General features: G+C 37.1%; 7 protein-coding genes and 1 pseudogene across 7 annotated transcripts; 4 read left to right on the forward strand and 4 right to left on the reverse strand.

The window, feature by feature from the left end:
- The first annotated feature begins 558 nt into the window (after nt 1-558).
- LOC123785276 (olfactory receptor 5AL1-like) lies at nt 559-1,518 on the forward strand. Its single transcript, XM_045787001.2, has one exon. The coding sequence runs from the start codon at nt 568-570 to the stop codon at nt 1,516-1,518; it is 951 nt and encodes a 316-aa protein (XP_045642957.2). The 5' UTR covers nt 559-567.
- A 6,966-nt stretch (nt 1,519-8,484) lies between these two features.
- Nucleotides 8,485-9,435, forward strand: LOC123785277 (olfactory receptor 5AL1-like). The gene has a single exon (XM_045787002.2). It carries the CDS (start codon nt 8,494-8,496, stop codon nt 9,433-9,435), a length of 942 nt encoding a protein of 313 aa, XP_045642958.2. The 5' UTR covers nt 8,485-8,493.
- Nucleotides 9,436-19,247: 9,812 nt separating this feature from the next.
- Nucleotides 19,248-20,189, forward strand: LOC123785278 (olfactory receptor 5AL1-like). Its single transcript, XM_045787004.2, has one exon. The coding sequence runs from the start codon at nt 19,248-19,250 to the stop codon at nt 20,187-20,189; it is 942 nt and encodes a 313-aa protein (XP_045642960.2).
- A 4,781-nt stretch (nt 20,190-24,970) lies between these two features.
- On the reverse strand, nt 24,971-25,930 carry OR8U3 (olfactory receptor family 8 subfamily U member 3). The gene has a single exon (XM_045787005.2). The coding sequence runs from the start codon at nt 25,928-25,930 to the stop codon at nt 24,971-24,973; it is 960 nt and encodes a 319-aa protein (XP_045642961.2).
- Nucleotides 25,931-42,177: 16,247 nt separating this feature from the next.
- Nucleotides 42,178-43,134, forward strand: LOC123785280 (olfactory receptor 8U3-like). The gene has a single exon (XM_045787006.2). It carries the CDS (start codon nt 42,178-42,180, stop codon nt 43,132-43,134), a length of 957 nt encoding a protein of 318 aa, XP_045642962.2.
- A 5,585-nt stretch (nt 43,135-48,719) lies between these two features.
- OR5M9 (olfactory receptor family 5 subfamily M member 9) lies at nt 48,720-49,652 on the reverse strand. Its single transcript, XM_045787007.2, has one exon. It carries the CDS (start codon nt 49,650-49,652, stop codon nt 48,720-48,722), a length of 933 nt encoding a protein of 310 aa, XP_045642963.1.
- Nucleotides 49,653-54,988: 5,336 nt separating this feature from the next.
- On the reverse strand, nt 54,989-58,029 carry LOC123785282 (olfactory receptor 5M3). The gene is made up of 2 exons (XM_045787009.2): nt 58,021-58,029; nt 54,989-55,924 (listed from the first exon to the last, which is right to left on the reverse strand). The coding sequence occupies exon 2, from the start codon at nt 55,919-55,921 to the stop codon at nt 54,989-54,991; it is 933 nt and encodes a 310-aa protein (XP_045642965.2). The 5' UTR covers nt 55,922-55,924; nt 58,021-58,029.
- A 5,745-nt stretch (nt 58,030-63,774) lies between these two features.
- Nucleotides 63,775-64,702, reverse strand: LOC123785283 (olfactory receptor 5M3-like; annotated as a pseudogene).
- Nucleotides 64,703-72,089: the final 7,387 nt, after the last annotated feature.

The following is a 72,089-nucleotide window of genomic DNA, read 5'->3' on the forward strand; positions in this document are numbered from 1 at the left end:
TATATTGACTTGCAGCAGAAGACTTTTCCACAATCATAATATATCTAATATCTTTCTACTGAAGTTATTGATTTTGATACAATATCATGTACTTTATAAACAATATTTTTACCTCTTCCTGCATTGCATTGGCTAGCACACTAATAATGTTTAGTGAGAGTCACGATTGTTTTCTCAGTTGAGTTGAAATGCTCAGTATTTAATCTTAGTATATCACTGAAATGTGCTCCCATCTCTTTTATCACTGAAATAATTTCCTGCTATTGCTGTAATACTGGGTTTTCATTGTATATATGCGATTCCACATTTTAATTCAAGACATTCTGTCTTCTTCATCAAACCTCCAGGCCACTGGGTATGTTGGAATTTCTGCCTCAAGCAAAGCCCTTCAAATCAAAAGTGGGCAGTATTGAAACCTAAGAATGGCCCATAGGACCAGTGAGGATTATCTTTCCAATATGGTCACCATAAAATAAGTGTAAGTTGAATTCTTAATCCAAGAAGTTGAAGATTATCCAGCATGGGTATTCTCAAGATAACGATATGAAATGCTTCTACACGTCTTCCATGGCTGAAGGCAATAATTCAGAAATAACTGAATTCATCCTCTTGGGACTTACACAAAGTCCAGAGCTTCAGGCCCTACTTTTTGGGATCTTTCTACTGATCTACTTAATTAGTGTCATAGGTAACCTTGGGTTGATTATGCTAATTCATACCAGTTCTCAGCTTCACACACCTATGTATTTTTTCCTCAGCAACCTAGCTTTTGTTGATTTTTGCTATACCTCCTCTGTCACCCCTAACACCCTGGTGAACTTCCTCCAAGAAATTAAGAGAATATCCTTACCTGCTTGCGCCACCCAGTTGTGTTGCTTTATCATGTTTGTGGTTTGTGAAGTGTATATGCTCTCAGTCATGGCGTATGATAGGTATGTTGCCATTTGCAACCCTTTACTCTATACCATTATCATGAACAGGAGGGTCTGTATTCAAATGGTGGTTAGTATATATGTGTATGGCTTTTCTGTTGGACTCCTACAGGCAGTCCTTACATTCCACTTATCTTTTTGTAATTCAAACATCATAAACCACTTCTACTGTGACGATGTTCCCCTGGTTGGTCTGGCCTGCCATAAAACCCATTACAAAGATATCAAAGAACTGGTATTGTTCACACTTGCTGGTTTCAATACCCTATTCTCTCTTCTTATTGTCCTCATCTCCTACATATTCATTCTATTCACCATTCTGAGGATTAATTCAGCTGAAGGCAGGCAAAAGGCATTCTCTACTTGTGCCTCCCACCTGACTTCCATCACTATATTTTACGGCACAATCATCTTCATGTATATGCAGCCAAAAACAAGCCATTCTCTGGATACTGACAAGATAGCTTCTGTTTTCTATATTGTGGTAATCCCCATGCTAAATCCTTTAATATACAGCCTGAGGAACCAGGAAGTCAAAAATGCTTTGAAAAGAATTATGGAAAAAGCATCCTCTACTGTAAAATAAATGACCTATGATCTAACTGAAAGTCCTCAGAGTTGGGATGCAAAAAAACAAAAACGAAAAAAACAACATCAAAAAAACAGTCATCAAGTTTTCTGCATTAGCACTCCATTAGTAACATGCTTTCAAATGTAATATTAGACAAATTCATATCGAAACACAGGATACTTTAATTTTCTGATTTTATTTTCTATTATCATGAAAATTATAACTCCTGAAAATATTGAAAGACATGAAAATAAAATAAATTCGATTACAAAGCGTAGGTTAAATTTTGTTCCACAGATCATTTATAATCAATCTCTTTACCATAGCGGAGTTTTGACTTGAACTCTCCAATTCATGAGCTTGACATTGATAAAAACCATGTCTACTGCAGGTCCCTAAAGCAGCTTTAAGTTAGTAACATTGTCTATAAAGGTGAATCTGAAAAGAATTGTTGGTTCTGGTGACCTCACAGGGACAATGGCATCAACACTGGTAGAACACCCCCCCCCCAAAAAAAAAAAAAAAAAAAAAACTAAACTAAAAGAACAAAGTTGAATTCTACCAAATGAGACAAGTCCTTCGGAGCAGAATAAGGTCTGTGGATTAAGTAATAATGCTGCACCAATATTAATTTGCAGATTTTTATAATAGTACTGTGGTCATTTAAGACCACTATATTCCCTGCTTTTAGTAAATATACACTGATAAGTATATAAGAGTAAGGAAGCTTTATGTCTCCAACTGGTTATTAAACTGTTCAGGATAAAAAAATGTGGTAAAATGTTAACATTTGGGAAATCTCGGTGAAGGATGTACAGGAACTCTTTGTAAAATGTTAGCATCATTTCTGTAATTCTGAAACTATGTCAAAATAAAAAATTAAAATTAAAATAAGTCCTTCAGCATTTATTATTCAATTTTAACGTTTGGGGTGCCTGAGTGGCTCAGTGGGTTAAGTGTCGACTCTTGATTTTGGCTCAGGTCATGATTTTAGGATCCTTAGATTGAGCCCCCCATGGGGCTCTGTGCCCAGTAGGGAGCCTGCTTGGGATTCTCTCTCCATTTCCCTCTGCCCCTCCCTCCTCTCTAAAACAAAAATAAATAAATAATGTTAAAAATTTCAATGTTTTAGTTGGTTGGTATCTTTTAACACATTTCTCATTTTGGTGTCCCCAAATTCTTTGTAACTTTAAAAAACTATAACTTTGGGGACACGTGGGTGGCTCAGTCGATTAAGCGACTGCCTTCAGCTCAGGTCATGATCCCAGGGTGCTGGGATCCAGTTCCACATCAGGCTCCCACTCTCCCTCTACCTGCTGCTCCCCCTGCTTGTGCTCACTCTCTCTCTCTCACTCTAACAAATAAAAAAAAAGAAAAAACTTAAAAAAATAAAAATAAAAAACTACAACTTTGTATAAGTAATAGAAGTTTTATTTGTTATTTATTTATTATTATATAACTTTAACAAATAATACTTATATCTTTCTTAAGAAAATAAATAAATGAAACCATCCATTCATCTTCAATAGAACTTAGTTTAACAAAATGGACTTTTGCTATATAAGGACTTATTACAAAAATGGTATTTTTTACCTATTATAAACTTAAACAATATACCATACCTTTTATAGAAAACTTTAAATCAGGGGCACCTGGTTGGCTCAGTCAGTTAAGTGTCTGCCTTTGGCTGGGGTCGTGATCCCAGGACCCTGGGATCAAGTCCTGCATCAGGGTCCTGGCTCAGCAGGGAGTCTGCTTCTCCCTCTCCCTCTGCCCCTACCCATGCTTGTGCTCTCTCTCATTCACTCTCTCTCTCTCTCAAATAAATAAATAAAATCTTTAAAAAAACAAGAAATATTTAAATCACAATGTTGTATAACAATTCTTAAAGTTACTGCATTTTGTTAATAACTTCATGATCAGCCATAAAAATATAGCCACGTTATTGAAACATGTCAATGTCTCCTCATAAGGATTCAGCTCTTCCTTGAGTGAGAATGAATCGGGCTCTCTCAGATTCATTTTAATTATATCACATTTGGAAGTCTTATACTTTACAGGCATGACAGAAAAAAAATGAGCCTTTGTATCTGTCATATGCAGACACCTGTCTGCAGATATCACATGCAGACACACATGCAGGTGTATGCAGACACCTTTTTACCATGCCTGAAGTGAACCCTGACCCTGTGAGCAAATGCTTGAATACAGTCAGTTTTTTTCTGGGCTATGATTGATATTAGCAACATATTGGCACCCAAATTTCCAGTGGTGAGGACAGCTATTCTAGAACTGAAGACGATTTCTAGGTGTGCTACGCGATGAGCGTCAGAATATAATATTAAATCAGAAAGATATTAAAAAGAAAAAAAGAAAAATTCAATATATTATTGAAAAGAAGAAAGGATACTTCATATAAAACAAGAAAAGGGGATGATTAAAGATATGTACATGTGGGGCCCATGGGAGACTTATTCTTTTAAGCACCTACTCTTGATCTTCAGCTCAGGTCATGATGTCAGGGTTGTGAGATCGAGCCCTGCATGGGGCTCTGTGCTGAGCATGGAGCCTGCTTAAGATTCTGTGTCTCCCTCTCCCCACCCCTCTCTGTCTCTCAAAAAAAAGAAAAAAAAGAAAAAAAAGAAAAAAGAAAAAAGAAAAGGAAAGGAAGGAAAAGAAAAGAAAAGAAAAGGAAAAGATATGTACATGTATTTTATTACATCTGATTAAAAAAAAAGAAGAAGAAAATGCATTGAGAGGACAAGTCAAAATGAGCAAAAGCAGTTCCCTGCAGGAAAAGCAGGGAATGAAGTGGGGGCTGACAGGTATGGAAGGCATTCTAACTTTGAATATATTATACTATCCATTTTGGTTTTAGAAGCATATCGAAGTTTCAAGGAATTAAAAAACAAAAGTCAAAGGTGAAAATAAAAAGTAGACCTTCATTGCAGAAGCTTTCTAGTGCATCTAATTATATTCAAATAAAAGGCAAGTCTTTACATTGATCCACAAAGTTCTGAATGGTGCGGCCATGTCAACTCACAGACTTCATCTCCTTCTCTTCCCTTTTCTTTGCTCTGACCTCCTTGTCCCTAAGATAACAGCGTATTTCCTCTACAGGTTTTTGTTTGTGTGCTTATTTGTTTGTTTATCAAGTGGACAAAACATTTTGGAGACATTCTTTCAAGAAAGATGCGTGAAAGGGCAATAGGCACATGAAAAGATGCTCAACATCATTAGTCATCAGGAAAATGCAAATCAAAACCAAAATGAGATACTACTTCATATGTCATTTGCTTTCTGTTCTGCATCGCTGGTGCTGAGGACACCATTGGTTTTCATCTAAAGCAAATTTAGAGTCGTTCATCCATTTTTGTGCAGTGATTACAACAAGGTATCAAATGCCCTATGATTTGTATGCACTCAGTTTTCTATTTTTTTATTATGATATGTTAGTCACCATACAGTACATCCTTAGTTTTTGATGTAGTGTTCCATGATTCGTTGTTTGTGTATAACACCCAGTGCTCCATGCACTACGTGCCCACCTTAATACTCACCACTGGGCTAACCCCTCCCCCCTCCCCCATCCCCTCTAAAACCCTCAGTTCATTTCCCAGTTTTCTAGAGATGGAAGAAGAAAATGGACATTCTTTTAAATTCGTCTTTGCTGTTGAATTGAAATGTCAGTCATAACAGTTTGAAACATTAATCTCAGAAGAAAGGTTTCGATGTTGCTCATTGGGAAACTGATTTTTGCCCAAGGGTTTTCAAAAACTGCTACTAAATACAAGGCCCACAAACTGAATGTTTATTTAAAATAAATTCATAATTTTAATATGAAACCAGTGTGATAAAAATGAAAGCAGATATAGCAAATAATCAAATTGTTTTCCCAAGAGAGATAATTAAGATGTTCTTCTACCCTAGATTCTTCCTTTAAGTAATAGCCCAGAAGGTGATCTTCCATTTCAAGGGAAATAATTTGGTCCCTAAACACTAAATATCAAGTAAATGCCTGTTCTTGAATATATATAATTATGTTGTTTTTCAATGTTTGTTAAAAATAGTGTAATACCCAAAAAAAGTTTCCTGAGGGACCACACACACACAATACAAAGTTGTCCCATAATACCTGGGTAATTTTAAAAGTTACTGGCTTCTCGAAGATTCCTTTCAGGTACACTAGACCAGACTACTTAGGGGTTTGTGGTTGAACTGAATGACAGTGTATTGAATTTTGGAAGATATCAAATCATAGGAAAAAATATACTCTATCTTGGTGAGAAAGCCTTTGGACTTATATATATCATTGAACAGATAGTTATTGACCATCTTCTTGGTATTAGATACTATAAAAGGTAGGTGATTAAATTGGGTATAAAATACAAATTCATTGCTTAGAAATAACAGTTTTAAGTTTAGAATGTGCTACAGACATGTTAACAGTTGGTTGCCATATGGTGTAGCAAGTGCTAGGATGAAGGAACCAATGGACGCAAAAATGTATATCTGAGGATCACTTAATCTGCCCTGAAAAGTCAGGAAAGCCTGCAAGAGGAAATGGTGCAACAGAGCACGGCAAGTTTAGTGGAAGAGAAGTCAGACAAAGGGAATGATGGCAAAAGGAACGTGTTCTAAGCAAAGATTAAAACGTGTATAAAATTACACTTACATTTGAATAGCTATGGTAGTTTGGAATACCTGTGACCGAAACACTATTTGAAGACTATCAGAAGAGATCAGCCTAATCTGAGACACAGGAACTAGATTTTTAAGAGTTATGTCAGCCATGTTAAAGACCTTAGAATTTTGTCTTGAGAGCTATGGGAAGACACTGAAGGATTATATCAGGAGAACTTGAAAATGAAGTCCATGTCTATAAAAGTTCATATAAGCTAAAATGTAAGGAACAGAAGACATAGGAAAGATTGGAGGCAAGAATAAAAATTAGGGGTCAGCTGCAAACAAAACAAAATGAAAACAAAAAGTCATTGCGTTTTGGATCAAGGAAACAATATAAGTGAACGGATCTGAAAAGTACGTAAAGTATGAAATGGGTAGTGGAAACAAGTTGAATATTGGCACAGGGAACAGAATAGCATAGTAAAAGATAATTAGTCTGATTTGGAACACTGAATGGATAATGGCACTGTTCATTGAAGATGTAAAATATATACTCCAGGTCTTGAGTATTAGGTCCCATGTACAGAGATAGCAAGCTATTTTCTGTATGTGATACTCTTCATATGCATAATCAGCATATAAATGCTTATTGAGGACACAGGATTGGATAAAATCAGTGAACAAGAAGGTTAAGGGGCACCTGGGTGGCACAGTGGTTAAGCGTCTGCCTTCAGCTCAGGGCGTGATCCCGGCGTTCTGGGATCGAGCCCCACATCAGGCTCCTCCGCTATGAGCCTGCTTCTTCCTCTCCCACTCCCCCTGCTTGTGTTCCCTCTCTCGCTGGCTGTCTCTATCTCTGTCAAATAAATAAATAAATCTTAAAAAAAAAAAAAAAAAGAAGGTTAAAGGGGAAAGGGTGGGGGGCTTTAGAGAAAGCCTGAAGAACATGTTGTCTCAAGCAGAGATAATAGGAGCAGAGCCTCCAAGGTAGAAAAATCAAAATGGACAATAGTAAACTCAGAGAGAGACTGCTGTGTTCTGGAAACCAAAGCTGTATTCAATAGAGTTCAATGCTACCGAGCTGCCAAAAAAAAAAAAAGGAGGGGGAAGGGGGGCTTTATTGGATTTGGGAGTAGGGAAGTTGATAGTAAACTTGGTGAGGGGATTTCTTGGTTTAATGGGAAAAGCAGGTAGGTTATACCTGGTTGTCATAAATATGATTGAAAAATTGGGGGTAGATGCCTGTTCTAAGCGCTTTTGGTTGAAAGTATTGAAGGGGAGAGAAAAAATAAAATAGTAACCAAGATAAAGTTTCCAAGGGGATGTTAATCAAAACTTAAATGGGGGAAGTGCTTTTTATATTTTACTATATTTTACCTGTCTTGGTCATCTGTGTCCTAACCATATGAAGTAACATGAGACAATGCAGTGATAAAGAAAATCAAGTTCACTTATCATCTGCTGTGCGTAAGAAAGGAAGGGAGATGATTTCAATTCTGCCAGCTGTCACGCATTCAGAATCCAGCCTGGGTTTTTGGAAATGTTCCGTAACATAAACTCTGCTTCAATTCTATTCACTTTGGACCATTTAGATAATTGAAGAAAGAAGGTAAATAATGTCTCCTCATCATTGAAAGCTGTTTTACAATCTGGAAAATTACTCTCTGGTGTGCACTTTGCCAAAAGACAAAGCCAGAAAAATCACAGTCCTATTTTTCCTTAATATCGATATAATATGTGGTATTGAAAAAAAAAAAAAACAACAATGTGGAGATAAATAAAAAGAAGAGAATTATAAAATTATACCAAGCAGGATGCGTAAAAATAGTACTAATATTTTGATTTTGACTTTTATATTTTCTACAATTGATTTCAGTAACTTTTAATATTCTTATGAAATGATGAAATTGTAATAATTTTATGAATTAAGAAATTAATTTTATGAATTAAGAACTTAAGAAATCATTTTGATATATGCTGTCAAAGCCACTTACCTTCTTAAAGTTCATTTTTATTTCTTTATATTTAAAGAAAAGTACAACCCAGACTTTGATCTTATATTGATTATAAAATTTTAATTGAAATACTCTTTCTTCCTCTACAGATCCCTAATGGATTTTATATCATGGAATTTCGGCCTGGACCAAAATCCTTTCACGCTGAAAGCATAAGTGAAATCCACGCATAATTCAGAGAGCTTATCAAGATTCTGCTTTGGCTGAATTTAGCGTAACACCCTGGCTCGCCACGGCTATCTTCTCACATTGAATTGATTATTCCTTACAGAGCGAAGTTTATTCAGAGTGTGTGCCCTAGAGAGTTTATTGTAGATTTGTCTCTTATTGTTTATGGTTCATCTATTTCATGGCGAAAGGCAATCATTCAGCAGTCACTGAGTTTATTCTCCTGGGCCTCACAGATAACCCTGAGCTTCAGGCCATTCTCTTTTGTGTATTCCTATTGATTTACTTAGTTACTGTCTTGGGTAATCTTGGTTTGATTGTGCTTATCCAAATCAGTCCTCAACTTCACACACCCATGTATTTTTTCCTCTGTCATCTGGCTTTTGTTGATTTTTATGGTTCTTCCGCCATTACTCCGAACACCCTTGTGAACGCTTTACGTGAAATTAAAAGTATGCCATTTTATGCATGTGCCATTCAAGTGTGTTGCTTTATCACATTTTCGGTTTGGGAATTATTAATGCTCTCCGTCATGGCCTATGATCGGTATGTGGCCATCTGCAACCCTTTACTCTACGTCGTTCTCATGCCCAGGAAACTCTGCATCCAATTGGTCACTAGCTCGTATATTTATGGATTCTCTGTGGGGCTCATACAAGCAGTGGCTACATTCCACATGTATTTCTGTGACTCCAATGTGGTCAACCAGTTCTACTGCGATGATGTTCCCTTGATTGCTCTGGCCTGCTCAGACACCCAGGTCAAAGAGTCGATGTTGCTCGTCATTGCTGGGTTCAATGTGTTCTGTTCTCTTCTTGTTGTTCTCCTATCCTATGTGTTCATTGTCTTCGCCATCTTAAAGATCCATTCTGCTGCAGGAAGACAAAAAGCCTTTTCTACCTGTGCGTCGCACCTGTTTTCGATTGCTGTGTATTATGGGACCCTCAGTTTTATGTACCTGCGCCCCAAGTCAAGCCACTCTCTGGAAAAAGACAAGTTTGCCTCAGTGTTCTACGCAGTGGTGATTCCCATGTTAAATCCTTTCATCTACAGCTTGAGGAATCAGGAGGTAAAAAATGCTTTCAAGAAAATTTTCGAAAAAGTGCATTCTAGTAATCGATAATGGGTTGTGTTTTTCCTAAAGAAATGCTGGATATTAGGAACTTTTAAATGAAGGCTTGTACATGGTACAGTGCCAGTAAGTGTAGAAATCTTTGTCTTCTGAAGCTCAGTCTCTTATCTCCTTGAAAAAACAGTTATTTTTTTGGTTTTGCTTACCTGTTCATAGTATTTTAAAAATGCTTATTTGTTTAATTATTGAATTGTAAACAAGAGACAAAAACCATCCATTCTGGTTTTCCATGAGATGCTTCAATAATAGAGATGAAGAGCAAAGCAACTTAAAAGCATAACTTTATCTTATTTCATTGTGATGTTGAGAATTTTAGGTGGTTTTGCGAGACATCAACTATGCAATGTTATTAAAAATACCAGACCTAATTTTCTTCCATAGTTGAACTGGAGTAAAAGATAACAAGGTGCTTGTTTGAAGGTTTGGGTTGAAAAATTGACCTTGCTCTTTACTTTAAATGTCCTCATTGATATGGTTGAGCATTTTTAAAAAGACTTTATTTTTGTAGAGCAGTTTTAAGTTTACCACAAAATTGGAAGAAAGGTACAGAAATTTCTCACAGATGCTTACTGACACACCAGCATAGCCCTCCCACACACACCATTATGGACATTCCTCACCAGAAAGGTACATTTGTCACAGTGGATGAAACTATATTAAAATACCATAATCATCGAAAGTCCATAGTTCACCTTGCGTTCCCTCTTGGTGTCGTACGTTGTATGGGTTGGGACAGAGGTACAATGACTTATATCCATCAGTATATTATACAGAGTATTTTTGTTGCCCTAAAAATCCTCTGGGCTTTACTTATTCGCCTGTCCTCCACCTCTCCCACACCTGGCAACTGCTGATCTTTTTATTGTCTCCATTCTTTTCTAGAATATCATAGAGTTAGAATCATATAGTATGTGGCCTTTTCGGATTGGGTTTTTTCACTTGGTGATAATGTAAGTTTCCTCCCTGTCTTTTCATGGCTTGATAGCTCATTTCTTTTTAGTACTGAAACATTCTACTGTCTGAATGTGCTGTATGTTATTGATCCATTCACCTACCAAATGGCATCTTAGCTGCTTCCTAGTTTTGGCAATTATGAATAAAACAGCTATAACCATCAGTGTGCAAGCTTCTGTGTAGATATAAGTTCTCAGCTCCTTTGGTTAAATACCAATGAACACAATCGCTGGGTCCTTCCTTTCTTTCTGTCATAAGAACACTTCTACCTTCTTAGCAAATTGCAAGTATACACTACAATACTGTTAACATAGTCACAGTGCTGTACATTGTATCTCCAGAACATATTCATCTTGTGTAACTAAAACTTTTTATCGACATTTCCCCCATTTCTTCTTCCATCTCCAGCCCCTGTCAACCATTCTACTTTCTCTTGCTAAAAGTTTGGGTTTCACATATAAGTTAGATCATGCAGTATTTGTCTTTCTGCATCTGACTTATTTCATATAGCATAACATCTTCCAGGTACATGAACGAATTTTGAAAGTAAAGAGTTTACATATCCTTGAAGAAGTCTGCCCTAAAGTAATTTATATATATATATATATATATATATATATATATATATATATATATATATATATTTTTTTTTTTTTTTTTGGTAGAGAAACTAAGGGTAAGCAAATTCTTCATTGTTCCATATTAGCAGATGCATTTTCTCAAGTTAAATAATTGTATTAAATTTGTGTGTGCATATCCCCATTTTATAAATAACTGAATTTTAAAGATAATAAGTGACTTGCTCAAGAACACACAGCTTCTATGTGGCAAAGTTAGGAATGGGGGCCAAATATTTCTGAATTCAAAATTCATGGTTTTAATACTCTCAGACATTGACTAATGATTCAATGTGTCATATCTTTTATATGTTTGCTTTATTTAAGCGCCTTAAGGCAGATTTGGGAAGATCATAGTTGTGGTGGATTACTACCAAATAGGCCACACAAATTCCTAAGTCTATATTCACACACTTGTAGAGTTGCCTTTCTTATGGACTCTGGCCCAGTGACTTGCTTTATAAAATAAAATGCTCAAAAGTGATGTTACACTGTAATTTCTAAGGCTTGACTCTTTTTCTCCATAGGAGTGCTTAATGTTAGAACCCGACCACTGTATTTATGGATACCCAAGCTAGACACCTGGAAACGTCATTTGCATAAAAGAAAGTATTCCAGCTGGCACCCTCACCAGGTATCAGTTGTGATCAAGATTATCTTACCATCCATCAGTCCTACTGCCCAACTGCCACCACATGAAGAAGGATTGTCCAGGTAGTCCACAGAATCATGAGAGATAATAAATCATGGTTTCTTTAGGCCACTAGGCTTTGGGGTTTTTTAAATATTGCAATAGATAGTTGAAACATTAGTAAACAGAAAAAGAATTGGAATTTTTAAAGGTTTTGTTTATTTATTCATAAGAGAGAGTGAGAGAGAGAGAGGAAGGCAGAGTCAGAGGGAGAAGCAGGCTCCCCACAAGGTAAGGAACCTGACATGAACACAATCCCAGGACCCTGGGATCACCACCTGAGCCAAAGGCAGACACTTAACCAACTGAGCCACCCAGGTGCCCAAGAATAGCATTTTTTAAAGATTAAACTAGTTCTGAGTTGCCTGGGTGAATCAGTCAGTTAGGCGTCCAACTCTTGATTTCTGCTCAGGTCCTGATCTCAGGGTTGTGAGATGGAGCCTTAAGTCAGGCTTCATGTTGGTCATTCCTCATGAAGCCTGTTAAGATTCTCTCCCTTCCTGATATCCAAGATCTATAAAGAACTTCTCAAACTCAATGCTCAAAAAACAAATAACCCAGTCAAAATATCCACAGAAGACATGAACAGACACTTCTCCAAGAAAGACATACAAATGGCTAACAGACACATGAAAAAATGCTCCACATCACTTGGCATCAAGGAAATACAAATCAATACCACTATGAGATACCACCTTACACCAGTTAGAATGGCAAAAATTAACAAAACAGGAAACAACAAATGTTGGCGAGGATGTGGAGAAAGGGGAACACTCTTACCTGTTGGTGGGAATGCAACCTGGTACAACCACTCTGGAAAACAGTATGGAGATTCCTCAGGATGTTAAAAATAGAGCTACCCTATCACCCAGCAATTGCACTACCAGGTATTTACCCCAAAGATACAGATGTAGTGAAAAGAGGGACACATGCACCCCAATGCTCATAGCAGCAATGTCCACAATAGCCAAATTGTGGAAGGAGCCAAGATGGCCTTCAACCACTAAATGGATAAAGAAGATGTGGTACATATATACAATGGAATATTACTCAGCCATCAGAAAGGATGAATATCTGCCATTTGCATCAACATGGATGGAACTGGAGGGGATTATGCTAAGTGAAATAAGTCAAGCAGAGAAAGACAATTATCATATGGTTTCACTCATGTGTGGAAGATAAGCAATAGCATGGAGGACCATAGGGGAAGGGAGAGAAATCTGAAGGGGGAGAAATCAGAGAGGGAGACGAACCATGAGAGACTATGGACCCTGGGAAGAAAACTGAGGGTTTCAGAGAGGACGAAGATGGGGGGATGGGGTAACAGGGTGATGGGTATTAAGGAGGGCACATGTTGTGATGAGCACTGGGTGTTATACATAACTAATGAATCATTGAATACCATATCAAAAAAGTAATGATATACTATACAGTGGCTAACTGAACATAATAAAAAATTAAAAATAAAATAAACACAATGAAACAAACAAACAAACAAAAAAAGATTCTCTCCCTTCCTCTCCCTCTGCCGCCCAATCCCTCTCAAAAAAAAGATTAAATTAGTTTTAAGAATAAATCCTAAAATTAGATTTTATGATTTTGACAGAAGGAAAAAGTTAAAAATATCTTTTTCAGTTTATTTTTTTATTAACATATAATGTATTATTTGTTTCAGGGGTACAGGTCTGTGATTCATCAGTCTTATATGATACCCAGTGCTCATTACAACATACCTTCCCCAATGTCCATCACCCAGTTACCCCATCCCGCTCTCCCTCCCCTCCAGCAACCCTCAGTTTGTTTCCTAAGATTAAGAGTCTCTTATGGTTTGTCTCCCTCTCTGGTTTTGTCTTGTTTCGTTTTTTCCTCTCTTCCCCTCTGATCTAAAACAAAGGATGAACATATTCGCAGAGGGCCATGGCTGCACACATGCTGATGGATGTTTTTCAAGTCTCTGAGGAAAGCTACACTTAGTATAATCCTTACAGATTAGTTTTTAAAAATGCAAAAACATGCAAAATAAAAATAAAATGCAGAAAATTAAAATGCAAAAAATATGGTGGCTTCTGTATAATTTAGGTTTTAGATTCTCTGTTGTTGTTTTAATTCTGTTAGGCAGAATGGTGTTATAAAAACTCAGAAAAACAGTGTTCCTAGGATAAAATATCCACATTCAATAAGACTTAATTGTTCTTTTTCTTTTTCTTTTGTAAAAATAAGCAATTGTCTATGAATTTTCTGTCCATGTATCTTTCTATGTATCACTCTCTACATACATGTATATGTGGAATGGGGAGGAACAGATTCAGCTAAAGAGTTTGAGGAGGAGGGGTCATTTCTCTGTGGTTAGCAGACCTTAAATGCTTTCCAAAAGTGAAGACAAAGTGAAGTTCATTGTAAGTCATATTCCTCTTTGACAAGAACTTTCAAACAATTTTCTGAGATTAAGTTAAATGGACCTCCAGGTCAATAAGAAATTCATGGTTAATTATTATTTGCCTACAGCTCAATAGATACTGACTTTCCCATGTAAGGTTGGATCTTTGGTGCAATCTAAATCAATACTTGGTAGCCTTGCAAACTTCAACAGCAAGCTAACGAACTTTGATCAAATGCATACTGTTACCTCATGCTAAAATCCAAAATTTGATAAAATCCATACTAAAAGGAAAGAACTAAATAAAATATAATTAAGTATTTTGTGAACACATTTTCCCATGTGTTAACATAATCTTTGTGTTGGTTATTAATTCTTTATTATACTTGGGCTCAGCACAGTAATCTGAAATTTCAAATGATTGTTCTTTGGCTGTTAAGCAAATAGGATCTCAAAAGATTAACCATAACATAATTGCTCATGCTCATGAAAAAGCATTACCTGTTTTGTTCTGTTTTTCCAGAAATTGCTTAAAATGATGTAACACAAAGAAAATGTTCTACGGGGATCAGCAAATAGTACAAGATATAGCCCCCATACTTTAGTAATGTTTAAGTATTCACAGACTTTGTCTCAAGATAAGTTGGACTCTTTTTGGTTATACTGTGGATTGCTCAAAGGCAGCATGTAGTGGGGGGAAAATCAAGGTAATTGAGGCAGTAAAAAGGGTTTGAAGTAACACAAACTTTGTATTTATTTTTTCCATTTTCTACTATTGTATTGGGACCATCTATGAATTGTTGAGTCCTATGAGGTATTGGAGGAAAAAAGGGGGGAAATATAAAACTATCTTTGGGACCATCTATGAATTGTTGAGTCCTACGAGGTATTGACGGAAAAAAGGGGGGAAATAGAAAACTATCTTTGTTTGCCAAGAATTTGAAATTTAGAGTAGGTTACAAATTAAAAGGTGACTCAATTGTTGGATTAAACACTTGAGAGGTAATGAAACACATTTAGAAAGGGGAAATTTCACCTGAAGTCTGAAGGATAAATAGAAAAATAGTAGCCAACTAGAAGAGGTTAAAATAAAGGGAAGAGTTTTCTGGCCCAAATGTGTACAAAATCCATGGTCACGTCTGAGAAACAAATAGTCTGCAACATGGCTGGAGCGTGGAGATCATATGTCAGAAACTACACTCAAGGCACTACTATATGCATAGAAAGAGTGCAAGACTGGTGGATAAAATAAATGTTAGAGGGAAATAATCCAGAAAGTTTTGATAGAGTCCTCGACAAATAAAAGAATATAGGAGGTGTTAGAACTAGACAGATTTTTTTAAAATAAGTTAAATAATTAAAGTGTTCGATAATGCATTGTTTATTGGTGCAAGTTAAAAAGAAATATGAAAAATGTTTTCTTGGTTTCTTATGTGGATAACTGGTTGATAAACAGTACCATTCACTGAGGTAGAAAATACATGTGTATGAGCAGGATAGGGTGGTTCTTGGATTGCTGAATTTTCTTTTGAACATGTTAAATTTAGGCGCATTGGGAATACCTAAATGAAGTTGTCTGGGAACCTATTAAATATAGGTACCTGGAGTTCAGAGGAGAAATCTGGCCTAGAAATTTCAATTTTTGCATCACCAGCATATAAATGACAATTTTCCTTATAGCTTTAGATGAGTAATCTCAAGAAAAATGTGCAAAAATAGTATGAGTTGGCTGAGGGAAGAACCATAAGGTAATAGTCTATTTAAAGCATAAACAAAGGAAGCAGAGCCACCAAGGAATAAAAGTGCACGTAAAGATAGGAAAACCCAAAGATTTTAGTAACTCAGAAACAAAACGATGATGTCAGTGGTGTCTAATGCTACAGAGACATCATAAAAGAAGCCCTCACTGTCTTTGGGAATAAAGAGCGTGTTGGTGAACTTGGAATGAGTAATTGCATTGCAATTACGCTGAGAACAGATTTCAGAATACAATAGATTGAGATATCTACGTGAAGGATGAAGTAATGACTTTTCCAGGATGTTTGGTACTGAAGGGATAAAGAGCAGAGTTTAATGGAGGGTAAAGGAAAAGAAGTCAGAAGTCACTGGTGAGGTTTTTTTTTTACATATATTTTTAGATTGGTGGGAAAGACTGATTGAATTGGTAGAGGAAGAAGAAACAGAAGACAAAAAAGTTTGGGAACCAAAATAAAAGTTTAGATATTCGAAAGAGAATACACCCCCCACTCCCTAAAAGAGTGGAAAGACTAGATGTGGAAGCAGGTAGTTTTGCACAAATGGTGACAGGAAGTTGAGAAATGTTCCATTTTATGACCCTAAGTCTTCCTGTGAAGTCAGAACTGTTAACAACTACTGGGAGTAAGGGGGTGGGACAGAGGGGGATGGGGAAGGCATCCAAAGGGTGTGAAATGACTGTATGCAGACTGAGAGACAATCAGTGTTTTGCAAAAACGCAGGCCAAGTAAGTGACTACTTGATGTTAAATGTAATACATTTGTAATAATTCACTTTTGTCTACATGGTGCTCTTGGTAGTTTAGGAACAATTGCAAAGACGGGAATATTTCACAATACTCAAGTTTTGGTATATCTGAGAGGAAATAGGGCCAGAAAATTTGGATGCTGGAAAGAGTCATTCTATACATATCACATTCTATAACACAACTTATGGGGTAGGAGTTGAATAAAGGAGAAGCCAATAGATCCAGGACAATGAGTGAAGTTAAAGGAATAGTGACATGCATCCATCAAGGAAAAGTTGTAGTGTCACAACTGAGGTGAAAAGAAAAGGGTAGAATGCTGTGATCATAAGATAATTTTTTTTTAATTTTGGATATTTAGCATTTAATCTATTTCCAGATAAAACAATTTCAAAATGGAACCATGGGAGCAGGAAGCTCAAGTGGAATGATGGTGGGGTCACTGATATCAAGATCAAAAATCTGAGAAGCCATATTATTAAATATGTGGAGTGTATGGGCACCGATGACAACTTTGTGGCAGAGGAAGAGAGTGATTTTAGGACCAGAGTCTTCACGGAATAAGGAAGTAGGAACTGGACGTATAGATGACAACAGCAAATATGGGTATAAGCCTTGAACATCGGGGCAGCTAACACAAGTGCAAGATGTAACCATAAATAAGGACACTGCTCCAAACTGAACAATGTCTTATCTTACCTGCCAGATTTGAAGTATGTGGAGAGTTTCATTCATATGAACGGTCTGTGGAGAAGTGACCTGAAAAGAAGGAGGTTTTCAAGGGGGACCCAAATTTCGGTTTAAGGAAAGGAAAATAAAATGATTGAAGATGTTGGAGACTTTTGTAATATCAGAGTAAGATCTACACAGCCTCCAACACATCAGGGAACTATCAGTACTAGAAAGAATAAGAGCCAGGAAAGGCAAAGATTTGAGATCACAGCTTGTGAGGTGATGCAAGAACACTTCAAAGCACTGTCAAAAGAGTAACTACCTGGGGCGCCTGCATGGCTCAGTTGGTTAAGCATGGGACTCTTGATTTCGGCTCAGGTCATGAGATCAAGCCCTGTGTTGGGCTCTGAGCAGGCATGGATCCTGCTTAATATTCTCTTTCTCTCCCTCTCCCTTCCCTATACCCCCCAGAGGAGAATGCGTTATCTCTCTCTTAATAATAATAATAATAGTAACCTCCTGCAGTCATCAGCATGAGGGGATTGCACACAGCTATCCTCAGAGTAAGGCTCAGTCTGAATATCGTTAATACTTTTACAGTTAAAATGTACTTATTTAACGTGTAGTATAAGCTGGGCATTATTCTAAATGCTTGACATGGGCAAACTGATAAATCCCTTTCCAAACTTGCCTTGATCTCTGGTTAATTGGGAAATTCTGGCTTCTCTGAAAGATCATTTCTTTATGAATTGAGCCTAGGGAACCAAGGACCAGTTAGCAAGCATATCTGCTTTACCTCAGCTAATTATGAACCATGAAGAGTGTTTAAGCTCTTAACTCGGTTTCCATATCTGAAAATGAGGATGATAGCTATATTGCCAATATAGAGGATAGGTATAAAGATAATATGAGATGAAATAGTGAAAAAAGAAAATTAAATTTATCTCTCCCTTCTGCTCAAGATCATAAAAGCTGCTCCCTTTTAATTAGTTAGAAATCAATTTGTATTTCTATAAACTTATTCTGGAATTTTTTTCATCCGCTGTGCTTTTGGGTGTTTGAAGATATATGATATATGTGTTTTCTGAACTACTTAATATATTTTAATGTTGTTAATGTTTATTTTAATAAAAGCAAGACTATCCATATTTCTAAGAGGTTTTTTTTTTCATCCTTTAATTTACAAATACTACAGAACATTGAAGGAAAACTAGAAATCATAGTAAATAAGAAAATAACATAAAACAAAAATTATATAGGGACGCCTGGGTGGCTCAGTCAATTAAGCATCCACCTTTGGCTCAGGTCATGATCCCAGGGTCCTGGGATAGAGCCTCACGTCAGACTCCCTGCTCAGCGGGGAGCCTGCTTCTCCCTCTCCCTCTGCCTGCCACTCCCCCTCCTTGTGCTTTTTCTCTCTGTCAAATAAATAAGTAAAATCTTTCAAAAAACTATAAAATATTATGAATATCAGACATAGATATCACTACATCTATATTAGATACAGATATCAGTATTCAAAATTTTGCTTATGACTTTTCATATTATCTTTTCTGGCATTGATTTTTTTGAATTTTTGTTTCCTGTCAATTAAAAATTTCAAAGGAATTAGTATAATTTTGTTTAAAATATTTCAACAATTTAAAAAAAATTTTATCTGTGTTCACATAACGCTCAATCTTTATTTTCTTTTACGAAAAATAGTTATGACATAGATTATTCAGTTATGTTAAATTTAAATAAAATACCATCTTTCTCTGTTTACAAATCCCCAGAGTTTCATCTTTTGGAATTGCTGCCTAGAACAAATCACTTCGTTCTGAAGCCAGAACTAACATGAGGATTCTCCTGTGAATGTGTTCAACATAATAAGATCATGGTGGTCAGAACCAGCTCCTAACATCTGCTTGATTATTGCCAATGGAGACGAGAATATTCAGAACATACACTCTGGAGGGTCTTCAAACATAAAAAGTCTTTGAAGTCTATTCCATGGCCAGAGGCAATCATTCAGTAGTCTCTGAGTTTATCCTCCTGGGACTCACTGATAATCCAGAGCTTCAAGTCTGTCTCTTTGGCGTATTCCTACCCATCTACTTAGCTAGTGTCATGGGTAATCTCGGTTTGATTGTGCTCATCCATGTCAGCCCTCAGCTTCACACGCCCATGTATTTTTTTCTCAGCCATCTGGCTTTTGTTGATTTTTCTTTTACTTCATCCGTCACCCCAAACACCTTGGTGAATTTCCTGTGTGATGTTAAAAGTATAACATTTTATGCATGCGCCATCCAGGTTTGCTGCTTCATCACATTTGTAGTTTGTGAACTGTATTTGCTCGCGATCATGGCCTACGATCGGTATGTGGCCATCTGCAACCCTCTACTCTATGCCATTCTCATGCCTAGAAAGCTCTGTCATGGAATGATTGCTAGCACATACACGTACGGATTCACCGTGGGTCTCATACAGACAGTGGCAACATTCCACTTGTCTTTTTGCGGCTCCAACGTGGTCAACCACTTTTACTGTGATGATATTCCCTTGATTGCTCTGGCCTGCTCTGACACTCACACCAAAGAGCTGATGTTGTTCATCATCGCTGGGTTCAATACCCTCTGCTCTCTACTGCTTGTAACCATTTCTTATATCTTCATCTTCTTCGCCATCCTGAGGATCCGTTCTACTGAAGGAAGACAGAAAGCCTTTTCTACATGCACTTCCCACCTCGCCTCCATCACAATATTTTATGGGACAATCATTTTTATGTACCTACTGCCCAAGTCAAGCCATTCTCTGAACACAGATAAATTTGCTTCGGTGTTTTACGTGGTAGTGATTCCCATGTTAAACCCGCTGATCTACAGCTTGAGAAATCAGGAGGTAAAAAATGCGCTGAAAAGAATTATAGGAAAGTTGTGTTTGCCTGTCAAATAACTTAAAATTCATTGGACAGGAGAGAATCGGAGGACTTTGAGCTGCGTCTTACCTAGAGTTACCATGCTGATAAAAGGTAGATTTGAATTCCTCACTTCCTGGGCTCAAATTCAATCAGATGTCTTACCCCCTATTCCATTCTGTGATTTCCACATGAAAGGTATTCTGTAAGTTTTAAATTATTGAATTGTAAAAGGAGAGAGAAAAATAGAGAAAGTGAGAGAGTGAGAGCCAGAGAGAGCCAGAGGGAGGGGAGGCGGGAGAGAGAGAGAGATTCTTAACCTGCTTGACCATGACATCCTCTCCAAAATCAAAAGAACAGAGTATGGGGGAATAGTGGCTTTATCTGAATTCTGTGTCATATTGAAAAATTTGTGTTGTACTGAAATAGATCAATATCTGGTATCTTGTATTTCAAGTTGCTGCATAGATAATCTGGAAATCATGTCAAAGTTGAATAGCAAGGATTTTTTACTTTAACACTATGGATAATATCCCTAATACTCCACTTTCTGCAGTCGGCTAAGAGATAGCACCAACGAAGTTACCTTGACATTGATTCTATATCAGTTTAGTTCAGTGGAGTCACTTTACATACATGATTATAATTCACTGCCTATGTGATATTAAGTGTGTAGTTAGGAGTGTGGACTCTTCATTCCCATAAGTTTGGTAACAATCTTAGCTTTTCCAAGAGGTGTTGCCATTGGTAAATTATTTTACATTTCCATATCTTGGTTTTCCAAGTGCAGAAGGTAGTAATAGTTTTTTCTCTAGGACTGCTTGTGAGGATTAAATAAGATTTTAAATATGAAAGGTGTTGCACGGGGGCGCCTGGGTGGCTCAGTTGATTAAGCATCCAACTTTGGCTCAAGTTATGGTCTTGGAGTCCTGGGATCCAGTCCCTTGTCAGGCTCCCCTAAGCAGGGAGTCTGCTTGTCGCTCTCCCTCTGCCCCTCCCCCTGCTCCTGGTCTCTCTCTCTCTTAAATAAATAAATAAATAAATAAATAAATAAATAAATAAATAAATAATCTTTAAAAAAGGGGGGTTATTGCACGGTTCCCAACACATAGCAAGCATTTCATAAGTGTTAACTATTATACTTCATTATTAACATTGTTATTATATCAGCCATCCCTTTATTAGGTTTTAGGTTTTAGGAAATAGTCAGCAACGTGACATGCTTCATTTCAAAATCAACAAAATGAAGATGTAAAAGCTAAGAAATTATTTTATTGTGATCTTTCAAACAATTCAGTTCTTTTAAATTCCCTTTTGCATCACCTGTTTATGAACATATTTTAAATTGAATTGTTTAAGTTCTTCCACTCCTGCTATTAAAATAAGCATCTTTTTTCCCTTGAAAAAAAGAGTTAAGCTACTTTTGTCATATTTAGCAATGAATAGACAAATGAATAATGAGTTTAACTAGTTTGAAACTTTTCAAAGTAAAAATAGAGCTAACATTGATTTTTTTTTTGTTTAATCCCCATTACCTGTTTCACCATCCCCCCCACCCACATCACCTCTGGTAACCACCATTTTGTTTTCCGTAGTTAAAGGGTCTGCTTTTTGGTTTGTCTCCTTTTCCCTTTGTTTTGTTTCTTAAATTCCACATATGAGTGAAATCTATGCTGTTTGTCTTTTTTTTTTTTAAGATTTTATTTATTTATTTGACAGAGAGAGAGACTACGAGAGAGGGAACACAAGCAGGGGGAGTGGGAGAGGGACAAGCAGACTCCCCTCTGAGCAGGGAGTCTGATGTAGGACTCCATCCCAGGACCTTGGGATCATGACCTGAGTTGAAGGCAGATGACAACTGAGCCACCCAGGTGCCCCACTCTTTGTCTTTCTATTGAATATTTTTCCATGTGTCAGGTGCTTACAGAAGTGCTTTAAATTAGTTACTTTAATTAATTGCTCAGTTAATTTTCCTAGCACCCTACTTGAGACAAGTATCTAAAAACCAAAAAATTCTTAACAGTTTATGTAATTCATTAACACAACATGTATCTAATAATTGGGGGGAAAAACAAGATTTGAGTTCACTTTTGTCCAACTGTAAAAATTCATTTTTTAATGGCTATCTTATATTTTCAATTACAGTTATACAGCCTTGGGATTTTTAAAACACTGAATGGTGATTCACAAAAATGTCACTTAAAATTAGATTGAAGTTAAATTTTTCGCAAGTTAAAGAAATAATTAGAAAGATATGTGAGCCTTAGTCTGGCACAGAAAATTTATCTCCCCTGTTAGTCATACACTCTGGAGAAGAAAGTAAAGAGAAAGGTCACAACATATGGAGCTGAGGACCTTCTGTCTTTATCATCCATTTCCCTACCAGTGAAGTTAGCTTCAGATATTTCTGAGAATTTCCCATCTCCCTGAAAAGTCAGGTTCTTAACTGTTTCCATAAAGCCTAACCATATTTCACTTCAACACTTCGATGTCGCTGGGTCCCATTTGCTATCACAAAACTGCCTTGGTTGACAACCTAAGGAAAGGACCATAGCAACTGGAGACACAATTTTCTCATCGACAAACTGAGACTTTTAAAGGGTCCCTGGGTGGCTCAGTGGATTAAGCATCTGCCTTCAGCTTAGGTCATGATCCCAGGATCCTGGGATCAGGCTCCCTGCTCAGTGGGGAGTCCACTTCTCCCTCTCCCTCTGCCTCACCCCTACCCCCCTTGTGCTTTCTCTCAAATAAATAAAATATTTAAAAAATTAAAAAATAAATGGAGACTTCTTTTTCAAGATTTATTATTTATTTATTTATTTATTTATTTATTTATTTATTTGACAGAGAGAAAGAGCACAAGTAGACAGGGAGAGGGAGAAGCAGGTTACCCATTGAGCGGAGAGCCCAAGGCAGGGCCGATTCCCCAACCCTGGATAATGACCTGAGCCTTAACCGACTGAGACACCCAGGCAACACTAAATTGAGACTTTTAAGAAAAGTTATCTCTAATGGTCCTCAATCTGGGTGATTACTTACATAATAGAATACCAACACCCTATGCTTAGTTTAATTGTTTAATGACCAAATTAAGTGCCAAAAAAGAAGGCCTGAGAGGGAAAAGAGTCTGTAAGTGTAAAATCACTAGTGGTTCTTCTTTATAGATTACATTCTAATACGAACTTTTGTAAGGTCAAAAAAAAATGTGGAAAAAATGGGTTCCTCTTAACTAATATATGAGTAAGAAATATAATTGAGAGAATATGAAGGAATTAGAAGTAAGCATTTCAAAAAAGTGTGCATTAAGTTTATCAGAACACTTACATTCTAGATACATTCCTGAAAATCCTGTGTCTCTAAAACAATTGAATTGTTTTAAATAAACTATGTTTTTAAGGAATTTTAACTTTGTACATGTTTAAATTATCCTGTTGGAAGGTAAAATGGGTTAAAGACCACTTAATTTCTCTACTTTCTAAATTCTGATTTTCACATATTAAACGTCGATGTGTGTGACTTATTTCTTAGTATCGATAAGAATATTAAATGAGTTGATAAATGCTAACCACACGGAATTAGGCCAAACAGTGCTGAACACTTAAAAAATGCCAGCTATTTTTATTTGCATTATTCTTAATATTATTGTCAGTGTTAGTGAAAAAATTTTAGAACTGAGCGATGACCTTTTATTCAAATAAAACATTTAAAAACAAGTTATACAGAAAGGGCACAGTTCTTTTTAGAACAAGTCAGTCTTCATTCAACAAACTGAAAAAAAGTGAAGAGTAGCCCAATTAAAGAAAATCTAATAGAAAGTCTAAAGCTTTTAATATCAATGTGACAAGACAATGGCTTGGATTTTTATTCAAAGTAAAACACTAATCCGTTGTAGTTACCAAAAAAATCCTTGATCTATAAGAACATATCTTTGGGATGGTCCATCACTAATAATGATAATTAAACTGGCACAGAAAAAAACCCACATTAGGTGCCAATGATTGTCATCCTCACATATATTTTTAAATTATAGACTTATATTTGCATTTAGAATTATCATATTACCATCCACGTGAACTTAGGCACTTTACACATAATTGAGGCCCAGAGGTAAAGTCTCAGACATTTCTTAGATGTATTTGATTGTATTAAGTAGGACTATTTGATACTACTTGATTGCCTGGAAGGGAGTAGAAACCTAACCAGGCTTTGTTCCTCTTTCTTCAAGACTGATAAGCCTTTGAGAACTCAATGAATTCACCTTTTTTTAAAATCTTATTTTATTTAAATTCAATTAGTTAACAAACACTTATATAGCAAACACATTCAGACCACCTAATTATCACAAGATATTGTTGTAAGCATTTCATAAATATTAACTTGTTTCATATCTAAAACAAACTAATGAGTTGGGTCCTCTTACTCTCCAGAATTAGAAATAGAGTCACACGGTTTAGGTCAATTGTCCAAGCGGGGCGTGGCGAATACAGGAAGGGCATAGCATTCAAACTCAGGCAGCCCCAGTTCCAGAGTAGGAAGTTCTAGCAAAAACACGCTGCTGCCTTTGCTTGAGATTCACAGATGTGTGTTTGAGGGTGTATTTGACCATAACTTCAGTGGTCTGTAAAGGCTGCAACAGGCTGAACGGGGTTCTTTGAATCACACTGACTTTCCAGACATGGCCTGGGTGCTTGTAGAAAAGGTCAAGGTCTGCTGAAGTACAGTCACAGTTTGAATCGATTTGAAGAGAATTACAAGAAATGTCAGCAGGAGGAAGTTTGATTTATTTACGTTCTTGCATGTAATAAAGGGTTTATTATTGTTATTTTCTTAATTTTAACAGCTTTAAGGTTTCACAACCCTTATCCAAGGCTTTCTTTGAGGCATTTTTCACCTCTTTGTTCCTTAGACTATAGATCAGGGGGTTCAACATTGGGATCACCACTGTGTAGAATACGGATGCCATTTTGTCTGTGTCCATGGAGTGATTTGATTTGGGCTGTAGGTACATAAAGATCAAGGTACCATAGAAAATAGTGACAGCCACCATATGGGAGCCGCAGGTGGAAATGGCCCTGCGTCGCCCCTGGGTAGAGCGGATCCTTCGGATGGCGGCAATGATAAAGATGTAGGACGTGAGGACAATGGAAGAGGAACAGATCATATCAAAACCAGCAAAGGCAAAGATCAGAATTTCCTTTATGTGTGTGTCTGAGCAGGACAGAGCCAAGAGAGGGAGGTCATCGCAGTAGAAATGGTTAATTACGTTGGGGCCACAGTAAGTTAGACGGAAGGTGATAATGGTATGGAACAGGGCAACCAGAAAGCTGTATATATATGGAACGGCCACTAATTGAATGCAGAGTTTTCTTGACATCAGGGTGGAATAGTGCAGGGGACTGCAGATGGCCACATAACGATCATAGGCCATGGAAGCCAAAAGGAAACACTCAGTGATCATGAAGGTGAGAAAACAGCCCAGTTGTGTTGCACAAGCATGGAAAGGAATAGTATTGCATTCCACAACAAAATTCACCATCATCTTTGGCGTGATAGCAGAGGAGTAGCAAAGGTCCACAAAGGCCAAGTGACTGAGGAAATAGTACATAGGTGTGTGGAGTCGAGCATCAATCCTGATTAGAATTATCAGCCCCAGGTTGCCCAGCACTGTGACCAGATAGATGATGAAAAATACCACAAAGCACGGGGCCTGAAGCACTGGCCGGTCTGTAACTCCCTTTAGAATGAACTCAGTGACATAAGTGATATTGACATCGGCCATTTATCCGGGTGAATTTTGCAGCAAGTTGAAGAATATAAATGACACTTCTCATGGCCCCTACCAGTGCAGGCAAAAGGTGATCGCTGATGTCTTCTTGCCTTGAATCATGCTGCCTTGTGGGCAAAAAGCACACCTTAGCTCTCTGATGATATGCGTTCTTACCTCAGGGAGAGGAGTCCCATACTCTAGGAATAGCCTTCTTGAACGTTGTTTTGCTTTGTAATTTTAGAGAATATGAAAGGGTGCAGATTAAAATTGCGCTACGACCTGATAGAAAACACTTGAGACAACTAACACTAAGATTTAGCATTTTTGCTGCCACTATCTTTTCTTTGCATGCATAAATATGGCGACACAAAAATAGGTAACTCAGAAATGAAGCTATTTTAATATTAATATTAAGGTGGAATTTGGATTCCAAGTTCAAGAAACTTTTAAATCACCTAGAAACAAGATTACCTACAAACATTTGTTAAAGTGCTCCTAAAATAAAGTATTTATGATTTTGTCTCTACTTACAACTCTCTGGATTATTTTATCAACTCCTCTGATTTTTTAAAAGTAATTTTTTCTCGTATCCTCCAATTAGCTTCTACAGGTTGTTCTAAAGCAACCACTCTCTCAAAGTCTTACTAATTATTCTGTCATTTCCACATGTCTCTCAGTTTTGAGGGGAAGTCCTCAAAATCATTGACATAGTTCACCTAAAAATCTACTTAATAACCATTGTTATTTCTCGCTTCATTGCATCCTTCCTAAAGGGAGTTTTGCCTCAAACTTGACTGCGCATTGGGATCTCCTATGGAGCTTGCAACATCTCCATGCCCAGGCACCCCCTACCAATTTAAACAGAATGTCTGACCAGCATCCAGGCATCAGTATTTGTAAAGCTCCCCAGGTGGTTCCAATATACAGACATGTTTGGGAATAAGTAGCCTAAAGAACAAATTCATGAGAATGGCAAGTTGAGATCAGCCATATTTTCAAACTTTCTTTTATTTCTCTTTTGGTGTTGTTTGCCTGACTTATGGCTGAATCAGTTGGGGTACCAGTGACTCCACCATGCCAGGGGAATTCAAGTTGGAGTATGGCTATTTCTATTCACATGAAAAAGACTCACCAAGGGTTATGTGGACAAGAATAGTTTGAAGAAAATTAATTTTCAAATCCTCCATTGTTTTAAATCTGTTCCTTTCTGAAAATCATTTGTCTGAGAAGGCATCTGTGCTCTTGGTTTTTTTGTTTTTGTTTTTGTCTTCCCTTTTCAAAATTCACACTTCACATAGTCTACAAATGCAAGGCATATCTCTCACTCATCTGGAATCGTGTTAAGATTCCTTGCTCCAACATTTGGGCATTTAGATAATTCCTTTCATACGACCCTGTAAGTATACCCCCATCTCATTAACAAAATAAATTGCAAATGAAAGTTAAATTTATAGTGAATAATTATTCGCCAACATTGGAAGTATATGTTATTTTAATCATTTAATTGCAATTATAACTCAAAATATTTTACTACTATAACATATAAAAGCTATAGAACCTATCATTACAAGAATAAAATTCTAATCAGTATGTGTGCAAGCATTTGAGTTTTAGGGGAGTAAGGCAAAATAACCAGGGAAACAGTTTCCATAATAAAATGTATTATATTAGGTTTACCTTTTCTTTTGGTGGAAATTGAATGGACAAATGAATTCAAGAACCAAAAAAAAAATGCTCTATACTATCCAATTTTACAAGGGAGTCTCTGTATTTTCAACGGATGATGGTAATTATTGATTACCATAATATTACACTATTTTTGATACATTTAACTTTAGGCATATATGTGTGTATGTATACATATATATGTATATATAAATTCATATATATATTCATATAAATTTACACATATATATATGAATGCCAATATTTATAATATGAAAAGTTACATCTTTTGTACCCATTTAAACAATTGGTGGAAAATGTTAGATGTTTACTTAACTATGTATAATGAGGCAAATACTTGTTATTTTCTGTTATTTGAGTACCAGAATTTATCAGTAGTGATCATTTTTCGTCCATTCTGGTAGTTGTATACTATTTTTAACAATGAGCAACTTCATTTATTTGGTTTTCCATCAATCTTTGTAGATTCCATTTTGCTCATCTAGGTTCTCAAAACATAGTTGCCGAGCACATTAAATCTCTCCTTTGCACTAATTCTTAAACGGTTTTCTTCACTTATTAAGGATTGGGGACATAACTCTGATGTGTCTACACACTTTGACAATTAACACAATGGCAAAGCTTTGCGCAGAAAAAGAGTTCAATGAATAAGGAAGAAGGAAAGAGTCATTGGTAAACCTCTTCTCTCCTATTCCCTGCTCTATTAGTCAAGCTATTCCCTGATTTACTCACTGCCTAGTCTTATCCAGGTCCTGCTCCCTGCTTTATAAGAGCCTGGATGGCTTCTCCAAGCCAAGCATCCTTCATTCCAGGTCTTCACCAAGCTTGGTTTCTCCCCTACAGCTTACCAGCCTGCAGAGGCACCCTGAGCACCACCAGTATACTAGGTGTACGGGTGTACAGATGTGCAGACATTGTGACTTCCTCAGCCATCCGACGCTCCCTCTGTGTATCCCAAAACACATACCAATGACATGACACGACATGAGAAAGGCTTAGAAAGCATGGGTGTGAGTCTGATTGCCTTAAAACCTTTCTTGAGGCCAAACACTCTTCTGAGAAGCAAAATTAGGAAAATGAAATCCAGTGGATTTCTATTTTATATCAGGATTCAAAAATTACAGTGAGTACCCATTCTTCATTTAAGAGGAGCATTTTTACAGTACATTTGGTGTTTCCAAAGGCCAAGGATAGAAAAACACTGTTACCAGCACTTAAGTATAGAATGATTCTTGGTCGCCCATTCGCATAAGAGAATTTTAGACAGAAAAACCCACCTGCCTTTGTATTTCTCCTCCGTTGGCCATATAATAACAACTAGCGTTTGTGGGTGCTACTGTCGCACCGAGGGTGATTCTAGATTATCTAGCTAACTCAATATGAGGTCATTGAAGGAATGTGTGTGTGCGTGTGTGTGTGTGTGTGAGAGAGAGAGAGAGAGAGAGAGAGAGAAACAGACAGAGAAAAGAGGGAGGGAGAGATGGACAAGGAACTGGAGATGAAGAAAGAAGCAGGCATCCTTTAGAAAGTACTGAAAAGCAAAGAGTGTGACAATAAGGAGTATGAAACTAAGAAATGCAATTAGGAAGTTATTGGTATTATCTTTAAAACCAGACTGATGCCATCGAATACCACCACTCACCAAGGGGAGAGGTTTCGAATGGGGAGTCTGGCTATGGGTAGAGCATTGGTGATTCACTCCATACACAAACTCCATGACTCACCTGCTAGGCAATGATCCTAGCTCCCGGTGAGCTCATTCTGAAGTTGGGTGATTTATCAGTTCCTAGATCCCTTTGGGATTAAATTTGAACCTTTGGAAATGTCTGAAAGCTGTAATATTTCCTTCCTTATTTTTCTCAAATTAAGATGAGGTGGACAAATTATATTGGGGAGGTTAAAAAATCTTTTAATTATCTGTATTCCTGAAGGAACCATACTTCAATTATACCAATCAGATAATTTCCATAAAGGCAAAAGTAGACTATACTACTAGAAACAACATGAAAAGACTGTGAACCTTGGTTCATTTGAATAAAAATTCAAGTTTTATGAAAGTAAAAGACCAATACTTAAACCCTGAGTAACTATCTTATGAGACCTTGGACAATGTCCATATTCATTTTAAGCCTCAATTGTAAAATCATATAATAATGATACATCTTTCATAATTTTGTGAGTATTAAATAAATTAATGTATGTGAAGGACTCAGTAAACTCTATGGGAAGTCATAAGTGTTCAGAAGATGTTTGCTTAAAAAATCAGAGGAAACAAAAAATAAATTAAGCCAAAATTTTTCCAAAGTCATACTTGAAAAACAGTTTCAGATTCTACCTTGGTGAATCTATACAAGAAGGGAAATGTGTTTTTTATTAATGGTAAAACACAAGTTCTCACCAAATTTCAAACTAGAAAACCCTTTTCGAGTCTAATATATCTCATATATTACTAGATATGTGTGTGTGTAAAACAAAACATAGCGGAAGCAAAAATTTCTGGAAAATGTATCTACTGCTTCCGGTTTCTCCCAACTTTTGTCCTTTCCAAACCAGCTTTTCCTCCACCACTGAAGCCAGTTCTTTATAGTTTGTCTGTTTATTATTCTACTGATACATACAATGAACGTTTTTCAATTCTTTGTCAGATTTCCTCTGAAACCTGGAAAAATGTATATTGTCTCACTCCTTGTCATCTGATAAACCACACTTTTTTTTTTTTCAGTTTTCTCTCTTTTCTTAATCATGGTAAAAGCATTTCATGTGAGATCGAGCCCGTTGACAATTTTTTTAAGTGCACAATACAGCACTGTTAACTATAGACAAAACGTACAGCAGCGCTCTAGAACTTAGTCATCTTACGTTATGGACCTTTTCTATCCATTGACAAAGAACTCTCATTTCCTCCACCCCCCAGTCCCTGGCAACCACCCTTCTCTTTCTATGAGCCTTTGTTAGATATCTCATTATTCTAGTTAGAATAATGCATATTCATCCTGCTGTAGCTGGCTTGTTTCACTTAGTATAATGTCCTCATGTTATCACATATGGCAGAATTTCCTTTTTTTCAAGGTTGAGTGATATTTTATTGTAGGTGTATGCCACATTTCCTTTATTCATCACCTATCAATGGGCCTTTAAGTTGCTTCCACATTGTGGCTACTGGAAATAATGATGTAAGGAACATGAAGACGCAGATAGCTCTTCTAGATCTTGATTTCAATTCTTTTGGATATATATCCAGAAGTGAGATTTGTATGGTAGTTCTATTTTCATTTTCTGAGGAACTTCTATAATGTTTTCCACAGCAGCTATGCCATGTTATATTCCTACCAATTAAGTACAAGGCAATTTCTCAACAACCCTACCAACACTAACCCTTGCTTTGAATTTCTCAAGGCCTTACAACTTATTATTTGAATCATCCTCAATCTAAACATCTGAGGTCATCTAATTTAACATGATCATTTAAACAGATGAGGAAACTAAGTCTCTTGACCTTAAGTAATTCCCTCGGTTTCCCTCTATAAATAAATAAAAGAACATCACTGTCTTCACTAACAATAATACCCACAGACACTTAATTAGGGTCACTCATATTGTTCCCAGCACTTTGTGTAGGAGTGTGCATGTGCGTGTAATTTTTATGTATTTATGTATGATATATTTTATAAATGTTATATATTATACATATACTTATACATACATTTAATTTTCATAACAATCCTGTGACATAAGTATTATTATTATTATTTTCAAAGGAGGAAACCAAAATATAGAGAGATTGGGCACCTTCCTCAAGGTCACCCACTGCGTAAGTGGAAGAACCATACTTTGATCCCAGGGACACAACCATGAATTGGAACTTCTTCCCTTCTCTGCTCTAAGCATAAATATACTGACTGCATCTCCCAGGAATGCATGAAACCTGGATCCAAATGGATCCAGCCAAAAGGAAGTTGTGACAAGAGGACCAAGAGAGGGAGATCTGAGCACTTAAGTGTCCCTGTCGTTGCTTTCTCCTCTCTTTGGTACCATGTCTCAAACAGCAGATGCAACCGTCTCTCTCTGGCTCCCTCCAGTCAGCCCCTCATCCACAGTCTTGCTCCCATTGGACTCCTACAACTCCCCATGTTCCTTCAGACTTAGAGGTGCTGATAAGATTGCACTCTTGTTAGTTTCTAGATGCCTCACTATTCTTTGCTTGTTCACATCTCTTCAATTGAATTATATAGGCTTATTCTCAGGAATCTGATCAGTAATTCTCAAATTCCATTGCAAGTCATCTCATTTTTTGTTTGTGTTTTTGAAAATCAAATGCTTTGGGAATTTGTTAGTAAGTAAGATCATTTCTATTTATTTAAGTGAGAGTGGGTGCATTCTAAGGCCTTTGGATAAATGAAGCACTTAAGACAGGATTTAAAGAATGGACAAGATTATTATTCCTAGAAATGAGGAAATGATCTGTAAGGTGCATGGATCTTTACTATCTGCTTAAAATATTAACCCTACACTTTATCCATGTGATCAAAATTATATATCTTAAGTGAGATATGTGTGGATATGAGGAAGAAAAAAAATCTCTTGACAACTGTCAGGTGAGATCTGGTCTAACGCTGAAAGCTAAGTTGTAGCATCATATCAATAATATTACTGATATATCAGTAATTTCACAGAGCACCAACATGAGAACAGTTTACTTGGTAATGTTAATGAAGCAAGACAAAAAGAGTCACTCAGTGATAATGTTGGAGATCTAGACAAAATCAAGAATGCTGTGTCTAAACCACAAAAATGGTCAAATATCCTTTTCATCTGGCTAATACAAGTGACTGTTGCTTCTTTACCAATTAAAGCTTTAGCCTGACTCCAATTTGCCCATGTTCTAAATAAGAGCCATTAGCATATCAAATCATAAAAACACAGCCGCTCGATGACAGCACTTAATTCAGAGTGCAATCATGCTGTATTGAACCCTACCCTAAATAACTTCACAGGATGAAATTCCATATCAAACTTGATACCTAAGCCCCCTTATTGAGATGGACCTGTTTCCCATGGTGTTCAACCTCCCTTGTTGAAATGAGCAACAGTAACACAACTTTGACTAGAGTTTCTTCCTGGTGGTCATTGCATGGAGAACCCTGATAGATGAAATGGTGTGAATTCTGGAATTTATTTCAAAATAACTTTTGGGGGCCAGTGGATGGGGTAAGAAGTACGGATAAAATATATCTGACCATTAATGTAGACACCAAAGCTGGACAATTGTTGTTAGGGTAGGGATTATTCTATCAAAACTTCTCATTTTGTTTATATTTGAAAATGTCCCTACTAAAAATATTTACTAATAATAATTCATTTACTAAAAGGATAAAGATGTTTTAAAATTTGTAAGTAGTCATATTAGTTGGGGGGTTAAAATATCAATACATCTCTATTAAAAGTATTATCATAGAGGCCAGGAAACCTGTATGAAGGAAAAATAAAAGACATAGATTTTTTGAAGAAAGGAATAAAAATATATTTCACAAATAATGTGATCAGCAAAACCCAAGGAAATCAATGAATCAGAATAGTAAAATGTCACCAGAAATGTCACTCTTATTTACTAGAAATGTCAAAAACATAATGGGGTGGAGCACCTGGGTGGTGCATTGGTTGAGGGTCCAACTCTTGGTTTCAGCTCAGGTCATGATCATAGGGTTGTGAGATCGAACCCTCTTTGAGGCTCCATGTTCAATGCAGAATCTGCTTAAGACTCTCTCTCCCTCTTCCTCTGCCCCCCCAAAATAAATAAATCTTTAAAAAAACAAAATGGGAAAATCTATTAACAATATTGTGAGATCTATTATATATGCGTGTATTGAACTAAGACATACATTAAAAATATTCAAATAAAAAAGCACTAAAGAAATAATAGAAATAATAATAATCACCTATGTTGTTTTTTTCTTTTAGCTCATTTTATTCAAATTATTCCCTAATTACTAAAAATTATTTTTAAAACATTTATTTATTTTATTTATATTATTTTATTTATCAGGTAGCTCAGAGTCTAATAAGAGAGATAGACAAGGAAAACACATATTATAATATAGCATGAAAAATATAACAATGACATAAGGAAGACACAAAGTATCCTGAGTAATAATCAATCAGCATCCTTCCTTTTTTGAGGGATCAGGTGAAGAGAAAATTGTGTGTATTTTGTGAAAATTTTACCAAGATGTTAACTTTTGACCTTGTACTAAGAAGATGAGAGAGACAAGGCTGTGGGAAAGTATGTCAGTGACACAGAATATGCAAAGACAAGACGTACAGCCACACTCAATGAAGGAAAGGAATTTTGTGGTGGATAGGGAAGGAAAAAGCAGGAAAAATTAGAAAAGACAGTCAGGACCATGCACACAGAACATTGTAGATCATAGTAATGAGTTTTGCCTACACCCCATATAGAGAGAAATAATAGAAATGTCTCCTATAAAAGACTGACACATCAGATGTATTTCAAGAGCTCCCTCAAAGAAGATAGTGGCTTAACATTACGGAATTGCATCCAAAGAATTTGAAAGAGATTGGCATGTAGAAACATTTCAACTTGTGGAATTCAAAATGGAAAAAAGTTACATGTTGTAGCTGATGTGTATGCCTTGGAAAACGAGAGAATTTAGAGGTGTGATTAATAGTTTACTATTCCCTGGGTGTGGAATTCACTGCTAGAGTGGGATTCTTATTTGGGAGAGAATAAGAATTGCTTTTTGATTGGTATGTATGTAGACCTTTTTAGTACCTTGCCTGGCACACAATAAATTTTAGTCCCTGTGATTATTATGATCATTAATATTCTACTCATAATCATTGCGTGATCAACTTGCAGTTTGCAAAGTGATTGGTAGCCATTATGAGTTTACTCTTCAAAATAGCCCTGTGTTATAAGTAGCATTTTCATTTCTCAGTTGAGGCTCAGCATTTATGGCCTTCCCAAGAGCACACGGGTAGATAGAAGAGTCTGCGTGCAAACCGAGATCTGGCTCCACATTCCCATCTCTTCCCACTACACTATCTTACCTCCCGAAGGATGGCAGTTCAAGGTAGAGGAAATAACCATCCCCAAGGAATCAGATGATGATCTCCATAGCTCACACTAAAGTGTAGATTCATTAATTCTAAACTGAAACTTTATGTTTGCTGAGATTGGTTTCACCTAATACGTCCCCATGAAAATGCTGAAAAACTTGTCATTTTAATAAGGCCCCTTGAAACTGATTAGCAAGTAGCCTCCTTGAAGCAATTACAGTAGGGAATTCTGTTTGCAATGAAGAGTTTTATAATAAGACACAGAGAGACAGTTTCATCATCCACACTGGAGTAAACTCTGACTTCAGTTTTTTCTTAATGACCAGCAATTATTTAATTAAAATCACCAGATGAAGAAAGGCAGTGACAGAAGCCGACATTTTTCTTAATTTCTCAGATATTCTGAACATTTTGGAGCCAGACTAAAAATGGAAATGCTTATTGTGTAGTATGGAGGGCAATAGGTACTCTGGCACTTTTAAATTCTGTACCAAGATACCGAATATTCACCAGTACCAAATAATTTGGAAAACTAGTCAGTAATGAAAATCCTTCAAATTCAGTGTCACACTACTACGATTTTCACAATTACGATTTTGACATATGCTGATATTCTGATTTTGATCAGAAAGCCCTCCCAGAATGCAGGGCTTGTTTTGATGGCTGAGTTATATTCCGTTGAGTATACATACCACATATTTATCCATTCATCAGTCAACGAACATTTGGGCTCTTTCCATAGTTTGGCTATTGTTAATAATGCTGCTATAAACATTGGGGTGCCTGTGCCCCTTTGAATTTGTATTTTTGTAGCCCTTGGGTAAATATCTAGTAGGCAATTGCTGGATTGCAAGCTTGTTATTTTAAAATTGTGTTTCCTCTTTTATTATATTTATTTAATCATTGGTAAAATATACATTTCAAATATTTAAATGTTATTATTTAAAATATAAATGACATATTTACATTTTGCCAATGATTAAATAAATATTTGTAAAAGAGAAAACACTTTTTTAAATTTTATTTTTAAATTTTTAAATAAATTTTTTAAATAAAATATTCATAAAAAACACCTTTTTTTAAATTTTATTTTTTAAACTTTATTTAAATTCAATTAATTAGCATATAGTGTATTATTAGTTTCAGAGGTAGTTTAGTGATTCATCAGTTGCATGTAACACCCAGTGTCATTACAACACATGCCCTCCTTAATGCCCATCACCCAGTTACTCCATCCCTCCACCCACCTCCTTTCCAGCAACCCTCATTTTGTTTCCTATAGTTAAGAGTCTCTTATGATTTCTTTTCCTCTCTGATTTTGTCTTATTTTATTTTTTTCCCTCCCTTCCCCATGATCTTCTATTTTGTTTCTTAAATTTCTCATATGAGTGAAATCATATGATGATTGTCTTTCTCTGATTGGCTTATTTTGCTTGACATAATACCCGTTAGTTCCATCCAGATTGCTGCAAATGGTAAGATTTCTTTTTTTGATGGCTGAGTAATAATATTCTAATATATATATAATGGAATGAATACACACACACACACACACACACACACAGTTGGGAGTCAAATTTGTTGAGTCCTCAGTTAGTACCAAGAACAACAGTTAAAGAGACCCAAACCTCTGCCCACACAATAGATAACAAAGAGATGACAAACCAACCAAGTAAAAATATTGTATAGTGATAAATATTCAAAAAAAAAAAAAAGGAAATTGAGGAAATGCAGTAGTAGTGGTAGTAATCAGTGCTTATATAGCGTATATGCTAATCCAAACATGATTCTGGGTCTTTTCACACTTTTTTTTTTTTTTTAAGAGAAGGAGGAGGAGAGATGGCGGGGCAGGGGGAGAGAATGGGGAGGGGCAAGGGAGAGGGAGAGAGAGCATCTTTTTTTTTTTTTAATGATTTTTTATTATATTATGTTAGTCACCATACAGTACATCCCCTGTTTCCGATGTAAGGCTCGATGATTCATTAGTTGTGTATAACACCCAGTGCACCATGCAATACGTGCCCTCCTTACTACCCATCACCGGTCTATCCCATTCCCCCACCCCCCTCCCCTCTGAGGCCCTCAGTTTGTTTCTCATGGGAGAGAGAGAATCTTAAGCAGGCTCCACATCCAGGGCAGATCCCGATGCAGGGCTGGATCTCACAACCCTGAGATCATGACCTGAGCCAAAATCAAGAGTCAGGTGCTTAACCAACTAAGCCACCCACATGCCCCTAGATCTTTTCACACTTTAACTCATTTAATCCTCAAAGAAGCGCTTGGGGTAATCACTATTTTTGTTTTAAAGATGATGAAAACAAGACCCGGGTTGTTATGTGACCAAGTTCTGTAATGGCAGAGTCAGAGTTTAGACCCAGATAATCTGGTTCCAGTGCTCTCATACTTCACCATTGTGCAAGTATCCAGAGGTGATGGAGTAAGGTATCTACGTAAGAACAGAAACAAATACCTAAGGCAGGTATGCCCTGGAAGATTCGAAGTCAATGTGGAAAGAGAGACGGGAGGGGATAAAGGGATAAGATAATTAAGGTCAAAAAGCCAACAACGGCCAGATCATTTGGAGTCTTTCGGGCCCTTGTAAGAATCCTGGATTTTACTCTGGGAGCAATTAGCAACCGTTGCAGGATTACATGCCAGGGAGTGAAAGTACCAGGTTTACTGTTTGAAATAATTACTCTGTGTTAAAAATCAACTGTGGAGGGAAGGAATGATGGATGAGACCCCAGAGTAGCAGCATAGTTGGTAAAAGGTAGCTGGATGCTGATTACATTGAAAATAGCAGTAACCCGAATTCCTACCAGATTGGGGTAGAATATGAGCAAGAGGAGTCAGAGGTCACTCTAAGGATTTTCTTTTTTCTTTTTTCTTTTTCTTTTTTTTTTTTTTTTTTTTTTTTTGCCTGGAGCAGTCATAGTTTCCATGTGCTGAGATAAGAAGAGCTAGAGAGGAACAGGCTTGAGATGGAAATCAGTTGTGGACAATAAATCTGAGATGCTGGGTACACATCCAAGTAAAGACATCAATTAGGGTGTTGAATATGGGAAACTAGAATTCAGAGGAATGTACTGGGAGGAGGAGTCACATTCGGAGTCACTGACATACAGACACTATTAGATGGTGTAAGACCAAGTGAAACTAGCAAAGGAACACTTACAGATATAAATAGACAAACTGAGAAAGCACTGAGCTTGGGACTCGCCAACACTTAGAGGTGAAGGCAACGAGCAGGAACCCACAAAACTGAGAAAGAGTATCCAGGAAGAAAATCCGGAAGATGTAGGAATCCAAGTGAAGAAAGCTAATCTAGGAATCATTAATTTGGCAATATTGTTGAGGAATGTTGTTAATTAACATGATCTTATTAAAGTTATTTTCAAGAGAATGATGGCGGTGGAAGTCTACTGGAATGAATTAGAGAGAAGTAGGGGGATGTAAATTGCAGACAACATGTAAACACAAACAGCTTTTTAAGGAACAGTGCCAGAAAAAAAAAATATAGCAATAAGTAAAAAGTTTTAAAGTAGACACATCCTATTTTTCAACATTTCCATTTTTTAGCACTCTACCGTAAAATACTGGATCATTCAAAACAAATTTTGAATAAAAGAATTATTATTTTACTAATTTAAAAAAATCACAAAATGTCAAAATAGGAACTGTTATAGTAGAAAACATGCTTTGGAAAGACATTGAAATAGCATGTAAAATCCTGACATATTGCTGGTAAAAAATGGTAATTATAGGTAGTAAATTTTCATATACTCTATGAACCCAATTTAATGAAATACATAAAAATATAAAGGAAAAAGAAAAACAAATCTCCCCAAACTTAAAGAACAGTTACCTCTGGTAGATGATATATATTTATATGTGACAATATTTATTTTTATATTTGCAGTTATATCTTCCTACATATAGAGTTTTATAATCAGCATACATATGCATATATTTTGTTTATATTCTGTAAAAGATTTTTTTACAAAAGAAAAGATATATAAAAATGTTTTTGATAGGTTTCTAAAACTCCAAGGTATTTATTATCATCAGAAGCTAGTTGATTAAATAAAGAGGGTTTGTTATTATTTTCATGTCCACACTTAGCAAAGAAAAAATAAACAGAATTGCCTCAAAGAAAAAAATAAACAGAATTGCCTCCTTAAGAATTTATAACTTCTAGGTATAAAACACACTCAGCTAGATGATAAGACAACTGATTAAATCAGAATCCCTCTAAGATGGTCACAGGGACAGGAAGGGACAATTATAAACAAATGATGACAACATTAGAATTGGTCATAACATCTCAATTGCTTGCCATTTGGTTTTGCTTTTCTTTGTTTTGTTTACACAAATTGGATTGGACATAGGTAACCAAAGACTAGTGATTTTATGGTGAGATCATTCTCATTTGAATAAGACCTAATGTTAATTTTGTTTTATGGACTACTCTTTTTCTAATTAGAACTTTTTAATCATAGTTGTGCCCTGGGAGCGTCACCGACCCTAAGGCAGTCATGTCTGAGGAACACTGGGAATTAACTCTGTAGGGAATAAGACTCCATGGCATAAAGCCTATATCACACATTCACATGCCCTCACTGTCTGAGAGTCAGCGGAAGAGGCTCCTGTGAAAACATTCAGGGGAAGACTTCTTCTACAACCAGGTAGGTTAAATGGGTACCGTTGGTCGTTTCCACAGACCTTCCCCAAGTCATCCAGTTTTCCCCATTAAAAAGAAAGTAGCTGACCCGAACTCTGCTCCCACTGGATGAAGCTGACATCTATCCACAAGAATGAAACAAGCCTCCTAACACTCCCAAAATAAGCTCCCCCCCCCGCCTCCCCCACTTACACACAGCTCCCTGAGACTCAGGCTTCCTTCGGAAGAAATACGTTTCATCTGTTGATGCAACTTCAGAGTCGGTTTCTGTAGAACACAAGCATTTGTGTGGGAGTCACCTTTCTCTCAGAAGAAAAACTTTTTTTTTTTTAAAGAATTTATTTATTTATTTGACAGAGAGAGAGACGGCCAGCGAGAGAGGGAGCACAAGCAGGGGGAGTGGGAGAAGAAGAAGCAGGCTTCCAGCGGAGCAGGGGAGCCTGAGGCGGGGCTCGATCCCAGGACCCCGGGATCAGGCCCTGGGCCGAAGGCAGACACTCAACGACTGAGCCACCCAGGCGCCCCTCAGAAGAAAATCTTGATGGGTTCCAGAGATGTGTATTAAAAAGATATTCATAAGTGAAAGTAATACATTAAATGGGGGCTGGTCTTTTCAAAATCTGATTGATGAAAGTGTCGATTTTGCATTTTTTTTCTTTTCTTTTAATGGATGTACAAGGAGAGGGAATGAGCCTGATTCCAGTGTGTGTGCAAAGAAAATTAATTGACTACCACAACTTCTCCCTCTCAAACATCCAAAGTGATCCCATCAGCACTTTCTTGTTTCCCCTTTTGTTCTACACCCAGAATAGGGAGTTAGCAAGTACAGCTGTGGTAAGATGCCAGCTCAGGAAGACAAGCCAGTTCCAAAATTCTATCTAAGCACACCTCTCACGAGGTGAACTTTGGTTCTACCAAGGAGAAAGTAAATGAATGAGACAGAAAATTGTTTTCATGTCAGATTTTATGTGTGTGAATATGTATGTATGTGTTTATATGTATACACATATGTATATGTATACATCCATATACATCACTTATATATGTCTGTATGAATACATGTCTGTGTTTGCGTGTATATATATGCGTGTATATGTTTTGTTTACTTTTGGAGAAGGCATTAGGTATCATTTACAGGATTAAGCTGAGTCAATAAAGGAAGAAGAGAAAATTTGAAAGACGATTTTTCGGACCATTTAGACAAAACTGTTTCCCTTTGGGTAATACCTTTGGGGAGGAAAGGAGATGATTCTTTCTATTTCGCACACGGTATGTATGTATGTGTGTATTTGATATGGTGAGAATGTCTTACCTTTCACTTTCCTCCCAAAATTAAAAGTTACCTTTCACAGTCTCAGAGGTGGAAAGAGGCCAACTTCCAATAACCACACCATATAGGTTATGATAACCGTAGGCGAGTTATATACAGAGGAATAAGATAAATTAATTCTGACTGTTGAGGTGGAGGTGAGAAGGCACTGAAGGTCAATGGTCTAAGAATACTGTGAATACGGTAGCAATTGGAGAAAGACATGGCTTCACATGTCCTATGAATATAGAATCCAATAGGGGAAATGACTCTCACCAAACAAAGGAAGACTATTCATAATCTGGGCTATCCCATTTGTCTGCTTCCTCCTCCTACAGTTACTTAAGTTGCAGATTGACTGACATGTATCCCTAAGTTGGACCAAAAAGTACTGATATATTCACAACTGTAGACATGAGAGTCATTACTTTTTTAAAAATATTTTGTTTATTTATTTGAGAGAGAGAGTGAACATGAGAGAGAGAGCACAAGATGGGGGATGGGGAGAAGGGGAGAGAGAGGGAGAAAGGGAGAAGCAGACTCCCTGCTAAGCTGGGAGCCAGATGCGGGGCTCCATCCCAGGACCCTGGATCAGGACCTGAGCCTAAGGCAGATGCTTAACCAACTGAGCCACCCAGGTGCCCAAAGGTCATTGCTTTAACAATGAAAACTACAAACATCATATGATAGGAGTATTGCTTCCTGAAAATTATTCTTTCTTTTGACAAAGAGATTGCCACTTCTTAAAAGTAAGAATGTATGCTATTGTTTCACTGAGAATTTAGCAGAGATGGTGGAAAACATTTCTAACTATAAATGTTGGAAGTAATTAAAATAGAATGCCATAAACACTATAATCCAAATAACTATACCTTTTTAAAAATACATATTCTAACCCTACTCACAAGTGTAATGTTTTTTTACTTTTTAGAATGCAGTATTTGAAAATGAACTAACATGTACACTTCAGAATTTACCTGATCCACAAGTAGAAACATTTAATGACCCATGTTTTCCCATTGACTATTCTGCTTACCTTTTCATTTAGTGCAATGCATATTTATTAAAATAGAAAAAAATGTTATCTATTCAAAAAGACAAATTGATACATTATGGTTTTGTTCCACCAAGAAGGAAGTAAAGGGACAGGAAATAAAAAATTGTTTTCTTCCCTTTATCCAATATAATTTAAAATAATCTAAACCTAAAATATTAAATATCTTTACAAACATATAAAGATTTTTTGTTTCTCTGTTATTTTTACTATATAGCCATCAATTGACTTCTTTTTTATTGTCCCTCAATTTTTGACCTCAGAAAATTATAAACAGCCAGCGAGAAGAGTTTGAAATGGGATTTATTTGTTTGTTCTGATATTCCACTCAATGAACTATAATTTCTGAAGCTAAAACACACAAGAGTTGGCATCTGGTGACAATTCCTTGACTAAATAATTTGTCTCTGGCTCTATCTTGTTTTTTTTCAGCAGCTAAGAGACTGGAATAAATGGCTGAAAAGAATAGCACCAAGGTGATGGAATTCATTCTTTTGGGTTTTTCAGTCCATAGAGAGTTTGAAATCATTCTCTTTCTGCTCATTTCAGTGGTATATACTCTAACTTTGGTAGGGAACCTTGGGATGATTTCATTAATCCAATTGGATTCTCGACTTCACACACCCATGTACTTTTTTCTCAGTAATCTGGCCTTTGTAGACCTCTGTTACTCCTCATCGGTAGCCCCCAAGTTCCTGGAGACCCTCCTGACCAAGCACAGGTCTATATCTTTCTATGCATGTACAACACAGCTGGGCTTCTTCCTGAACTTCCTGATTTCGGAGATGTTCCTTCTTGCAGTAATGGCTTATGATCGTTATGTGGCCATCTGCAATCCTCTTCTCTACATGGTGATTATGTCCCGAAAGGTGTGTATGCAATTGGTAATAGGCCCCTACTTATATAGCTTCTCTGTTGCTTTGCTCCACACAGTTGTTACTTTCCAATTGATTTATTGTGGCCCCAATATCATCAATCACTTCTATTGTGACGATGTCCCTTTGATGGCCCTCGCCTGCTCAGACACCAGCCTCAAAGAAATCTTGATTTTCATCTTTGCTGGATTCAACATGATCAGCTCTTTGACCACTGTTCTTATTTCTTACTTACACATCGTGGCCGCCATCTTGAAAATCCAATCCACAGAAGGGAGGTGCAAAGCTTTCTCTACTTGTGCCTCTCACCTAACCGCTGTGACTATATTCTATGGGACTCTGATCTTCATGTATCTGCAGCCAAAATCAAACCATTCCCTTGACACAGACAAAATGGCCTCTGTGTTCTACACAATAGTAATTCCTATGCTAAACCCCATGATCTATAGCTTGAGGAACCAAGAGGTAAAAAATGCCTTAAGGAAAGCAATTGACAAAGGTTATGTCCTGCTTCTAACAAACTTTAAAAAATGATTTGGAAAAATGTCTGACTTGGAGTAATGCTATATGTAGATATACTGTTTTTATAACCTTTTATAATCATCTGATGGAGAAAATTCATTTTGACCACACTTTATATGAGTAAAATTATCTTGTACATGAATTATATTCTTCATATAGTGTATAATAAGATGAAATGTTTAAAGGAGTAGGATTTAGACTCTGAATAAATTGCTACTGTTTATGTATATGACTCTGATAGCCCTGACCTGGGTAGTTTCTATTCAACTGATAATAAGAATCAAAGGTTTCTTTCAAAAGTGTTTCTGTTTTGTAAATCAGTGGAAGACAGAGAAAGGGGCAGGAAATGTGGTGAAGTAAGTTTCTTGTCCATCCGCATGTCATTTCATAGCCTGCCCCCACCTGCACCTGGTCTGCTAGCCATCAGTCCTCACTCTGCCTCTGACCACCAGGAGATTCACTACTGGTCACTCCCTGGTGTTACACAGTTATCATGTCCTTTGAAAAGATGTCACTTTTCACTATGCAGATCTGAGAATCAGGATTACCTTTTAAAAAGCTATATCTTTTATTACCCTATCAAAGCAAAAATGTCAACCTATCCTTAAATTCCCTAAGCAAAGCTGTGTTTGCAAAGTTTCTTTGAATTTGGGGGGTTATGGGGACTTTACAAAGGGTTGGGGGATAGGCAGGGGGTAGTTTAAAAACAAGTGATAATTATGACTGCTGTCACATTCCAAGAATATAGCTATATGTTGCAAGATTATAAAACAAAATAATCCAAAATCCATTTAAACTTTCAACTGTAATGTAATCGATTTATTTTTTCACTATAAATTCAAATGCCCAATGTCCACTGTGTGCCTGATATTGTGAGCCAAAGCAAGCACATTCCTGCCCAATAGGGCTGAGCAGTCTGGTAGAGAAGGCAGATAGCAATGAAATAATTACAAAAAAATCTTTCAATTTTGATGGGAGTTAGTAAGACTCAGAGAGAATTAAAAGGTCGGAAAAGGTTATTAAGGCAATTAATGTGCTACCAAGGCAAAAATTCCAGTAGCATGAGCTACTAGTCACAAGTGCCTCGAGAAGTCTTTCAAGTGTGGGAGCATTGCATCAGGCCCCAAGGAGAACAGGGGAACATGGGGGATAAGGCGGTACCAGTGTGGAAAACAAATATCATAAGCATATTAAAAACAAAAAAAGACAAATTCTGAGTCCTGATTCTTTTGGGTGAAGCCCACCAGCCTCCAGTGTAAATACAGTACAAATACCTATAGTACAAATACCCCTTCTGCTTTGCTCTTCTGCCAGTATGTTACGACATGCCTCGGTTTGGCTCAGACACACGGTTTAGGTTTTCAGTCTGGCAAGCTCATTCCCAGAATAGAGTTTGATGAATTTATCTTCTACAATGTGTCCCTCTCAGTGTCTAATACAACCCCTGTAACTATTCTGGATGGTGATAGAGGAGTGGAGTGAGTGGGTGAGGAAACAAAAAGGCAAGAAACAACATTTGTTGGAGAGGATGTGGAGAAAGGGATCCCTCCTACATTGTTGCTGGGAATGCAACTTGGTACAGCCACTCTGGAAAACACTGTGGAAGTCCCTTAAAAAGTTAAAAATTGAGCTACCCTATGACCCAGCCATTGCACTACTGGGTGTTTACCCCAAAGATACAGACGTAGTGAAGAGAAGGGCCATATGCACCCCAATGTTCGTAGCAGCATTGTCCACAATAGCTAAATCATGGAAGGAGCCAAGATGCCCCTCAACAGATGACTGGATTAAGAAGTTGTGGTCCATATATACAATGGAATATTACTCAGCTATCAAAAAGAATGATTTCTCAACTTTTGCTGCAACATGGATGGCACTGGAGGAGACAATGCTAAGTGAAATAAGTCAAGCAGAGAAAGACAATTATCATATGATTTCTCTCATCTATGGAACATAAGAACTAGGAAGATCGGTAGGAGAAGAAAGGGATAAAGAAAGGGGGGGTAATCAGAAGGGGGAATGAAGCATGAGAGACTATGGACTATGAGAAACAAACTGAGGGCTTCAGAGGGGAGGGGGTGGGGGAATGGGATAGACTGGTGATGGGTAGTAAGGAGGGCACGTATTACATGGTACACTGGGTGTTATACGCAACTAATGAATCATCGAACTTTACATCACAAACCAGGGATGTGTTATGGTGATTAACATAATATAATAAAAAAATATTATAATAAAAAAAGGAAACAAAAGGAACACAGTGTAGACTGCTTTCCTGTTTACAAGGACCCTGTCCCCTCTGAGAATCTCCTTCCTCACAGAGGTGGAATGTGACTTCTGTCATTGCACTAGGAGTCCTACCCCTAAAAGCACACTACATTGAGGTGATCACATAACTGAGAATAAGCCAATCAAACGTCTTTCAAGGGAATTTGCCATTGTAATCCTATAATTTCAGTGACTCTTAACTGATCACTTAATCTTAGGTTAAGTGCATATTGGAGCTGAGGTTTCCATTTAAGACTTCCCTGTACACTAAGAAACAGAAAGCTGGTCTGTAGAGAAAGAAAAATAAGAAATCCAAGCAAGAAAAATTTTTGGTCTTCAAATTCAAGGCCCAACTACTGGCTTCTTGTGAAGCCTGGTTCTGTTCTCTGCCCTTGAGTTTCATAAAATACCATTGTAATTTCATTTAAAAACAGAAACTAAAACAAAACACACTTGTCACTTATTTTTATGAAGACACTTGGAGTTGTTCCTGTGGCTTTAAAGTGAAACAACTATTTTTTTATGTGTTAATTTCTTTTTTTTTTTTTTTTGATGTAGTGTTCCATGATTCATTGTTAGCTTATAACACCCAGTGCTCCATGCAATACGTGTTAATTTCTAACCTTGGGAGTTTCCTTGGTAAAATCTGAAACTGGCTTCCTTACATAAGGGCATAGATAGACCAAAGGAAGAGACAGATTGATAGGCGCAGTTTCATAAGCGAGGGAACTTACATGTGAGTCCTGTCTCGGGTGGCCATAAGACAAGTAAATCTTCACAAATACCTGCCACAATCTTAGAAGTTTATATGGAGGCCTTCACAGGGTTCAGTCACATGTATGTCCAGATGGTCTTCAATGCCTTATTCTCCAAGGCTGCATCCTTGAAAATGACTCCTACTGTGGGAGAACATTCCAAAGACAGGGGAAGGAGTGAGGAGCCCCCAATTGCCCTGGTCCAGCTTGAGAGTCAACTGGCAGTCGTGTCCTCTCAGTGACCTCATCCAACAATAGGACGAGTAGAAGGTAAGTGGATTCTAAATAAATCGGTCTGCTCAACTGTAAGACTATGTTCTTATGACCTATGTACCATGGTAGGTGTTAGATGTTAATTATAAATAATTAACAGTTAATTATAAATAATTATTTATATATTTATATAAAAATAACAGTTAATTATAAATAATTAACAGTTAACAGATGTTAATTATAAATAATAATAGTGTTAATTATAAATAATTAACAGTGAACACAATGAACAAAAAACAAACAAAACGAAGTTCATTATCAAATGAAGCCACACTAGTGATATGCGCCAGGGTTACGTATGAGGGCTTTCTTACTATCAGCTGATTCTTCTTTTTATTCTCCCTGTCATCATTGTTTTCATCTCAAGAGCCTTGTGATTCAAACCTAGGCATGACCAGAAGTCAAAATCTGTCTGCATTCAAGCCATGGCATCTTAGTTAAATGGAAGCTAGTTCTTGAATTCTTAAGGTCTTGAGTTCCAACCTAAGTTTTACCACTGTCAGCTAAGTGACATTGGCTAATATCTCTGGTTCCTCAAAACCACCTCTTAGTGGCGAGAAAAAGATGAAAAGTTAACTGCTTTAACATTTTTAAGTTCTGAGTGCATGGTGCAGAAACTCAAAGCTGGTTCCATCCTAGGGCTACCATTCATTGAACAGTGTGGAAAGCACATTGGATAACTGAGTTCTCTCCAATGCTGTTTGAATGTTACATGACTAAAATAAACCAATGGTATAACAACAGAGACTTTCACAACAGACTTACTGGATTTTGTCTCACTCTAACCATGTAATAGTCTTGGACATTGCAGATATTATTGGACTCTGAAAAAATTAAGACAGAGGGATATATATAAACCCAATGGGAAGTAGTACCTGATAGTACCTCCAAGAAGTAGCTGTATGCATTATAGTATATAATATACGCACAATAACTAAATATATGTGTGTGTGTGTGTGTGTGTGTGTGATTGTGGTCATTGGTTGTGTTTTCTGACTTTTAGATTATTATGCCTTATGACTTTTCCTCATTGGCATAACACATTTATTATTTATTTAACATTTTTTTTCTTAAACTAACTCATAATTTTATCTAAATAAATCTGAAAACTGAACTTTGGATGACAACCACTGCAAATGAAAAGGAGCCTCATAAATAAACAGAAAGTCACAAAAATACATAAATAAATTTCCTGACTTTAAAAGGGTGAATACTTACAACAAAGGAGTTTCCTGTCCTCATCACAATGAAAAAATGAAACTATGAATTTTCTGATACATAAAAATTTTCTGATATATAAAATCTGGCCTTTGGCTGCCAGACTTTGTCCTATTAAACCTTTGGTTGATATGGTTTGAAATTATTGTTGGATCCTAGTTTCTTCTCACTAACGTTATATTCTTTGGTTCTGTATTTAGCCCCTTATATCAAGAGTTATACCAGAATCAAGGGGCATCTGGGTGGCTCAGTCAGTTAAGCGTCTGCCTTCAGCTCAGGTCATGAAACCAGGGTCCCGGGATTGAGCCCCACATCAGGCTCCTTGCTCAGCAGGGAATCTGTTCCTCCCTCTCTCACTGCCTGCTGCTCCCCTGGCTTCTCTCTCTCTCTCTCTGTCAAATAAATAAATAAAATCTTTTTTTTTTTTTAAAGAGTTATACCAGAATCCAAACTAAAGAATAGAGTTAGAGTAATTGAATAGCTCACTGAAGCAGGAACATTGTTCACTACTAAATAACACATACCAAGGATAGAAGTTTTAATTGTACTGAGACATAGGTTGAAGATTCTGAATACAATCCCATTTTCAGAAGTCCATGTGTATATAAACATTACAGAATACTTTTTTGGTTAAGCAGGGAGCATTGACATACTGAAGGTCATGAAAAATGCATGAATTCTTACTCTTTTTCTTATGAAATTAAAAATTTCATATGAAACCTAGGTGGAGGAGCATGCCTATGGAGAAAATACCCTAGAAAATCATGTTCAACTCTACCAAAGGTACCTTTAATTAACATTTATTTATATAGAGTTATTTATGAGTTCCTCCAATGACTACACTTACAATTTTATCTACACTGTGAATGACATTAATGTGTCTGTTTTGATGATATGGTTGTGTATCTAGAATAAAGCAGTTTTAACAATTGGAGTCCATTCCTGAGGTAAACCATCACTGTGTTAGATCGGACCTTTTATTGTACGTAAGAGTTGCCTTTAGAAAATCCTTGTTGTGTCAAGACTTTTATGCCTGGACATTTATAATAAGTAGCAACATACGCAAAAATATTTACTGCAGTTTCACTGCCCCAAGTTTGCCTTGGCAATTGCTTTGTTGACGGCCTCTTTCACATCCTTGTTCCTCAGGCTGTAGATCATGGGATTCAGCATGGGGATCACTGTGGTATAAAACACAGCCGCCATTTTCCCCTGCTCCACAGACTCTTCAGTGGGCCGCCTGAGATACATGAATATGAGAGTCCCATAAAACATGGTCACGGCTGTCAAGTGAGACCCACATGTGGAGAATGCCTTCCTCCTGCCATCAGCGGAGCGCATGCGTAGTACGGCGACTACAATGAGAGTGTAGGAGATGAGGACCACAGAGAGAGAATATGTGAAGTTAATCCCAGCAATGACAATCATCGTGTATTCTTTGATGTGGACCCCCCCACAGGCAATCTTGATGAGGGGAGGGTCTGCACAATAGAAGTGGTTGATTTCGAAGTTTCCACAGAAGTATAAGCCGTATGTCCATAGTGTACATATTAGACTAACAGAGAACCCGTAGACATAAGGCACAGAGATAAGCCGAACACAGACAGCCCTGGACATTTTACTGCCATAAAGCAAAGGGTTGCAGATGGCCATGTAGCGATCAAAAGCCATCACTGCCAAGATATAGACCTCCACGTGCACGAGGGCAATGAAAAAGTAGCACTGCACCAAACACCCCACATAGGAAATGGTTTTCGTCTCTGATAATAAGTTTTCCAGCATTTTGGGGGTGACATTGGAAGAGAACCACACATCCACAAAAGACAAATGACTCAAGAAAAAGTACATGGGGCTCTGAAGCTGAGGACTGATGCGGATCAATATGATCATACCAACGTTCCCGAACAGAGTGATCGTGTAAACTACCAGGAATACCACAAAAAAGAGGACCTGAAACTCCTGACGGCTGGTCAAGCCCAGAAGAATAAATTCCGTCACGTCCGTGAAATTTGGCATTGCCTTAACATAGAGCCAGTCTGTAGTACCTACAGAGAAATGAAAAAAAAAAAAAACAGGAATGGGTCTGTTTTATTCTTGAAACTTTCAAGCTACATTTATCTTTATTCTAATTGAAATCTTTGAAAAATCAGTGCAATTTTGCACCATGTCCAAGATTAGAATATGTAGGCTCATTGTTTCCTTTAGTAGGGCTTATAGGTAGGTAGTTACCACCAATATTTATTAGTTCTTTATTGGTAAAATAGACAACTACATACACTGCTATGATGTAAAAGTGAACATTTACATTTTGCTAGATTATTACACTAAAGTTAAAAATCTCAAGGCACAAATATGATTCAAGCGAACTGAAAATTGTCAGGGAATGGCTAAATTCTCTCCAATTTGTGGACTTACACGTTGACGTTACAATCTAGTTATTGACATATTTGCCCTACCATATGCTATCATATGCCTTCAACATATGAAATTCCTAGTCATATTTTATTTAACTAAACATATTGTCTGATTGCTGCACCCACTATCAAAATTATGTCAACAAGTATATATCCTGAAGTAAAGTTTAGGTGATAGGTTATTTCCGATTCCACTGGTTTTCAGAACCAATCAATTCTACACCTTCGTATCATACTCACATTTAATATTCTCTCAAGGAACAGGTTCCCAAACAATATTTTCCCCATTTACTACACTCTTCTAGCTTACTCCTCTCAAGAAGTAAAAACTTGCCATAAGTTCTTAAGGACATATCTGTAGGATTAGCACCATCTTGGAAATTTGAACTCCCCATAATAATAGTGTTTGAAGGGACTATTACTCTCAAAAATGGGCCTTGGTTTATAATTGTTTACCTTAATTGATTTACAAACATCGAAGCCAATATTATGGCAGATATATTTGTTATATCTAGAAGTTCTTTTGTTTTGTTTTGTTTTTTAAGAGAGGGAGAGAGGGGTGGGAGAGAGAGACAGACAGAGAATCCCAAGCAGGCTCTAAGCCCAGCACAGAGCCCAACACGGAGCTCGATACCACAGCCCTGAAATCATGACCTGAGCTGAAATCAAGCATCAGACGCTTAACTGACTTTGCCACCCAGGTGCCCCTATATCTGGCAGTATTCTAAATTCTGGAAATCTGAGAGTGAACAAGATGTACAAGATTCTGGTTTGCATCATACTCTATTCTCATTGAAAAGAGTAAGCAATACACAAATGTACAAATGAGATACTTTAGGGAGTGGACCTACAGTGACAAAACTACAGCATTCTTAGAAGATAAGAAATAAGAGGAGGAAGGGTACAGACAGAATGATCAAATATTTCTCTGAGGAGGGGACTGCTGAGTTGGTGAGAAACAATAAGCTGTGTAGAAATATGAAGGATAAATGGCATGAAATGCAAAAGCTCAGAAGGAGAAATATTAGCTTGGCATGGTGAAAAAGAGTGTTGCTAGATACATCCCTTTATATAGTTAAAAAAAAAAAAAGTATGAGCTCTGTGATTATATCATGGCCCCCTGCACTTAGTAGCAGGATGAATTCAGGATGTGAATTAATCTTTATGAACTATTTTCTTACCCTGAAAATGTTTAATGGTAGAATTAAATATGCTATTAATTGGTCACCTAACATAATAGTCACCAAAGTTTTAATTCTGATCTAAGTGACCCATTGCTATAGATTTCTATAGTTGTAACTCATCTTTTGGCTCAAGTGTGAGCATACTGAATCAGATGATAGCTGCAGTCTGATTGGGGAAGAGAGCTAAGGTCAAGGATTTTCCTATGTAAGAACTCTTGACTCCAATGATGGATCCATGATTCTGCAGTTCACAGAGTTGACTTGGGTTAATGGCACTACTTTACTGTGTTAAGCATAAAACAATATAAACATATTTGTTAAATATAAAAAATAGAAAGCATCAAGGTATCTTAAAACATAAACTAATACTATTTCTCCAATTTTGTTTTAGTCCCTGCATGAGTGTGCGTTTCTTTTTCTCTATACATAATGCTTAGTTCTGTGGTAGCAGAGTTTGTCTCATTCATCTTGGGACCTCTTTAAGTTGCCTAGCTTAGATGTAGCGTGTAAAGTTATGATTTTTTTTAAAAAGTGTTGTGATTTCTAGTTCAGCTTTATGGAATACATTATAATATTCTAACATTAAAAAGAGACTAAGACAGATTTTTCTGGTGACAACAGTTTCAGCTTTATAACATCAATAAGAATAGCTAACCTTTACTGAGTGTTTTCTGAGCCTTTTGCTTGCAGTGTTCCTATGAAACGGATTCTATTAGCGTCATCACTTTGCAGTGAGGAAACCAAAGCACTGGGACGAAGTAGGTCTCCCTGGCCAGACAAGTGCTAATTGACCAGATTAGGATGCAAACCAATTAATTTAACTCCAGTATTGTACCCTTAATGACCTTATATTGCTGCCTCTTTGATGACCTATTCTACTATCCTATTTTTTTACATTTAAATTTTACTTTGATTATCCTCTAAGACAACATTCTCCTTTTAACAGTCCATCCCAGATGAACTAGAGAACTTGGCACAACCCTCGAGCAGGCTAAACTACAGAGGTAGTAGACCATTGCTTCTCCCTCCCCCTCAAAGTTTAGATCTGGGATCGGATGACCAAGTGAGTTCTGGGGTAGAGCTAATTTATTGCATAAGTGCAATTGAGAAGATAGAATGTATAATTTCAAAAATACATATATTTTTATTAACCTTTCAGGAATTTCCCATAAAGAAAAACAATATAGGTACAATTACTGGCCCGTTCATTACCACTGATACAATATCCTCAACTCCATTCACATCTATTTTAAAACAACAGTGTGAAAATCAATGCTATTTGCAGAGAAGAGTGTAAAGGGTAACAAACAAGGATAAAATTTTATAAATCTTCATTGTAATGAGCTCATTCTCAGGACGTTTTGAATGGATACAGAAAGAATATTTCCCAGTAATATCATATAATATAAATCACTGTGATAACAAGTAAGTCTACAAATAAAGTTTCAGTCTTATCTTCAAAATATGGGTAAAAATGAAGAGATTTGACTGCATTAATCTGTGTTGCAAAGAGTGTACAATTTGCAGACCTACCTTCAGCAGAGGAGAGCATCAGATGACAATTCTCACTATTTATAATAGAATTTGGAACACTGAGGTCATTAAGAACATCTCCCCCAAGAAACTACCCAGGTAATTATGAAAGGAATAATGATTGAAACACCAGAAATGTCTCAGGGGTAGGAGAAGTCAAGGACTGTTAATGAGGAGGGTAACCCTTATAGTAAAATTAAGAAATCAAAATTCTTGATAACATGATGTCATCTCTCCCCTCTTTACATGAGTCCTGCCTTCTTTCATTCACACTTAGCAGTTATGCATCTTGAGAAAATATTCTTGGTTTGCATCATGACAAGGAGAGAGAAATGCACTTTATGTTGGAGATGCTTAAATATAATGAATGTGACAGATGTAGAAATAAGTGTAACAGTAAGATTTATTTTTCAAAGTATTTCACAAAAATATCCCAAATTCTCAACAAATGGCAAAATTGCTTTAAGCTCTACTAAAGTTAGATTCATAGAAATTATGAGCTTGGACAGACCTTGGAGAGTAGTGACTACAAACTAGAAGTTAACTGGATGAATAATAAAAAATGATTTATCCAAGGCGACCCACAAATTAATTTGAAATTTGGAAACTCAAACCAGGAACATGATGTTCTCACTCTTCATGGAACACTGAACTAACTCTCAAAAAAGTAAATAGGGATAGCTTTTCATTTGGGGGGAGAAAGAGAGAGAGATATCAGAGACCCAAATCCACCTGCTAACAGACTGTGTAATATTTAAATGCTTTAAAACCATGCTTTGAAATGTATTAGTAATCAGCAACTAATTGGCATAGCAAGAGTTCTCCAACAAATGGGGAATAAACAGTTGTCCTGACGAAGTTACTTTAAACTAACCCCCAAAGTAACATTGAGGTAGACCTTAAAGTTTTTAGGGGGGTTTATGTTTTGAAACTATAGGCATAGTGATACAGTATTATAATTTAATCTAAATTAGCAGTTTGTTTAAATGCAAATAGCTTTAAAATGTTGCCAGTGATATATGTGTATGTGTGTGGAAATGAGTTCATATGCATTTCTGGTTCCCCTTAAAGAAAATGAAAACTCAAAAATGGACAAAGAATGTTTATCCTCATATCAATGTCATTTTATATTTACATCTTTGCAGACAAATTTGTAATTACTTAAATGTGTAATTTAAGTCTGTGTGTTACACTGCTGTACTTATGTATTTTCTACACCAGAACGGCGGGTTATTGATGTATGTATACATATATATTTATATAGAGACTTCAAGAAGTCCAAGTTTTAAAGTAGTTCCTTATGCTTGCATTTCATGAAATGAGGTATGAGAGTGGTGGACCATGTTATCATTAGCAACAAACAGAGCACCCTAAATATTTTGTCTTTCAAATAAAAAAAATTAAAATATGTAACTACCATATCGTAGTCAGAGATGTGCAAACTATTCCACATGAATACCAATTTATCTATTAAGTGGATTCAAGAGAGCTGTGCTTTCAAAATTACATATCCATTTGCTGATTCTACACACTTTTCAGTCCAACTGAAGATACTTTGGCAAGGACAAGGGAGAAGTTCAGTGGTCAATGGCCACCTTGGCATTTAAATATGGCAGTTACTGGAATCTGTAAGAGAGATACACATACCATGTCGAATCTCTCTTGAACAATAAAAACGTTGAAAAGGGATGACATACAAAAGGATAGCTATTTTCAATGTAGTAGTCTCTGAAAAGACCCATCCTTCATATTGAAGAAAAAGCATTTATTTCCACAAAATCTCACAACCATTAGAAAGACCACCATTTTTATATTGTCATACTAGAAAACTAAATGAAATAGTTTTTTTCTGCTCCAGTTTACTCTCTAAATAGACAAATTGATAACTAGTTTCCATAGTCATCCATTGCATTTTTTAATAAGAAAAATAAAATCTTTCATTTCAGCTACATATTTGAACAATTTCAATTACTGTACAGGCAAACTTTGGCTCAAATAAACTTTTCAATTAATTGATTTCTTAAATTTTAATTAATCCTCACTACTCACATCAATAGTGCCAATTTATATCCTTTTCCCCCTGGATTTGAGTCTTTCTCTTTTTTATTTTTAACGCACAAAGTCTTTAGGTTTTGTAAAAAGTCTTTAAGGGATATGCTGAACCACAATCTGTTGACAAACGCTTATGAAACACAGACGACAATATTCACTGAATTTTATTTTATTTTGTTACACACGTTCTGCTGATCACTTTTTTCATGGCTTCTTTCACATCCTTGTTCCTCAGACTGTAGATCATGGGATTCAGCATGGGGATCACTGTGGTATAAAACACAGCCACCATTTTCCCCTGCTCCACGGACTCCTCTGTGGGACGTCTGAGATACATGAATATGAGAGTCCCATAAAATATGACGACAGCTGTCAAGTGGGACCCACAGGTGGAAAAGGCCTTCCGCCTCCCTTCCGCTGAGTGCATCCGCAGAATGGCAATGAGAATGAACAGATAAGAAATGGTCACCACTGTCAGAGAATATGTGAAATTAATGCCTGCAAGTATGATCATCGTATATTCTTTTACAAAGGTCCCAGCGCACGCCATTTTGATGAGAGGTGGGTCCGCACAATAGAAGTGGTTGATCTCAATATTCCCACAGAAGGACAAGCCATATGTCCACAGCGTTGCGGCCAGACTAGTCAGAAAACCATAGATGTAAGGGAAAGAAATCAGTCGCACACACACAGCCCGAGACATTTTGCTGCTGTACAGCAGAGGTTTCCCAATTGCCATGTACCTATCAAAGGCCATCACAGCCAGAATGAAAACTTCCACGTGGACGAGGGCGATGAAGAAGAAACACTGTACCAGACAGCCGGCATAAGAAATAGTTTTTGTCTCGGATAACAGATTTTCCAGCATTTTGGGGGTCACGTTGGAAGAAAACCACACATCCACAAATGACAAATGACTGAGAAAAAAGTACATGGGGCTGTTAAGCTGTGGACTGACCTTAATTAACGCGATCATGCCAATATTGCCCACCACGGTGACAATATAGACCACGAGAAAAATGATGAAGAAGAGGACTTGCCATTCCTGATGACTGGTCAGTCCCAAAAGAATAAACTCTGTCACCTCGGTGAAATTGAGCATTTTCTCAATTCTAAGTCAACATGGGTTAGAAATGTCAGTGGTAACTAGGAGGAAATAAATTTTAAAAGGAGGTATTGTTTATTTATTCATTTATATATTTATCCATGCCTATTTAATCTTTCTTATTCCCTATCTATGACTGCATTTTGCTGTTCTTACAGCACATCTTTCCTGAGCACTTGCTGTCAGAGGCTCTCTGAGATGCCGTAGCACATAACAGTTATACCAGATACTGTGATTGAAACATGCTAGTACTAGGCTAAGTGTTGTACTTAGCCAAACTTCAAGACTGGTTATATTTTTAAGACTTTTTTACTTATTTCAGAGAGCCTGAGTGGAGGGAGGGGGAGAAGGAGAAAGAAAATCTCAAGCAGACTCACCACCAAGCATGGAGCCCAATGTGGGGCTTGATCCCAGGACCCTGAGTTCCAGACCTGAGGCACTTAACAGACTGAACTACCCACACGCCCCTCCAGGACTATTTCTTAAATGTCTCTTCTGTCCAATACTGGCATGTTTGGAGGTTTCGTATTTCAAGATATTTTGAAGGGTCATAGTTCTCTTTTCAAGCCAATGCAAAAATAATTTTTTACCTCATCATTTTTTCATTATAAGCATATTCTCCATGATTAGGGATGGAAGACACTTAATCAAATAATTTACCAGCCCTAAGTGTTAGAGAAAATATTATTATTATTATTTTTAAAGATTTTATTTATTTATTTGACAGAGACAGAGATAGCCAGCGAGAGAGGGAACACAGCAGGGGGAGTGGGAGAGGAAGAAGCAGGCCCACAGCAGAGGAGCCTGATGTGGGGCTTGATCCCATAACGCCGGGATCACGCCCTGAGCCGAAGGCAGATTCTTAACCGCTGTGCCACCCAGGCACCCCGAGAAAATATTATTTTTAATCTACTCTCATGCTTGTACCCATTTAAATTGAAGAGGGACAAACTGATCACAATTGTCATCAAAGCCAGGTATAAAGGGGTGGACTACTTATATGCATTCATACATTTATACATATTCCCTGGATGCGGACTCTTTGGCATATAATTATAATCTAAATATTATTGACTAGTACATTATGAAGATTCCCCTATCGTCACACTCCATATTTCAAATTATAGCAATAAATACAGACTTTCCCCCCACTAAGACCAGGCATGAGGAAATATTCAGTATTCCAGGTAAGAATCCCATCTCTGTCGTCAGACTTTGGTTGAATTCTGACTCCATGACATAAATTTGGGCTGTTTTTATATTTGCTTTGCTTTATCTTTCATTTCTCTATGCCTTAATATGATGTAACAGTAATAGTAATACTCATTTCATTGTTTAACTATGAGTATGAAAAGATTTATTACATATTCACAGATAATAAATACACAGGGCATAATTATTACTAAATGCACTCCTGGAAATTATAGCTTCCATTACTAGTTTATAATAATCAAATAATCAAATCTCTATAGAAAATATCTCTCTTTGTATCTCTCTGTCTCTTTCCTCCCTCCTTCCCATTTTTCTGTCTCCTCTACGCGCACAAATAGACTCCTTCATACACAGATATCGTGTATGGATAATTAATGGTAATTTTAAACAATAAGAGATGATAGGGGCACCTGAGTGTCTCAGCCGTTGGGCAGCTGCCTTCTGCTGGGGTCATGATCCCAGGATCCTGGGATCCAGCCCTGCTTTGGGCTCCCTGCTTCTCCTCTGCTGCTCTCCCTGCTTGTGCTAGCTAGCTCTCTCTCGATCGTGCTCTTTCTCTCTCAAATAAACAAATAAAATCTTTAAAAAAAAGAGAGAGAATATAAAATCCAAGATGCAAATTTAATCTCACAGATCCAGATAGATCTATTTTTATACCAACCTGAGAATGAAGAGAAATATTCCCAGTAAGAATGCAGAAGTGAAAACAAATGCTACATAAGAGATGTTAAGAATGTATACCAGGCAAAAGAGAGCCAGGAAATCCACAAGAGAAGTTTCCTTTAAATGTTTGCCTTCGGAAAACAAACAAAAACTAAAAAAAAAAAAAAAAAAAAAAAAAGGGAAGGAGAAGAACCAATTAAGAAGCTGTGCCTACAAAGGACCCTGGGGGCAATTACCTCTCTAGAGGAAGAGTCCACTGTTGAATTGTTTTTTGTTTTTTATAGCCGATTTGCACAATTTGCCTTTTCCCCAAACTCAAGTTATTTTGAATGTGTTCTGGGATCAGATAACACAGTTTGCTCTGGGTTTGCATCACGCTCAACTGGGTGATGGTGTCAATCTGCACGACGCAATCTCGTGTTCTGCATCCTCGCTCTGTGCTCCTGGGCTTTTCCAGTGAAAGATGAAACAAGTAGCATCATTCCCTACAACGAACACTGTGGCATATCAGAGCAGGAAAAATATATCTGCTTCAAATCTCCATTTTATAAAGAAGGAACATGACAAATTTAATAATAGCTACAATAAAACATATATCGCATTTGCACGTGCTAATTTAACTTAATGCTCGTAACTACCTCCCGAGATCACTATTATTATATCTCTTTTACGGACAAGAAATTAGACCTCAGAGAGTTTCAGTGACTTGCTCAAGGTCACACTTCTAATGAATCAGGGACGAGATTCCTGATTGCAGACTTTGATTCCAGAGTTTGTATGGCTTCTCATCTCATCCTATTGCCCGAAAGAGGCTATTAATCGTGCAGATCAAAATCTCAACAACTGACCCAGAACGACTCTCATTTCTACTCTATGACTGGTATATATGTTCTAAAGAGTATATTTTATCACAGTCTTTATGAACTTGAAGGAACAAAAGTATGTTCTTTGCACAGCCAGAAAATGTGGGTATTTCAGTGACACATGCATTTGATCACTTTACTTGAGTGCCTGGCAATGTATGCCCTCCAGGTTATTCCCTCTTCTGGCCTGATTGCTGCTTTATACTCATATGGCCCCACTTCAGTTCCTGCAACAAGAGCCTATTTCTGCTTATTGAGATCAGTGGAGGAATTGCTGGTTTCCCCCAAATCCATTCTTCTTCTCCCATTGCAAGAAGATTGTCAGTAAAGCAGTTGCCTTGTTCATGGCCCTATGCAGGACATATAGCTATACTGGGCACATGATAGCTATGCAGGAAATATTTGTTGACCCAAGAAAATGGTGAAATGATCATATTTTCAATAGGTGAACTCTACAGCTAAGAGAGGCACATATCTAACTATCACTTATATATTTCTCAGAATAGAGAAGCTCCAGGCTGACCGTGCAACCATACTTTGGTATTGAGGAGTGTTGATTAACCACGTCTAAGTTACAGCTCTGTGTGGATCTTGAGAGTAACTGCTACTTGAAAGCCTAATTTTGCTACCTAGGACCAAAGGTTTTCTATCCACAGAAGTCTTGGGCCTACATCGTAAACAGTAACCTACCTCTGACCCAGAATTTCTCTCAATGGCAAGTTAATTACTTTTTTATCCCCCTAAATATTGTGTCAGGTTAAATTTTTAAGGGCAGCCTCTACAAGACACTAAAAAGCCTCATGTGATTACTCAGGGTATATGTTAAAAGGTGGTTCTCAGTATAAGAAGCCACGACAACCACTCATTTAGCACGGAGAAATCCAGATAACACAACTTGCACAGAGCAAGAGTGAGTTTTTATTATTCTCATTAGAGTCCTCTCCAGATCACAAAGATTACTTAATGCAATTATCTACCTATATGGGTCATGAAAAACTTACTTTCCTTTTAAACATTTCCTTGAGGGTCCTTATGTAAAATTAATAATCTCTTCCCCTGTATTTCATACAACTTAGTTCATATTGCTTATGCTAAGACCCTATTATGCCTCTCATCTCGTATTCTATTACTTTTCTCATTATCCTGGGCTCTAGCAGCAATGGCTTCCAACTTGTCCTTGAAATATTCCTTTAATATTTGCATTGTAAGCCCTTTTCACTAGTTGTTTCTTGTGCCTAGAGCACTACCCCCCCCCCCCATACACACATGCCTGCATAGCTACTATCTAGACCAGCCTCATGAAGTGTTTGCTTACTGTCACCTTCTCAATAAAATTTACACTCATTCTCACGCCTAAGTCAGGGACCCTCCTATTATCCTACAACAATTTTTTTCAGATTTTGCCATACAATCACTAATATATTATATGATTCACTTGTATTATATGATCATTGTTTATATGTTCACACCCTTGGAATATAAGCCTCATGAGACCAAGGATTTCTTTTTCTGTTTGGTTCATTGATAACAAATACCTAAAACAGTGCCTGGTATATAATAGACATTCAGCTAATACTTGTTAAATGAATGAGTGAACTGACTGATTAAATAGCAGTTAGAATGCTAAGAAATAGAGCGAAAGAAAAAAAAGCAAATTTATGTATAATATTACTGGTATTTATAATTAGGGGGATAGAGAGATTAGTAACTGCCTAGTGGTAGTTAAAGTTTTGTGAAAATTAATGTTAGTTTCTAGATTCAGACCATCCACAGAAATAAATTCTGAGTGGTTTAAATTAAGTGTAAATATTTTAAATATGTATGCATTTTCGGTATAAATGGTTATGAAGTCTGTTCATATTGGTTAATATAATACTAGTAGTCATAACAATCTGGGACCTTGGTGGCTTAGCATACTAGAAATTTATTTCTGATTCATGTAACAAACTAATGCAGATATTACTGGGAGATCTTCCTTTCAGTGATTGAATGAGCTGGAACTTTTTCCTATGACTCCACACCATCGCCTGGGCCTCATAGACTTTTGTTTGTATCTGATGAGTGAACAAGAACTAAAAAGTAATAGACAGTGTCTCATGGGAGACTGTTACGGAGAGGCTTGGACACATGATACACACTTCCACCCACGCACCCCGAGAGAGACCTCAGACCTCTGACCACAGAATATGCAAGGACACCTGAGAAACACATCTAGTCTTTGGGTTTTGTTTTATGTTTCAGTAAAAGAGAAGAGAAGATTGGATGTGGGGACAACATAATATACTCTACCACTCCACATTTGAAAAAGGATCTCTTTATCACAACACTGATGAAGAAACTCACAATACAGAGTTCAGTTGACTTGACTACACACTTATTGAAAATATAAGTATGTGACAACATACTTATTTAAAATGCAAGTATGTTTTAAAAACACTCTTCTAAACTAAATTAGAAGATGAACAACAAGTGTTAAACCAAAGATACGACATATAAAATAGCCAGTCCATTCATCTAATTAACAAATATTTAGTAAGTGCTTCTATGTACAGAGTTTATAATACTGCTATTACAGGGATGATCCAGACAGAAATGGTTTCTTCTCTCATGGAACTTAATGTACAGTGAAATCACATTCTTAAAACAGATAGTTATTAGAAAAATATTTGCTTCAGTGCAAAAAATATATGAATTAATTCCACAACAGAAAAATAGATAAAATGAAGCAAAAATGATTTGAAATAATTCAAATGCCTAAGCAATATGTGGTAATGTTTGGCTTCACTAGCACTGAAGTATATTTGAATTTTAGTAATGAGGAAATGTTCTAACTATTAGTAGACTAAGTTTTACAGTGTGTGCCCAGGTATAGCTATGTAGAGAATGGAGTTGTGCTGTTGGAGAGGTATGCAGTAAAAATTAAATGTAGTGAAAGTGGAAATAATGTCATAATATAAGACAGCCCATTATATTATGACATATAATATTATAAACCATATGACCATGGTGGTTATTTTATGTGACAACTAGTTGGATCCTAAAGAAAATTCCTATCTAAGAACTCCTGAAAAGTGCAATCAAGTTAACTACTCTGAAACACACATACACACAGAACACACAAATATACATAAACATGTATACTTGTGTAACACATATGCATAGATGTGCATGCATATAAAAGATAATAGATTTTGTACATTTTCAATCACGTTTAGCTCTTCATGCCTTGAAATCTTTATCTCTCAAATAAAAGCATTTTTGAAGCTGAGGCAATAGTATTCTAAAAAAAATGATAGATCATGTGTTGTATATGAATGATGATGTGTTCACTTGGAAGTCTGATATGAAACGTATGACAAGATACATAGGCAAGTGCTAGAAACATAAAAGGTGGCAAAAATTGACAAGGCAAGAAACAACAATTGCTGGAGAGGATGTGGAGAAAGGGAAATCCCTCCTACATTGTTGGTGGGAATAAAGTTGGTACAGTCACTCTGGAAAACAGTGTGGAGGTCCCTTAAAAAGTTAAAAATTGAGCTACCCTATGACCCAGCCATTGCACTACTGGGTATTTATCCCAAAGATACAGACCTAATGAAAAGAAGGGCCATAAGGCCCCCAATGTTCATAGCAGCATTGTCCACAATAGCCAAATCGTGGAAGGAGCCGAGATGCCCTTCAACAGATGACTGGATTAAGAAGCTGTGGTCCATATATACAATGGAATATTACTCAGCCATCAGAAAGAACGAGTTCTCAACATTTGCTGCAACATGGACAGCACTGGAGGAGATAATGCTAAGTGAAATAAGTCAAGCAGAGAAAGACAATTATCATATGATTTCTCTCATCTACGGAACATAAGAAGTAGGAAGATCGGTAGGGGAAGAAAGGGATAAAGGTAGGGGGGTAATCAGAAGGGGGAATGAAACATGAGAGACTATGGACTATGAGAAACAAAATGAGGGCTTCAGAGGGGAGGGGGGTGGGGGAATGGGATAAACTGGTGATGGGTAGTAAGGAGGGCACGTATTGCATGGTGTTATACGCAACTAATGAATCATCGAACTTTACATCAGAAACCAGGGATGTACTGTATGGTGACTCACATAATATAATAAAAAAAAAAACATTAAAATAAAAAAAAAAGGTCCCACAAGTTTCTTACTGCAACCAAACCCAATTGTGCTATTTTAAAAAACATAAAGGAAAAAAGAAAAAACGACAGAGTAAATCTATCTCTACATCTTCCCCAAATTTTCTAAATGTAACTTGTTGCAATATATTTATGGAAACACGTCCCAAATTCTAAAACATCACTGAGATTGTGTTAGCACCTTCTGATAGTCATTGTAACCAAAGGCATAAAATGGATCTTAAAGGGATACCATAGGATACCAAGTATGTTCACAGACAAATAAAGTGTATTGAAGTAATTATCAAATATTTAAAATGCAAACACTCATCCAGTATACAGTTACATCAATTACCATGGTTACATAGATTTTATAGCATAGTCTACTAAAACATCTGATTGTCAGGGATGTTGTCTCCAATTATAACAATGCCTCATGGTGAAATTATATTGAAATTGAAGCGTTTAAAAATAATAACCTATAATCTCAAACCAATACCCATTCTAGGTGCAAAAAGAGACCATGTCAGTTCTTTTAAGACCGTACTCAAACAGTGATTTGTGAGATATTGAGAAGCCATGAACAAACATTCCCAGTCACAAAAGAAACCACCAAATTGGACAGTGTGTGAAAGGGAAAGAATGGACCCTATGCCCACACATCTTCTCATCTCAGATCTCATAGACCCAGAGAGTCTGGTGGACAATATGCTTCCCTTACCCTTGCGCCCTCACTCCTGTCTCAATCATGTTTTCTTTGTCTATTTATTGAAAACATAAATGACAAATTATCTCAGAATTATTTGAAAGTCAATTTACACTGCTTCTGTTGAAGCGTGGGTCTCATCCTACATTTGAAGTGTCTGTTCTACTTAATCAAAAATGTTCTACTGACTGCTTTGCTCATGGCCTCCTTTACATCTTTGTTCCTGAGACTGTAGAAGCGTGGGTCTCATCCTACATTTGAAGTGTCTGTTCTACTTAATCAAAAATGTTCTACTGACTGCTTTGCTCATGGCCTCCTTTACATCTTTGTTCCTGAGACTGTAGATCATTCAACATGGGAATTACCGTGGTGTAAAACACGGCCACCATCTTGCCCTGTTCCACAGACTCTTCCGTTGGACTTCTGAGATACATGAAGAAGAGGGTTCCATAAAATATAGTGACAGCTGTCAAGTGGGAGCCACATGTGGAGAAGGCTTTCTTTCTTCCTTCTGCTGAGCGCATCCTCAGGATGGCAATGAGGATAAATACGTAGGAGACGATAATGACGAGCAAGGAATAGGAGAAGTTGAGACCTGCCAGTGTGCGCATGGTGTATTCTTTGACGAAGGTTCCTGCACAGGCCATTTTGATGAGGGCTGGGTCTGCACAGTAGAAGTGGTTGATCTCAATGTTCCCACAGAAGTACAAACCATGGGTCCACAGTGTTGAGATCAAACTAATGAAGAAGCCATACATGTAAGGAAAAGAGATCAGCCGAATACAGATGGTCCTTGACATTCGGCGGCTATAGAGCAGAGGGTTGCCGATCGCCATGTACCTGTCAAAGGCCATCACGGCAAGGATGAACACCTCCACGTGGACAAAGGCAATGAAGAAAAAGCACTGCACTATACAGCCAGGGTACGAAATGGTTTTGATCTCAGCTACCAAATTTTCTAACATCTTTGGCGTGACATTAGAGGAGAACCGCACATCTGCAAAGGATAAGTGGCTCAGGAAAAAGTACATGGGGCTGTGGAGCTGGGGACTGATCCTGATTAATAGGATCATGCCAATGTTCCCAATCAGCGTGATAATGTAAACCAGTAAGAACACCACGAAGAAAAGGAGTTGTAATTCAGGACGATTGGTTAATCCCAAGAGAATAAATTCTGTCACATCAGTAAAATTGAGCATTTTCTTAAATCTGATCCAGGTAAAGATGCATGTTATCTAACAAAATAAAGAGAAATCAGAAAACACACAGACCAAATATAGCCGTTCTTCATGGATAATGTCATTTCTTAACCCATTCTCTTTCAATTCCTCGGCTAGTTTTCTTTCGGTTTTTCCTTTTTTTCTTTCTCACACATCTTTTCTTAGCAGTATCTCTTTCTCTTGTGCATGTAACTCTATGAGATATTTTTACAAAGAAAATAGGAAAGTGATATAAAATTATAGAAATATACCGACAGAACTTGTGATAGTTATTCTCGTACACAAAAATTTCAGGAGAGGTGCCTGTGTGGCTCAGTCAGTGAAGTGACTGACTCTCATTTTGGCTCAGGTCAAGAATTCAGGGTTGTGAGATCGAACCCAGCATCAGGCTGCAACTTCATAGGGGAGTCTACTTTGGATTTTCTCTCCTTCTCCCACTACCCCTCCCCTCCATCTCTCTAAAATGAATAAATAAATCTTTTTTAAAAATAATACTAGGAGTCATAACAATCTCTGGAATCTTGGTGTTTTTGCACAGAAGTTGTTTTCTTATTCATATAACAAGCTAATGCAGATGTTACTGGGAGGCCTTCCTTCCAGTGACTGAATGAGCCCCAGTCAGGATCCTCGCTGGGGATGAACCTCCTTAAGGTTCTCTCTCTTCCTCCCTGTCCCTTTCTCTCCCTCTCTTAAAAAAAAAATCAGAAGGAGAATGTTTGTTCTTGCTATCTCTTGAAAAGAAAACATCTTTTAACACCAGCCCCACATTTTAAAATGTGCATACATTTTATCTCTTCACTAGATTTATAAAGTTTTGAAGGTCTATAATATAGTAGAAATTTACTCAAAGCCACAAAGAAATACTATTTCATAATCAGAAAGTTCAGTGTCCATTATGAATCTTGCAAATTGAACTGTTTATCATAGAAATGACTTAATAAAACTGTAGAAAATGGTTTACTGTAAACCAATCATCCTTATCCAAAAAAAGCAAAATCTTTTAAAGCATCACATTAATTTAAGATTTTTTTTTAATTTTGAAAATTGACCTAATCGACAATTGAATCATTGCCAGACATTTGTCCACCTTGCAAACAAATCAAATAAGAATAAATTGAAGCTTCACCTCTCCTTTTAGAACGCCTTCTCCCTTGGGTCTGGAAGCATTAACAAATTCTATGGCAGCCTCTTTCTTCCTTTCTTTCTGTCTTAGAACTTGGAATAAAATAAGAGCAATGAGACACTGAGTGAGAGCCTACCATACTCTTCTATCAATATTTAAGCTTAAAATAATGACATTTCTAAAACATACCAAAAAGCTAAGGACATTTTTGAAGGGTTGGAGAGGAAATAGTTTTTAGTTTTTGACTGTATCAGATTAAGATGCCTAACTATCTGGATTCTGAATACCATTTAGGATATTCTAATTCAGTAGTTTAAATATTTTGAGCTCATTTGCCAGCAGTAATATTCTACGTATAGCTTGTTTATTTATGAAACAATAGATTGCACAATGATAATTGGTTCTTCATATAATCCTGTTGTATTTGCCAGCAAAACACAAGTTAGAAAAACATCATCCACAATACTTTTATATTTATTCATTCACTCTCTCACTCATTCAATTATGTAGTTAATACTTTCCAGAAAAATCACTGGTTCTTCTCTTACCCATAATAAGCTGTTATGTCCAACCTGTTTCTTGTGTGAAAAGACACAACTTTTCTTACCCATTATCATCTGAGATCTGTCCTGCCCTCTTTATTCTCTAGGATTTGTCTCTATGTTAGTTTTCCAGCTATATCTGTGCCTCCCATTGCTCATTTCCTGGTTGAAATTTATGTGCTAGAAATCAGATGGTGATTAGAAAAACAGGAAATGGATTTTATCCTCCCTTAGGCTATTGGCAGTGACTGGGGCAAAGAGAAAGGGATTGCATGATACATCCTCTTTGCCAAAATGGTATGTTCAGAGAGGTGTTACCTCATCTAACCGTGAATTTGAAAAAAAGAGAAATAGAAAACATTGTCAACTCTATTCCTGATCCTCTTTGCTCAGTAGGGAGATCTACATGATTCATTTACCTTCTTCCAAATAATTATCCAATTTCCACGTATTTAGGCAAGAAACCTGTTAATGTTCTCAGCCTATTCTATCCAAGCACTCTTAAGAAACATTTTTTTTTACAAATGCATTGATTTCTTGATGATTAATAAACCATATGATTGCTATGTATGAGAACATCTTAATTGCTTCTTTTTCACTTATGGCAAATATGATCAAAACATAGAAGCAAAAGTTAAATGCTATTAGGAAGTGAGGAGCGTATCAGTGAGTAAGTCAAGCCATAGGAGCTGAAGTCTCCAGCTCAAAGGTCTCAAATTTTAGTCGGCATTTAACGACAAATCTGGACAGGGGAGCAGAATGAGATTCAAGCTGTTGACGCTAGGGCCATTCATCTATGTCTTCGACCAGCTCAGTCTGTGGTGGGATAGATGTAGCATGATCAAATGCCATCCAGTTTGCTCAGGAATTTCCTGGTCTAGAAATGCAAGTTTTGCATCCCAGGAAACGCCTCAGTCTTAGGCAAACCAAGAAAATTGCTTCCCCTTGGAAATGTCTGGGCCCATAGAGGACCTGCCAACATCTTACAGTCATCTTCAGAGCGCTATTTTTAACAAGGCAGAGAACAATAGAAAAATCATATGCAGAGTGAGGTTGTTCTCCCAGATTGTCTCCATGTTCAAGCTCCAACAATCAAAGGATGTAGAAGAAAAGGGACAGAAAAGGACGAGTGGGTTCTAAACAGTACATGGTCATTTCTTAATGTCTTCAGGGTAAGAGGGCTTGTCAATCATTGTGCTTCAACTGATTGTTGGTTTGAGCACAGATGGTAGAACAGTGTAAAAGTTCCACTGAGTGACTCTGCACATGCGTATGGGGGAGAAAGAGGAAAGAAGGAGAGGGAGAGAGAGACGGAGGGTAAAGTGAGAGAAATGGAAAATGATACTTGTACTAAAAGAGAAAATGTCTTTAATAGAGAAAACAGAAATACTATCATCTGACTATCATGTAACAACTCTTTATGGGAAGGAGTTCCATTGTTTGTTGGATGAGATGGGGCATAATTCTGCAGATGTTGGACTGTGGCATCAGGCCAAAGGCCCCAGCCACATGCATTGCTGCAACAAAGCTTCTCATCCCACTCCATGATAACCCTTCCCAAGAACATTCTCTCTCTACGCAGAATGACAAGGACGACCTAGAGGGCCACCACTTCAGACTGATTCCATAAAAGCACATAGAATGTCCTTGTGCAGGAACCTACCTGTACATGAAGGAAAAGTGTCCTCAGAAACATCTCCTCTGTTATTGTCAGTGGATAATTCAGTAGGATTTATAAGGGTTGGATCTCCCGCTAGGGGGCTTTCTCACTGGAGAGTATAGACAGAAACCGGAAGAGGTCATTAAAAACCTATGCACTGCATCATCTATAACGGGAAATGCATCTCAACAGCAAAGTCACTCCCAGCAGAATTACAATTTTTAAAATAAACAAAGTAAAAGGGCTAGAAGAACCTGAGACTTTACCTCTTCCTCTTTTAAAATGTTTTGTCTGTTGCCCTGTGACTCTGTTACATTTGTTTGTGGTGGGGGGATCTTAGTGTCCCATGCGATAATAATCATGTCAGTATTACATCAGTCATGCGTTTCAAGCAATCTGTACTACATGAGTACAATTCTGTGTATTAATAAAGTCCCTTCCATGTTCAGTATGGAAGAGTTGTAAAAAGAATGAGAAAATAAAGGAAGATGCATGTCATATATCATATTCTTTTTTTTTTTTAAGATTTTACGTATTTATTCGACAGAGATAGAGACAATCAGCGAGAGAGGGAACACAAGCAGGGGGAGTGGGAGAGGAAGAAGCAGGGTCATAGCAGAAGAGCCTGATGTGGGGCTCGATCCCATAACGCCAGGATCACGCCCTGAGCCGAAGGCAGACGCTTAACCACTGTGCCACCCAGGCGCCCCTATCATATTCACATGTCATTGATGAGCCTCAAACGGGCTTCTCTGCGTCTGAAAAGAATTAACACACTTCTCTAACACCTAACTGAATTCCCAGATTAGAGTTTGATAATATTTTATTGTTTAAAAGGAATTCCTTGGTAAATGCTTTTTATTACTAGAAGATGATTTCTAATAGCTACCCTCTCCCTGTACTGAATAGTTTCTACTCATTTAGAAGATAAATTAGCAGAATTTAATCTGGGAGATAGAAGGTTCTAATTTTTATTGCTTTAATGCAGAGCATTGTATGCAGATGTGGTAGGTTAATTTTCAGTTCACCATCTCTTCATTGTAAGGCATGCAACTTTGTTCCTCTAAATGAGATTAATTAATATTTTGAGGCTCCATTTTTCAAAGTGAAAGACAGTTAAGTCGATTCAGTCCTGCCCCTACTTTCCATGGGTCTGCACCTGACTTATACAAGATGAATGTACTATGAGGCATTGAAAAACACAATTCTTGACCTTGTGATCAGCATCTACAAGCATTGACATGCATTTACTTACTTATATATCCACTTACTATGGGCCTGAGGTAGAGTTTAAAAAAAAATTTTAAAGCACCTGCTATCATGGAGATGATATTCTAAAGATACAATCTCATCCTTATCTGATGAGTTTTCCATATTTAGAACTCAACAACTGGGGCACCTGGGTGGTCGGTCATTTAAGCAGTCCAAGATCGGCAGAATTATGCCCCATCTCATCCAATAAACAATGGGACTCCTCCGCATAAAGAGTTGCTACATGAAAGCCAACAGTCTGGAGCTACCACACTGTACAGGTCCATAGAAATTCTTGGAAGACTGAAGCCGTACCTCCATAGACACATGTTGTAATCATTGTCAGTTGCGGAATTTGTTGCTTCCAATGGCTCAACTGGAACAAAGAATATAGGCTCTCCTACTACTTGAATTCTACAAATCTAATGAAATGGATGTTATATCCTCCCTCAATTCCCAAATCATATGCAGAGAAAATGGACGAAAGACATAGATTCTTCTATTTTTAGGAAACACAACCTGAAAGTTTTTATTTTATTTTTGTCTCTCTCCTTCCTCCAAATTACGATGTTTTTCTGGATGTTTTAATTAACTCCGTTTTCACATTTACTATGTATTTCCGAATTCCTTCTTCCTCATCTAGTATGTACGTATGTAATCGATAATTGTATAATATTAACTATCATAACCTGAATACAATGCTTAACAATGATAACCTAGAAAGAAAGACTGTTTGGAGCATGAATCAGTCAACAAGTTTTTAGCTAAGTCGTAAATTATATAGAGAAATGTGTGCAAGACCGTTGGAGCTGGATAGCATAAAGTCCGTTAAGTGTTCCGTAAACTGATCTTTGCTAACTCAACACAACAGTAATTAAAAAAAAAAAAAAAAAAAACTCAATGAACCAAACTACTACTTCCCGTTCTGCCTGACCTGAGGGACCACTGGCCACATATACCATGGCAGCAACCGAAGTGTGGACATGAACACAAACTGATGCAGTCTGCTTGTCTTGTCAACTGTGGCAATGCACAGTGCCTTCCAGTAAATAAGGAACCATTTTTCTGGCATCAACTCTTCCCATTGTTTCTCCCATTTATTACACTCCAGCCACATGGCTTTTCTTTCTGTGTCTTCAACATGCCAGGCTTCATCCTGAAACTTTGTAGTTGCTAGTGATTCTCCAGGTTACAGTTCCCATAGGTCTGTTTGTGTTTGCCTTCTTCTGATCCAAGAGGCTTGGATTCAAAGTGTCACTTCTCTAAGAGTCCTTTCCCAGCCGCTGAAATTGACACATCAGCACAACCCTCACTTCTGATGTTGCCAAGTCACTGTCTTTCACACTGCCTTGCTTTACCTTCTGCACAGCACTGACCAACAGCTGAAACATTTTATTATGTTTGTGTGCATGCCTTGCTATTGAAATACCCCACCTCTGAGACTTAATACAGGACGTTTCCTGCCTTGTGTATTGCTGAATCTCTCGTTTGTAGCCTCTTCCCAGTAATCGACATAGGTTGAATGAATGAAACATTTTAAACCAAGAGTAGCAATCACTATCTCCAGATAACAGCTCTGCAACAAACCTAGAGAGCAACCACAGCAGAATCCAAAATGAAGACAGAAAGCTCCCAGGGAGAAAATGTGTAAATTATAGGTCACTTATTGGTTTGTCTCTGCAAGAGGTGCTTTTTAGTTCTGTGAAAGTTTGGCAAGAAATTAAAAAAAAAAAAAAAAGCAAAGTAAAACAACCAGTAACTCTGAAAAACAAATAATTGTGCAAGAAGAGAATTGCATTCATATTATTATGTAAAGTGTTGGTTATCAGTAAGTGTAATGTTCGTAGTGCTACTCATATTATTCTTTAGGTATTACTAATGATATATTTAAAGTTATTTTTTTAAAAGATTTTATTTATCTATTTGACAGAGATAGACAGCCAGCGAGAGAGGGAACACAAGCAGGGGGAGTGGGAGAGGAAGAAGCAGGCTCATAGTGGAGGAGCCTGATGTGGGGCTCGCTCCCATAACGCCAGGATCATGCCCTGAGCCGAAGGCAGACGCTTAACTGCTGTGCCACCCAGGCGCCCCGTATTTAAAGTTATTTTAACCACACTTACCAATTAAAGAAAAACTTCAAATGTGACCACACTGGAAAGATGAGGAGAAAGAACTGGTGGTTCTTGGGTAGGGATGCAGGGATAGGTGGAAGCATTTTTATACTTTAACTTCAGTAAGAAGACGCCAATCAATTGTGCACATGTTTGAAAATCAATACATAGACACATAAGCCTATAATTTAAAATGAGTTAGTGCCCAACGACAATAACAAGGTGTTAGCTACGGGGAGATGGCGGGGTGTGGGGGGGGGGGGGAGAGACAGGAACGGTATAAGCCTGTAGTACTATTTGACATTTAAAACAATATATATGCTTTACATTAGTAATTTTAAATAATTACAATAAGGTAGTTAAACTGAAAACATGCATATGTGTAGAAACAGAAAAAAACTAAAAACATAAAATCCCAAACACGATTTTTGGAGGGTCGTGGTGCTTCATTTCTCTGTTACATGCATTCACATGTTTGAATTCTGTATAGTTACTACAGTCTCAGTCAGAAGAGGCTACTCACTGCCGCGGAAATAAGCAACTCAACATATGGTAGCAGCCTGTAAGACGGAGGGCACCTCTCATCCATCCCACATTTCTAGTGTGAGTTGGTGGAGGGCGATTTCCCACATGTCTTCACTCAAGAACCCACGCTTACAACTTACATTTTTTAAATATC

This window comes from Ursus americanus, chromosome 24 (assembly GCF_024610735.1).
Source record: "Ursus americanus isolate L20-20 chromosome 24, mUrsAme1.1.p, whole genome shotgun sequence".
Lineage (NCBI taxonomy): Eukaryota > Metazoa > Chordata > Mammalia > Carnivora > Ursidae > Ursus > Ursus americanus.

Coding starts and splice junctions, on each gene's coding strand:
- LOC123785276 (XM_045787001.2), top strand. CDS start 568: ATGGCTGAAGGCAATAATTCAGAAATAACTGAATTCATCCTCTTGGGA.
- LOC123785282 (XM_045787009.2), bottom strand. CDS start 55,921: ATGCTCAATTTCACCGAGGTGACAGAGTTTATTCTTTTGGGACTGACC.
- OR8U3 (XM_045787005.2), bottom strand. CDS start 25,930: ATGGCCGATGTCAATATCACTTATGTCACTGAGTTCATTCTAAAGGGA.
- LOC123785277 (XM_045787002.2), top strand. CDS start 8,494: ATGGCGAAAGGCAATCATTCAGCAGTCACTGAGTTTATTCTCCTGGGC.
- LOC123785280 (XM_045787006.2), top strand. CDS start 42,178: ATGGCTGAAAAGAATAGCACCAAGGTGATGGAATTCATTCTTTTGGGT.
- OR5M9 (XM_045787007.2), bottom strand. CDS start 49,652: ATGCCAAATTTCACGGACGTGACGGAATTTATTCTTCTGGGCTTGACC.
- LOC123785278 (XM_045787004.2), top strand. CDS start 19,248: ATGGCCAGAGGCAATCATTCAGTAGTCTCTGAGTTTATCCTCCTGGGA.